Below are 72089 nucleotides of genomic sequence, written 5' to 3'. Positions count from 1 at the left end.
CCAAGGTATCAGGGACCCATTGCATATAATGATATTACGTCACCCCTCATTTATACAGCAACTTGCAGCAATCAGTCTATCACTGGGATAAATTGGTTTTAGGGCCACATGCGTCATCACAGTAAGGAAAAACTGAGAATACAACAGCAGAAATTGATAAATGAAGGGAATGGGATGTGGGGAGGTTGTCAGATGCAAAATCCTCAAGACAGTCCTCAGGAAGAGCATGTTCCTCTAGAAACTCATCACAATCTGTGGTTTCTTATAATGCAGAAATAACCACTGAGTGTCCAGAATCCAGATGAGTTTCTAGTCCTTGTGTGACCAGTCCTGCACAAGGTAAACATCAATCCTTTAATGCCCATGATGAAGTAAGGAAGAGGGTCAAAGAGAGAGCCATTCTTGCATCATCCTCTGGATTGAAAAAGTATCATACCTCCTTGATATAGATGAGACAGTCGGGCAGGTCTTCTTTTCTAGGTGTATTCCTTCACATGCTTTTCCCTATATGTCTCTTTGTAAGGTATCTGAGGAGTCAAATAGGTTTCTTGGATAATGACGTTTGTCATCTTCCTTTCAAACAGCAGCTCAGCTGAAGACTTTCTGGTGATACTGGGAGGAGTGTGATTATAGTTTATTAACGTTTAGCCAAGAACAGTGGGGACATTGTGAATTTAAATAGCCTTCTTCGAGGTTGCACTGAAGCGCTCCAGCATGCCACTTGCACAGTGGAGTAATTTTAGGTGTTGGAAACCCATGCGTTCTGTAGATATACAAAATATCTTCCCATATGGCATGCCATATGTATTCTGTTTATTGCCAGTATCACAAAATCAGCAGCCATGCTGGGAAAACTGGTATGGCCTCAAAGAACTTGCAGTATTCATCCATGATGACTAACATATATTGACCAATGGGAATAGGGCTAAAGAAGTCAATGACCAGTTCCCAGATTCAGTCAGACAGAGGAGACATCTGAAATGGTTAAGTAGCAATGCCCTTGCTCATGCTTTCACACACAAGACAAGAGCCTTCCACCCTGTGGTCCAGAGCTACGAACCACAAATTTTGGTGAATCAGTCTCTCTGGTAAAAATGGTGTTTGTGTAGTAGATGAATCACTTGTTTCCTTCATGGCTCCGAAACCATTACTTGTGTGCCTCAACAGTAGATCACTCTGATACTGAGTGAACATTGTGAATAGATCTCAGTTCTGGAAGATTACATCTTCTCTCCATTTGCGTGGCCCTCTACATACCTCTCAGCATTTTGAATCAAGCTATTCAGCTATTGCATTTAGTGTTGCGTCATTTTGGATGGCCTCATCCATGGCCACAGACTGAGCCTATTGAAACACCTACCACAGAAATGGTTATGCTATGTGCACTTTCAAGGAGAAGTGAGGTAGGTGAAAAAGGAAAGAGCTGACAAATTTGAGGGATCAAGTGCAGATTTGAGGGCTTCAACCCTGTTGAATTTGGGGTTCATTCGATCCAAAGAGAAAAAGTGTCCATAGAACTTCAGGGCTGGCTGGAACAACTGACCAGGGATTGGCGAAAAATTCTGCTCCGCCGGCGGAGTTCGTGGAGTTTTGCCCACTCCGCGCTCTACGCGGAGTTCCGAAAAACTCTGGGAAGTGAGGCGGAGCGGAGTTTTTTCTCTTGCGCGTCTCGCCAATGTTAAGTTGGCGAGCGAGAGAAATCGCTATGTTGGCGAGCGCGAGAGAGATTTCTGAAAGCGGGCAGTCACAGCAGGTCGTGATCGCCCGTGTTACGAAAGCTGCAGCTTGCTTTGAAGAAGCTACCGCTTGAGTAGAAAATCTACTCGAGCGTCAGAAAGGGGCAGAAAGAAGTTAGCACCCTCTGGCGCTCCATGTGATGCAGTTTGTGCTGATTGTGCAGTGCGGGAGAAACTGCTGGTGGTGAAAATCAGCACGAACACCGCAAGTTACCCAAACTCCGCCACTCGCGCAACTCTGCGTAGTGCAGCAGAGTTTTTTGGGCACTTCGCAGAGTTTCACATAGCAGAACTCTGCGAACTCCGCCCAGGCCTACAACTGACATTTACCCTGGTTCATTGTGAAATTGGCAGTAACTAGAATTTTGCAAACGTTCACAGGAGCCTCATCATGCTCTTGTTATGACTTGCTGAACATCAGGATATTGTCAATATAATTCACATGACTGGAAATGGTTAAAATAGAATATCCCTGTGATTTTTTTCTTGAAAGATCATAATTTCAGAAAACAAGGGAAAGAACCTTCTAGAACAGTTGTCAAAGCCCAAAAACTTTGTACTTTTTGTATTAAGCCTTGACTGTTGTTGGAGTGGGAAGGTGAACAATTTCTGGCATTTTCTTCGTATCCACCTAATAACATTACGCAAAATTATATAACCCAAGAACTCCACTATAGAAATATGAAAGACACACTTATGCATATTAGCAAAAAGATGATTTTTCTACCTTTGCAAGAATGCATTAATGTGTGCCATATGTTTCTCAAAAGAGTTTCAATAACTCAAAATATAATGCAGATAAACTACAAAATACATCTAAATATCCTCGCAAAACCCATGATGTACTGAAATGCTGCAGACGTGATATAGAGTCCAAAAGCATTTCACAACACTCTAGTAACCCACATTTTGTGCAAAAAAGAGGCTTAACACTTGCCATTCTCTTGGAATCTGACTGGATAGTATGCTCCTCTGAAATTTAGTTGAGAAAAATGTTGTTGAATTTCTTATCGGATCTAAAAACACAGATATGAAGAGCAGTCAGTATTGGTTTTTAACAGTGGTACTGTTCAGTACTCTGTAGTCTATGCATGTTCTTAACTCACCTCTGTTCTTTGACACAAAAGACAATGAAGAGGAGTGAGGTGACTGTGATCATCCAAAACACCAATTGGTCATATTTTCATTTAAATGCTGTGAGAGGCATTCTGTTTCTGACTTTGTTAGTACATATACTCAGCTACAAGGTAATTATAGTCCAGGTTCTAACTAATTTTACAATCATAATTCTAAAATGGAGGTAATATACTTACTTTTGGACAAACTCATCACAGAGTATTTCACAACAAAGTGGTAAATAAGTCATACAACCAACAATTTGATGTAGTGCAATTCCTGCTGGAGAATTAGAAAGATGACTCTTAAATGACTTGCTTGACACCAAGCAAATGTTATCCCAATAATTGGAATTCAAGTGTTCAGTTATAGCTGCCTAGTCAATGCTGAGGTGCCAAGGGTACATAAAGCAAGTATGTAAAATGAAAAGTCTAAACTGTGTTCCACTGGCCCAGCAGGTGCAATGCATGTGGTTTTGCCACCTATGCCTTCCAGTGCTCCCTGGAGCGAGCAGAAACTTCAAACTCCAAAATGGCACCAAGGGGAAGCGGAGAATGGGAATGAGAGACAACAAGAGAGACTGTTTCATGATGCTTCACACAGGAGTTGCCTCGTTGTGTTGCTTCACACTCGTTCGGCCTCGTATTCTGCTGACCCTAGTTCACTCATGTGTCAGCTAGATAGATTCTGAAGGGATGAATATAACGTGTTGACAGGTTTTCTCCTATATTCTCCTTAACAAGTAACCAGACTATCACATCTCTGATATAAGGTTTGCACTATGAACTTTGAGGCCCTTCTCAAACCTCTCAGAAAGGGAGTACATAATGTCCAGCAGGGAACTGCATAAAGGAATACAAGGTGCTGCACACTAGGTTCACACAGTATGGCCCCTATGTAATCAAGTGTCAAGTGTGGGGGTTCGCGGATTGCACCTAGGGATGAAAACTCTTGTCTCAACAATGGACTCTATGGTTTTGCATCATGGGTGGCTTTTAGTCACACGGGGTAGTCTCTCGTGATGAACATTACAAGCGATAATAGTCTTGGTTGCCTCCTTTTTCAGCTGTTACCTGAAGGAGTGGCTGCATTGAGGGCACATCTGTCAAGGTCAAGCGCTGCACAGTCATACATTAATCAGGTTAATTTATGCACAGCACAACACTTATACTCATCAGGTAATGGCTGTTTCTTATTTGCAGGTCGCCGAGATCAGCTGCTGTGGAAGGAATGAAGTCCCCGTTGCTGACAAAATCACTGCCGGCTGGAACAAGCTCTGTGGTTTTGATGAGATGAATGTGACTGGGAACTTGCGTGTGCATATGGACATGCTGGTGGCAACAAAACCTCGGTGGAACGACTTTTCCATGCCTGTACCATAATGGACCATGTTGGGGACAAATCTATTAAAATGGTTTCTAAAATAAACCTAGGGAATTTATGTCTGAAAATGTACTGGAATCAAAGACAACATTGAACCATCAGCTGCATTAGAGGAGCACCTTTCTTAATTGCAGGTAACTGAAGTGATTGAGTGAATATAGGGCCTCATTACCAAACTCGTTCCTCCATCAGGCCACGGCCTGAACATCGTCGGCCCTAATAAGAGTTCAGCGTAGGTCTGGCAGGCGAAAACAGTGTTTCCGCCCGCTGGCCCTGTGGTGAACAGGACCTTAACATTGACACCACTTCTAATGGAGCCGGTGCCAATGTGGCGGTGCGGCGGGTGCAGCAGCACCCGTCGTGCATTCCACTGCCCGTAATTCGGGCAGTGGAATGCGTGACGGAGCTGTGCCTGGGGGGCTCTGCACTGTCCATGCAAAGTGCATGAGCAGTGCAGGAGCCCTGGGTGCCCCCGATATCCCCATTCCTCCAGCCTTTACACCGCCATTGAATGACTGGCGGTTTGGGGACTTGTAATCCCCTGGCGCAGCACTGCTTGCAGCGCTGCCCTGGCGGATTATAACTGCTGGGACCCACAAGGCTGCAGGCTGGTGGCAGCCTGGTGGTGTCAGTGGTTGGACCGTGGCGGCTCCGCCACGGTTCTAATAGGGTGGTCGGATCGCCCTATCTGTGGCGGTCTTGAGATCGCCACACTCGTAATGAGGGCCATCATTTTCATATAGTTTCATGGTGCTCCTGAATGTAAAGTCCTGAAGATAAAATTCTTGTCCATCTGAGAAGGTAATTTTCATTGGTATAGTCAAATGGGCTACTGAAGACTAACTGGTATTCACCATCCATTTGGGCACTGACTACAATCGTTCACTTTACATGCCTGTTGTCTTTTTTATGGGTGAGGTCACTGATGCTGAATTCTCGGGTATCATAGGTTTACTCTGACAGGCCTGAAATAACAATCTGTAAAGTTTTCATGAGGACTTGCAACACTGTTCTGCCTGTAGCTACAGAGTTTCTTTAAGGTTGCACTCACTTGGCAATCTTGATATAACAGTGGTGATGGTAATATCCAAACTTCCCAAAATCCACTAACAATCTTACAGTACAAAGGATAGTTATGCTAGTCAGCAATAGACCCGTTGTGACAATCGCTGTATAACTGATGATCTGTGACATCCTAGAGTTGAAATGTAAATGAAGCCTTTAGAATGGATAAAAATGAACTGTGAACTGTTATATTAGTTTCTATCACCTTCAGTGATTTATAAATCACGTCTGTGATTTGAATGTTACGTTATCAGCTGCAACATATTAGATGCACAACAGTGTTGTACTTTTTCCTCCTGACAATACATATTCACTCCCCTACCACTGAAAATACCCTAACACTATTTGGGACTCAATGGTAATTTAACAAAGTCTTTGTAAGTTGAACATTTCTCTTGCTTTGCTTGTGAAATTGTAGGTGCAATAGAATTCCCCATCCTTGATTGACTCCAACACCACTGTACAAATCAAAGTCTAAATCCTTGGATTTAGGAATATCACATGGCAATCAGAAACTAGCGAACAGACATTAGATCTGCCCGAGCCTCGTACTATGCATTTAACACCAACGTGGCTTCCAATGCCCCTTGAGAAATATTTCACACTCTTAGATCTCTTTGTGAGCCCAATCCAGACAGCTCACTACCAGAGCCTATGGTAACCCAATATAATTACCTAGCTAATTTCTTCATCAAAACATTCACAGATATCTATTCTTCCTTCCAGGATATAAAAAGGGAGTCAGATTCCTCTTCAAGCAGGTAGCTGAAGGGAATTCGATGATTTGTTCATTAATCTTTCCAGTATTTACACCCGGACGTCTTTCAGTGCTTGTTAGCAAGGTGAAGTCACTCTCTCCTCTTGACCCTGCCCCTCCTCATATCCTGGCACAAGGATCGGAATATGTCTTTCCGGTTTTGCAAGACTTACTTAAGGCCTGAGTTAGAATTCGGCAGATGGGTTACTCTGTCACAACAGTGATGGATAGCCCATCCACCGAAATATAAATCCCATAGGAAACAATGGGATTTATATTTCGGTGGACGGGATATCAGTCACCGTTGTGTTGGAGTAATCCTTCTGCTGAAATCTAATTCAGGCCCTTAATCTGTCATTAGCTGGTGGTCTAGTTCCTCTTGTGAAGCCTTGGAGGTCCCAGGAGGGTTGGGACTGCTGCCTTCCCCCATTGATCTTAGGCCAGGCAGCAGTCCCTCACTCATCACAGAGCGGGATGGAGTCAGTGAGACTGCTGACCCCGCTCTGTGATGAGGTGTCAGTGATTGACACTTGCCCCTGGGCACTTTAGAGCTAAAAACTGAAGCGCCGAGGTCATGAGGCAGAGGGCCTTTGTTCAGCCTGACAGACACTCTTCTTGCTGGGAAAAAGGTGAGGGACCTGGCCTCTCAGTCCATATGGATGGGCCACTGCTGGATTTAGTATGAACCCAGTGTGATCTATAACTCCATGAAAGACAAAGTGGGCCTAATTGTGAAGCCATGTCCATTTCCATGAAATATATTCGGCCCATCCTCAGATGCGTACAACACCTGAGATGTCCTGTGCATACTAATTCCTGCTGCATGTGTATGACATGCACTTCAACACATATGTTTGGTCATCTTAGACACATTGTCGCTTCCATCCCTGTCAGAGGGTAACCACGTGCATCAGTTTCCGATGTTTGGACAGAGTGACCCTGGCCAGCACTCAGTGGTAACACATATAAGAAGTAAGCAGTGTAAAACGTGTTCTCGAGCTGTTTTAAAGACCCCAGAGTGATAAGTAAACAAAAACAGAAAGGCCATGTTACAAATGATTAGAGATTACATTATACGAAGTTCTATTTAGGTATCACGTCCGCGTCTTTGCAGACTCTTAAAAATGAATAAATTGTCTGTATTTTTCATTTGGAAAGGTAGTAACACTGCCCTGAATATAAAATGCTGCTGTGGAGCCGTTCCCTTCGATCACCACTAGATGGCGCACATAGGTAGGGGACTCCCAGCCTTAATGGTAGTGATTCTATGGACACTGGCTGCGAGGTGAGGCGGGGCCTGGGCACCTATAAGTATAGTCATTACACAGGAAATCCTGCCAGCGTGGACCAATGCCCTCTGTTCTTTGCCTCCAGGGGGTTCTGTAGTCAGCTTAAGAGAACTTTCCTAAATGGAATGATCTCGTGGGGTCTTGGGCTTGACAACTCCACGGACAACTCCGTTGTCCGTGGAGTTGTGATACATCAGGCTTTCCCTTCTTCTGCAACATACTGCTTTGGGAGATGATGAAGGAAGTGGCTGTCACTGGAATGGGTAGAGTGGCATTCGGGCACAGGGGATTTTGGGCGTCCTTTGTACCCCAATTATGTCTCGTGTTGACTACTCAGCTGGAGGTTAGTAGGAGAATGTTTCTTCTTTGTGTAAGGTCCACTGGTACCCTTGCTGTGCCCGGGGACACCAGGATGCGGTGTCAACCAATGCATGTTTAGTGAAGATCCTTCCCTCAGTGGGTGGCTGATGGAGAAGTTAGGCCACATGCAGCTCTGCGATGGCCGTGGGCTGGCTGATGGAGAACTTAGGCCACACGCAGCTCTGCGATGGCTGTGGGCTGGCATCACAGTGGGCGCAAGTCTACCGGATGATGTATGGATGCACTTGGCTATCCGTGATGACCAGATTAGTTTGTCATTAGCTCTTTTGTAAGACTGATACATTCTCTTCATTTGGTCCCAGCATCACTTTCTTGTTGCTGCTATAGCTGTAGGGAAGGTGAGCAGGGCACTTATTATCGGATATCACAAGTATTCTTAAATGACCTGGTTTCCCTGTAGAAAGAGAAATCTGGATGTTGATCCCATGGTGTTATCTCAGTTCAGCACATCTGGAGTGTAAAAGATCTTTTGCAGAATGTAAGCAAACAGACTTTTTTTGTAAGTTAATGAATACCAATAAGGTTAACATAGTTACCATTAGAATGTAAAAAGAGAAGAGACAACAATTTCAGAGAGACATTTATTAAACTTTATAAATGAAAACTTCCAATTAGCAACTGTTGAAATGCCAGTGATTCTAGAGATGTACGTTAGATGGCGACATACTCCACATGTTACACTCGCATCGCTTTGCATCTAAGTTATTATGGACGTTCTGATGAGTACTTGATGGCCTGCAGGTCGTTCCAAAAATACAGTAAATATATTGGGATATTGTATATGAATGCACATCATATGATGGGAGAGATTGTATAATCTGAGTGGACATAGTAAAAAAAATCAGGAATATTCAAAAACAGAATTCCCCACACCTCCAAAGTAAACGAGAGGAAAGTGGGAGAATGTGCCTGGGAAATAAAAACAAAAAATAAAGGCAGGACACGAGAGCAATAATAGTAGATGATTTGCCCTATATGTCGATGCTGCATCGTTTGAACTTGTATACTGAATATTAACTGATAGGAGAAGGAGAGACAAAGACCTCCAGATACATGAGTTGTCTGGCAGCACTAGGGTCTGAGCTTGTCCATCAGGGCCAGACAGAACTCGCAGCTCAGTGGACTAATGCATCAATGCAGCAAAGTGTGTCTGACCTCACAGTCACAGATTCGAATCCCAGAGAGCCTACTCAGCCTTTCATCCTTCTAAGCTCGATAAAATGAGCACCATTGAGTTGGGTAACAATAATTAAACATCTATTTCGGCATCAAGATACCCTTCAGGTTTAACATGCACTTTACAATTAGGTGTTATGTTAGGTGAAATATTGTTTTCTTTGGAAGGTATCGCACAAAATTAAAAGAGGGTTTTAAAGAGAATTATGCTCCATCGCTAGGTTGTTAATTGCAAAAATCACCAGGGTAAAGATGAAATGCTTCAGGAGTATCACAGACTCCAACCAGTTTTTGCCTTTATAATGATTACAAAATAAGACAATAATATTAAATGTCCTATAACCCATCCCTTTGTCTTGACAATATTTTTAATGTATTTCCCAAGTCTGCATATTACATACCACACCATTCCAATCCCAAATAGGTTATAAGAAAAGATTTTAGAAACATATGTCTACTTCTTTGTTCGACATTAATTTCTTCCAAATTAGGAGTGATATTTCCCAGTTAATATTGTCTGAGCTTTTACCTACTTGTTGAAAATATATGAACTGTCTATGTAGAAATATATTGTTAAATTCAAATAAAATAAAATAAAAATATACAAAGGATTGCTGATGTTACGTATCGCTTCTAGATAGATCTAAAAGGTGGAACACAGAAGGCTCCTATGGCTGGCGATCGAACCTTCTCAGCCCCACACGTGTTTTAACACCGTCTTCTTTCTTCTTGAGACCTCCTGTGAACCATCCACATGACACATATCTTATATGTTATATGTAATATATCCTACGCAAGAAGACTGGGTGTGATATGCAAGGCTCTACCACATGGCCCAGCGATCCCATGGAGAACCTGTCAGTGCTTGTACGGAGACCCATATCTATAGAGAGTGTGTTGGGACCGGAATGTGCCCTGCATGGTGTACACACCCCTGCCCTGAGTGCCCAACTGCAACTATTTAGTATCTGTTTTTTTATTTTTTTGTCCCCAGCCTCATGCTAAACTAGCATGTACGCGAAGGCCTTAGGCTGACCCTTGATGAAAGTCTGGTCCAGGACCCGGAGGAGTGTACCAATTGCCCCTCCATAGTGACAAGCGACGACTGTCCCTGACATGGCTTCATGCATGTAGCATGGTGGAGGCAGATGTTTTTAGAAATGCTTGTTTGACCAGAGCGTTCTATCTGTGGCACTGGGGCGATGGCCCACAGGCCTACTCATCTAGAACCCTGCAGTTATGGGTAAGCCTGAATCCCTGCGCGGTAATCCCAACTCCACGCATGTATGTATGTGGTCTGCCTGGTGTACACATCATAAGTATCTAAGGAAACCAAAGTGAAGGAGGCTCGCAGGTTCTGTTTTGGAAGCCCCGGGTTGTTCTTGTGCACAAGATACCAGGCGAGGTATTCACCTGATAATGGAAGTATATTGCTGACCTTCCTGAGATAGAGGAAGGGGACCTAAACACTGAAGTAGGGAAGTAGGAGACCGGCTCTCCATTACGTTCTTGGTGAGGTCCTTTTCCTCCGGAGGACTGCTGATTAGTGTCCTTGAATGATGCCATTTGGTGGGTGGTAAGGATAAATGTGGGACTGCAGTGTCGCCATGGTGTGAAGTTTCCTTTCGGAAGGGGTCAGCGTCTTGTCTCTCTTCCTGATCATTGTCAGGTGTGGCTGTTGATGGCCATGTGCAGAATGCTTACACCTCTCTGAACCTCTGCTGAGGGTGTTCAAGCCTGAAAATGAGCATGTTGTGAGGAGCTTCACTCTAGGCAAATGCTGAGTCTGGAATCAGTTCTCAAAGTGTAGACAGAATACACATCACACGTGTACTGTACCTATATGAAAGTGTGAGCTGTTGATGCACTTATTGTTCCAGTTCCAAGTTCTCTTTGACCAAGGAGGAGGTGCTTTGGTCCGATGAGGGACAGGAGATGTTTCGCTATCTTGGAATGACCGTAGAATCCTGTGTGGAAAAAGGGGGAAGGAATGAGCCATCCATGCGGGAGGAGCTGACTACAGGTATGTTCAAGAGCAGTTGAATCCAGCGGTGGGTCAGTTTGACAGACTTGTGAAAGCCTGATTGGCATGCTCCTCGCTGGAGTCCGTTCACTAGCAGTGAAGATGGGGGTTTGTGGGGAAGTTGAAGTGCATCAGTGCGCATGACCCTGTTGGCCCTGCTCTCACAGCCAAGGCACTTGCTCCAAGTATGCCCAAGTAGTCTGAGCTACTGACCAAGAGGCTGTTGCTAAATTGTGGCACTCGTCAAGTGTGCTTGCAGTGACTTTGTTCTTGAAGCCGCAGCATTTACCTCAGTGTGCCTGAGTGCTCCGAAACGCAGACCTGTGAAAACCTGTGGCTTTTCACAAGTGTGCATGAATGATGTGTATCATGGCTAGCCCCATGTCACTTGCCTAGAAGCAAAGGTGCTGCCTTAAGGCACTTGCCAGTGTGTACCTGTCCAAGGCACTGTTCTGAAGTGCACCCAATCAAACCAAGCCACTGCTGCTTCATTGAAGCACCTTGAAGTGACTCAGTTGCCATCCTTGGATCTGTGTCTCAGAGAATACTGCATTATCACCTTGACCCAGGGAGGACCAAGCTGCTGAATCGAGGAGTCCCCCAGTCCAGTAGGAAGGAGACCCTGCCACGGCCTACAGGCCCATTCACAAGTAATCCTGTGCGCTCAGAGAGGACCACTGCCTGAAGTCAGCCTCATGCTTGCTGCTGCCTCTAGACACTTCAGTACAGTCTGCATCTGCTCAGACTGGGAAGAGCAGCTCTCTGATGCATCTGCGGCTGGCACGTTTTCACCCACCGGAGGTGGACATGGACTGAAGTGTGGGAGGCCAAGAAAGGTCTACCGCGGACCACTACTGCGGATGAGACAGAGGGCCTGCATGCCAGCTATTGCTGATTAAGAAAACTGGAGTTGAATACAACACTTGTGCTGATACATAAACCAAGAGCCCTTAGAATAAGGGAGGTAGAAAGTGGCTACAGGGGGCATTCTCACTGAGAAGTAATAATCTAGCATCAGTAACTTGGAGTACCTGCTCATTTTTGTTAGTGTTTAGTACTGAGATGTACTCTATATTAAGATACTTCTCTCTCTACAAAGATAGGTACTGGGTTGGACAATCATGTCATTACTCTTTTGGGTTCATGTTGAGTGCTGATCCTAATGACCCCCCACCCTACATGAACCTCCCTGAGAAGCCTGTGATTAGTCACCATCACTGCCACTCACAGTCAAATGCTAAAGAGGTTGTACTTGGCCCATTTTGCAGTCACAGTAAATCGGACTCTGGGGCATCAGAGCAAATTACCCCATCCCTGATGTCTATGGCCTAGTAGCCCCAGTTTGCCCAATCACCCCCCACCCCCAACAGGGTCTGACTGTGTGCTTCTCCCATATATATTCTATGTACCTGATAGATAACTCATTGCATGGAGGATGTTCCTTCTCTGGTGGTCCCAGGTGGATGTGGTCACCCAGTTGCGATTTGCAGAATATAAAGTTACCACTGTCTGAATGTCTTTGGAATCCATCCAGGATCTTCGGGGGTGAAATCTGCTGAAAGGTGTAAAATCTGGATAGTACTTGTTTGATCACTTTCCGGAGTCCGCACAGGAACTACAGTGCTGCAATCCTACGAAAGGCATAGCTTCTAGGTGCTAAATATGTGACCAATGTACAGAGGCCACCCAAAAGCAACTTGGATGTAATCCTTTGCAAGAACCATCGGTATATTACATATGAGGTCAATGTAACAGCACCACCCAGAAGCGACTGGGGTGCAGCCCTCCGAAAGGAGCAGGTTTCAGATATTAGCAATGTTGTCAAGGCGTGCAGACCACCCATGAGTGAAAGGGTTGTACGAAGCATAGACCACTCACTTCACTGAAGCATGTATCAGAGAGACACCATCTGTTTTTGAAGGTTTTGATTTTCAATGGATGTGCACTTTATGGGCTGTGGAAAGGGTGTGCCTAAGTAGCTGCATGCAACAGGTGAGGTTAGTATGGCCAGAGAGAGATCCTAGTGAAACCTGGGAATGTTATTAGGTTTAAATGACTTTGTGTTCAGGATATGAATAAAGACTTTATTGGTAGTGAGGCTATGGTGAGGCATTCAGAGAGATGATGGACTTCTCACAGGTGGAATCTAGCTATCTGGCATAAGTTGGTGCTATGCCTTGGGCCTTGGGCCTTGTGTCTCAGAATTAGATGTCTGAGAAGCTTAATCTGCAGAATGTTTATGCCCTTGAATGGCTTCTTGGAGGGTATTGGTCAACTTTTGGCTCTGTCGTTCCAGGGATCTGACTATATGTTTTAGTCTTTTGAACTGTACCTGGTAGGTGAGCTGTATGTTGGTTCCTCTCAAGTTCTGTGTTTCATGTTGGAGAGTTGCTTGTTTCTACACGTGCCCGGGTGCTTCTTCTAGAACACTGCACAGAAGAAAGGACTTTGAATTTCATCCTAAATGTAATGAAAATGTTGATAGAGCTATTTCGTCCAATTCAAACCCTGCCTAGCTCCATGGGTTTCTATATGTTGGAAGAGACTAGCTGTTTGGATTGCTACATGTTGAGGGTCCAGCCTAACTAATCGGACTTCTATATGTGAGAAGCCCAGCCTAGCTGTTTGGCATTTAGATATGTTGACAGTACGCCTATCTTCTTGGATCTCTATATTTTGGAAGTCCACCTTCTTTAATTGCTTTTCTTCCTGTTGGAGGTCCAGCCTAGACACTTGGTTTTTATATGTTGAAGTAGGTCAATGAGATTCTGTGCAGATCTGTGCAGACTATAAGATGATGGCCGATCAGAGAATCTACCCTATGTGCTGTATTTGAGGAATTGGTGGAACCTTGAAGAGCAACGAGACAGGGCAGTAAGATACTTTTACAGCAGCTTGTGGGGGCCAACGGTCTGTCTACATCATAGGTCCCACATTTTGCCAATCTAGAATCAGTTTTTACCATCCAGGAAGATTCCTTACATCCCCTCAGCACTGGCATTACTCTGCTGGACTCAAACAACCCTGAATTATGATTGTTCCATTGGAATATATTGCTGACCCATATTCATTCTTGTCCGAACTTTCCAGTCTTTAGGAAACGTCCAAACATGAGGTTATTTTAAGATCTCATAAAGTTTATCAGTCTTTCAACTTTTTCTACAGCACTGGATACTCCTTCAGGAGTGAGTTGTTTCACTATATAAATCTGTTAACATAATATAACCTCAGACAAGACAGAGATCCTCGTAATCGGCTCCACCCCTACTGCCTGGAACGACTCCTGGTGGCCCACTGCTCTGGGAAATGCCCCCACAGACCACGCGCGCAACCTGGGTATCATCCTGGACTCCTCCCTATCCATGACCTGCAAATTCAACGCTGTCTCGTCATCATGCTTTCACACCCTCTGACTCCTGCAGAAAATTTTCAAGTGGATTTCCTCTGACACGAGGAAGGTATTCACCCACACACTCATCATTAGACTACGGCAACATCCTCTATGCCGGCATCACCAAGAAACTTCAATAAAGACTACAAAGAGTTCAGAATGCAGCAGCCAGACTCATCCTGGACATCCCCCGACACAGCCGCACCTCCTCCAACCTCAGAGACCTACACTGGCTCCCAGTCAACAAGAGCATCACATACAAACTCCTGATCCACACCTTCAAGGCACTACACAACATAGGACCAGCATACCTCAGCCACCGCCTCACCTTCTACGTACCCAACAGACATCTCCGCTCCTCCCAGCTCACCCTTGCAGCCGTTCCCAAGATCCGGAAAAGCACAGGAGGAAGATCCTTCTCCTACCTAGCAGCCCGGACATGGAACACACTTCCCCTTGAGCTCAGGCAGACGCATCACTGAAGCAGGTCAGGAAGGACCTCAAGACCTGGCTCTTCAACTGAGCAGCACGCCTACATTCAGCGCCTTGAGACCCTATAGGTGATCAGACGCGCTCTACAAATTCATGATTGGTTGATTGATTATCCTTCTGCCAAGTTCCCCACAATTTGGGCTTACACTACAGCGCATCTGGGCTCATGAACAAAAATAACAGTTTTTTTTTTCTTGCCCTCAGTAGCAGAATTTTGGTGTTGGTGGTAATGAAGCACAAGACATTCTTCTTCATACACTAATACAAGTAATTTAAGCACTGTGATTTAAGTTACATTTTCTAATTTGTGTTCCAGGTCGGTGTGGGTCCTCACGTCTCTGGAACTGGGGGTGATGATTTTTGATGAGCCAGTTGAAAGTGCGTGCTGCAGGGTAGGGAGGACAGGGCTGGTCCCTGCAACACCCTGCATGAGACTTTCTTCCTGGTGGACTTGAAGGATCTTGGACTGGTGAGATGGTACAGACTGCAGAGGAACGACTGCATGAAATTCAAGAGTGTGCCTGTGATTCCAGGCCAGTCTTTTAGTAAAGAGACCATGAACCATGCTGTGAACTAGCTGTGCACAAAATATGTCGACTGAGTAATCCCTCAGTTGACTGAATTCACTCAAGTAGAATGTGAGGAATGGCTCCTGAAGGAGGGATTTTGCAAAGAATCTATCTACATCTATCTACTAGTGTGTATTGATATAAACTAAATCCAGTCCAAATTAAGCCAATTTACAGTACTTTATATAATCTTTACCTTATATGAAGGATTGCTCTGTGTCAGGTAAGAATAGTGTAAAAAGAAATGCATTCACATAATTAGTTTTTTCAGTACAAAATTACAAAATCATGATAGCGTTTCATAGAATAAAGGGTCAGAACACTAGCATGCATCACCCAGGCCCAATGAGATAGTAAATCCATCAAAATGTAGGCTCTTTAGGGCCAGCTGTACGATCCTCAGCGTTTGCAACTTGCAATTTGCATTTTTTGTGACTCACAAATTGCGAGTGGCAAACACTGATGTACAACAGTGTCTCAGACACTGTTTGCGATTCCCAAATGGGTTGCAAGGGACCTTCCTCATTAATATTCATCAGGCAAGTCATAATTTGTGACCCATTGGGAATGGCCAGCAGTAATAGGGATGGTGGCCTGCTGGGGTCAGCGGACCACCATGTCTGTGAGTGACTGCTTTTTAAATAAAGCTGTTTTTTTAAACGAAGCTCGATTTCCTTAAAGGAGACCCGTTCCTGTTTACGAATGGGTTACCACCTCCTTCAAGGAGTTGGTAAAATATGAATTTTTGCGACTGCATTCACTGTCGCAAAACATTCATACATACCGGTGCCACTCGCTATTAGGAAGGGACTCCCTTTACAAGCCCCTTCCTAATAGCAACTCACAAACCCTCTTTTGCAAATCGGTAATAGCTACTGACTCACAAAATAGGGTTGGTACATGGGAAAATGCATTTTACTGGTCCTTATGACCAAAATGCGTTGTGCATCTGGCGCTTGGTCTTTGCCATCCCGTATGCATTACACTGTCTGATGGTTACTGGGTTGATATGGGATAGTCAACCACGTTTCAGTCTCTTGTGGTATTAGTCTGCGAATCCTTCTTCAGGAAACAGTATTGGTTGACTCACGATAAATTGTATCATAAACTTTGTCTAGTCAATAGAACCACGAAAGGTGAACAAGTTTTTCTATATTATTTAAGTGTAGTATCCAGGACACACCTAAAATCTCTTAAACGTGTATAGACTGACAATAAGCTATAAAATAATGGCCCAGGTTTAATTTATGTGTTACATTAAATCTACTGGTGCAGCTGTCTTTTGGGAAAAACTCAAGAGGCTACAAGTGGGTGCCTGTATGTACCCAATGGCCCAAAAACGGGTAATGTTGCTAGGCAAAGCGGAGCATCCAAACAGCAAAATTACATTTTGCCCGGGGTGCAGAAAAAATTTGCACTGAGGAGCCTTGGGTTATCGCAAACGGATTACTTAGTTTGTCTTCAGATTAGGAGGTAGTGAAATCAAATTCAGATTGCATGTTTAGGGGAGAAAACACACGCGATGCATCGATTGTTCATCAAGCCATTCTTTGGAAGTTATTGGATTATAAAGAAAAGTGAAGCTTTTGAACAACTGAAGCCCCAACAAGGCAACAAGACTCAAAAAGGTTAAAAAAAAATCACTGCGCTACAACGTTTTATTGTTTTACATTTAAAAAGTTTGGACCGAGCATAATTTTCGTCGTGGCTTCCGACGCGCGGGTGAGCCATCTATAAACTGCTGCAGATGCAGCCAAGCAGAATGAGCGCGTGGAGGCTGGAGATTACAGTGGCAAGTGCAGTATTTGAATGTATCTGAGGAAAATACCAGTAGGTGGCGCAGACGCGCCACAGACCCATGGTTGGAGACACGATACAAGCAGTGTGAGCGACCATTGCAGGGTAGAATCATGTCAGTGGCAAATAAAGCATTTTGATGTGAAAAGTGACCTCTAGAGGGCGGAGCCGAGCCGCTTTGCTGCAGATGAAGCACTCGAGGTCATTAGAAACGCCACTTTTTCAGAGCGGTTGAAAATTAAATAAACGCTTTTAAAAGCTACATAATGTATAACATTTATAAATTCTGCTCTGGATGAGGAAACAAAAAAAAATGTTGCACGTTATAACATCCAGGGTAAAGCGAATATAACTTGTGCCCTCGCCATGCACTAAATACAGCCCATATTACATCACTAATAATGACATGTTCTATGACACCATTGATAACATCACTGCAGCATTTGAAATTACGTCACTGACAACACTGTGCGAGGGGGTGCAAGTTATAGGTACTTTGGAGTATGTGGTGTAGTTACAAGGCCGGCTTTAGTGTTCGTGGCACCCAGCGGGACAACCTTTTTTGCCCATCCCCCAATGACCTACTCCTGTGATTCTCTTACTACAACCTGGAAAAAATGCCTCTCATCTCTCCATAGCCCCCCTCTCACTTACATTTCATTTTTTTTAAAGTGCTTGTAAATGCTGGCTTTACTAATCCACTCAGCTATCCACATAAAACATAGTTCTGTTCTTTGCAGCAGGCACAGTAACCCTCTGCGCTACTTTATAGGAGTCAAAACTGCCACCAATCTCTCTCTCCCTAGCAAGAACATTAATCACAAGTGGTATCTTGGCATTTTAATTGCTCCCTGAAGGCTGGATGCACAAGGAACTTTTCAGCAGGTGCTTTTAAATCGCAAGTTTAGCAAGTTATTGGAAAACACAGTGCCCCCCCTGAGGTCAGGGCCCACCCCCTATCCAGGTCAACACCCGGTGTGGCCACAACGGTTGCACCGTCTTAAAGCTGGCCCTGTGTAGTTACTTGAGATAACTATAACTGACGAATTTCAGTGGTGTTGTTTTAAAACAGTATGTTTTAACTGACATTTTCATTTAGGTAGTACTGACACTTTAAACTATGTTTTTTTCAATGATTATATATATTCATTGAAAAAAACAAAGGTTAGGCTCTCATTTCAAGCGTAAAAAAACCATAGAAATTCATCAGTTATAGTTAGAGTTACCTCAAGTAACTGTAACTCATGCCCTAAGGTAACTATAACTCGTGCTCTAAAGTAGCTATAACTCAGACCAATTAACATATTATTCCAATTGATAAAGCCGCCCAGCACTCCTGGGGCACATACCTGCATCAAAACATTTCTGTGGTTTTACTTTTTGCTCGAGCGCTTAGACTTCCCTGAAGGAACCACTTTATAGGATGCTCCTGAACAACTGTAAACACCACAAGCTCCGGCCAAGACTTGTCACTTGGCATCCTGGGCAGTTCGCAGATTAAGGGGCACTTGCCTTCTGGTGGCATCTAAAGATAGACTGATCTATGTTTGGATCACGTGCAGAGAAAAATGTCAAATATTCATTTTCAGTCACTTAAATTGTGATGTTTGCAAACAAAAATTGATAAGGGGTCACTAACAACAGCCAAATGGTTCTATCAAAACTTCCCCTGCAAGACAAATAGAGAAAACAGGGCAAGCATTAGGGCTGGTGGAACCCCGGGTGACAATTTATTTTGACAACCACTCCCCCCATGACTTTCTCCTTGGATTCCCTCACTACCAACCAGCACAGTGCCCCTAATCTCTCCATAGACCCTCTCTCATACACATCTCATTTGTTTTAAAGTACTGGTAAAGGCTGCGTTTACTAATCCACTCAGCTATCCACATAAAATACAGATCAGTTCTTTGCAGCAGCCATATTTACCCTCTGCGCTACTTTACGGGGGAGTCAAAACTGCCATTAGACAAAAGGCAATCTCTTTCTGGCTGGTAGGAACATTAATCACAAGAGTTATTTTGACATTTTTATTGCTGCCTAAAAGCTGGAAGCACACGGAATTCTGAAACAGGTGCTTTTAAATCGTAAGCTGTTACTCAACACAGCACCCTCCCCTGAGGTTAGTGCGCCCCCTCCAGGTCAGCGCCCAGTGCGGCGAACTGGTTGCACTGCCCCAAAGCTGGCCCTGAGAGAAAAGCCCACATGCTTACCACACACTCCCTCAAAACTATTACAGACCACTCCAACCAACTACAAAAGGGCTGGGGTGCACGAAGAGCAAAGAAACTGACAACCTCTTGACCTTATTTTCCTACTGCTAAATATTCTCCAAGTCTCTAAGAGTCGCTCTGCAATGACATCACACCTTGGTGCCTGAGTGCTGAACCAGTCTGGAAAGTGACAGACTTGACATGCTTGACCTGTCCAGCAGGAAGTGGTCCCACTGATACACCAAGTTTACTGCTCTGGTCCTTTATTGGGGAAAGTGCATTCAGAGGTCACGCTATTGCTATATCCTGCCTCATTTTAAATGACTTTGCAAAATGAGGACCACAATTCACCAGAGAAGAAACCAATAGCACATGTAACTGGGCCAATTATTGCTTCTAGATACAGGTTGTTCTCTGTGCAACGGGAAATAACATTCAAGAACAATATTTTTGCAAATTTAAATTCCCCCAGGTATAACCTGGATGAATGTGTGTGGAAAAAAACCCGGACAAAATTCAATTTTTGTGAAACCCCTGATTTTATGCCCACTTTAGAACTTGGCACATCATTCACAATGAGGTAGACAAATTCTGCACTTGCTGAGGATTAGCTATGGGAAGTTCCCAAATTACAAAGATCCCTGTAAGGGGGCCAATTGAGACCATCAATGCTCCTAGTGGTTTATCTGACACCAACGCCCTTGAAGAGATATTACACACCACACACTTCTCATCCAGGACCAGAAGAAATATGATCACTCGCATCCTGATAGAGCTCAATTGGCTCCCTTTGCCACGCAGCACCATCTTCAAGACCAACGGCATCATTTACGAAGCCATCCTGCCCAGCACCCCTGCCAGCTGACTGACAAGCTCAACATCTGTGGTGACTCTTAGCACACCCACATCCAGATCACTACCAAACTGGAGACAGAAGTGTAAGAAAAAAACAAAACAAGGCAACAGGTCTGAACCATCATTGCACCCGGGACCCGAAACAAAATTCTTGTATCCATAAGTTCCTCATAGCTTGCAGTAATTTAGAAAAGGGATAAAGACGCACCCCTTTAATGAGCACTACACCATGGTGTGAGAACAGTTCACAAACTAGTTTAATCTGAAATCATTGTTTGCCGGTATCCTTGCCTTTGACCCAGGACTATTGCAGGAAACACTCAATTAGAGTGTTAGAGAGAACACAATAGGATGATGGACGGCATACTGAAACTTTTCAAACACTTACCCCCAGTCACAAATCTGGGTTTCATCCATTGTTCTATTACCTACCTTGCTATCCCAGTTTGGACCCAGCCTTCTGCAAATCAGTCTTGACCCTGTTCCTCATGGGAACAGTCCAGCTCAAACTGCCAGGCTAGGTCCTCCCTGTACTGGAAACAAGCATCCTGGGACTGGTTTCAGGGTATCACCCTGCATCAGCCAGGCTAGCTTGAATCCAGTGGCACAGTGAGCACGAGACCCACATCTGGGCATACCCTTCCCACTTAGATCTCAGTGTCTGAGAGAAACCAGACAGGTATTGCATATCATCCAGAAAAGAAAGTGTCTGAGTGAATTGTATTTGGAAGAGACCATCCAGGCACTGCATTACATCCAGCATAAGCAGTGACTGAGAAGAGGGTATGTAAAAAAGATCATGCGGGCACTGCAAACCTTTTATTGGAGATATTTATTAAGTGCGACATGCACCCTAAACCAGGGTTTCTTAGTGTTGCCGAAAAACCTACAAACACTGCGTAGACCGCTTACTATACTAATAAAACCTAGATGACCGGAAAATGTTTTTAGTAATTTTCAGAGTTTGGGTAGGTTGGACTCCTACCTTAGATGCAAAGGGAGTGAATTCCAGTAAGTGGCAGCTATCCAAAAGATTGCCCTTCCTCAGCCCATCTTACGTCAGGATTGAGGTACCATTTGTGCTTTTTGGTTCACTGATATCAGTTAACGGACAGGACAGCTCTACTAAAATCTTAAAGTCTACGCACCTGAAACGAGGGACGACCAAGGTAAATAAAATTGCAGTAATCCAGCCTAGGTGAAATAAATGCATTCAGTAGCTGAAGTTTCTGGTGCAAAGTTAATAGACAGAGAATGGGTTTCAGGAAGTGCAGCTGGCAACAAAATAAAAAGATTTCACCGGTGCTGAGATTTGATCTAACAAGGTTAATTATTGTTTTTCGTGTTCACCTGTTTAATGATGGTAACAGGTGAAGGCTTAGGTTCCTGTACATCTGGGCAGAAATGAAAATCTCAGAATGCTGCCAGGATAATGAGACATAAAATCTCTATCTTGTCCCTTTTTAATTGAAGATGGTTAATGGTTAGCGCTCATCCAGTGGTACACCTTAGCTAGACACTCCTCTAGCTGGTTAGCGGTATATTGTTCACGTGAAGTGCCGGAGAGGATAGTATGTGGAAGAGACCGAAAGGTCACAGCGCATGATCCATTGGAGAAAGAGAGTGGGGAAGCGACTGAACAGGCACTGTATATCATCCAATGCAAAAAAGTGTAAATGTTAGCGGATAGGATGAGAGGGACACCAAACAGGCACTGGGGATCATCCACTACACAAGGTGCCTGGCACATTTGTGTGACTGTCAAAGACTGAACATAGAGGTCAGTCCTTTGCCTTTTAATTAGATGGCCAGAGGGAAAAACAGCACCTCTTGGAGGCCACACCTTCTGTCTCAGGTTTGACGTTGGTTCAGAAATGGTGTGTTCTCAAAAGATATGCCTGACAGCACCAAAAGGAAAATGCCAAAAGGCACAAAAAACCTCCAGACTGCTGTATCCAGTGCTTAATTTGAGCAGGTAGTTTCCAGCGCTCTTAATTGTCAAAACTGGCACTTATAACAATCTGCCACATGGTGGCGCACGTTGTCTAAATTAGAGACGATGACACAGCAACAGTTGCTTAGTAATTAAATATATCTTAAAATAGCTAATGCCTGTCCGTAAAGCCATTCTTATAGATTTGGGAGTCTGAAATAGTCTGAATTTTCACACTTGGATGAGTGCAATGCATACTAGTTGGGTTGGTACTTGCATTGGCAGTGCTGGCTGAGGCAAAGGGTGGGCACAAGCTGCAATGGCCTCCTGATGGGTCCCCAGTATGCCAGGTGTACAAGTGTTTTTGCAATGCTGAAGTTTTGGACCTGGGTCGGATGAGGGTTGGAGTAAAGCTGGACCTGAAGCACAGGTGGTGTTGGCTGGACTGGATTCAGCAGAGCTGGAGTGAAGAATTCAACAGCAAGAACAAGCTAGAGGATTTGCAATACACTGTTGTGCTGATCAGAGGCTCTTTACATACTGAGAGAGAAGGAAGTGCCCAACAGGAAGGGGTTGATGTCTGAACAGAAACCTTGTGACAAGATTGGGGCTCGATAACTGCTCAATTTCTAAAATAAAGAATGCTGGTGCTCCAAGCTCTGCTCAGAAGCCAGTGGTTAGTGAAAATAAACATCGGCACTCCACATATCAAGAACAGTAGTCTAGAATTCAGTGCATACCCCTTTAATCCACTACTAGACACTCCCTGCCCCTTTATGTTAACTTTATGATGGTTTTTCTGACTTTCTCTTCCCCCGTCTTTTGTGTTTTTGTGTTTTTTTCCCTCTCTTGCTCTCAGGAAATATCTGATGTAGAAAAATAAGGGCCAGTGACCCCCACTGCCAACCACTGGCTCAAATTAACTACTGGGCTGGACCTAGAAGTGGAACTACCTGACAGGGGATAATCTTGGGAATGGACCATCTGAAATGCTGCTCACGTTTGGTGGTCATCTAGCAATGAAGTTTGTGTTTAGCAAGAAAATATATAGGGGAACAGGGAGATTAATGGTCCAGTGTACAGCCTCCTGAATATTGTATATAGGTCTCCAAGTGGGGGACTGACATCACCCAAGTAAGTGGTGCCACTCACATCAGAATGATGCCGTATTTCTTTGTTTTCCAATACCCCTATTTCAGTCTTGCGGCATATCTTGATACATGGCTTGCAAGAGACTTTATGCGTCATGTCTGGATCTTGTGCTGTGAGGTCGTGTGATGCGTCCATTATTGACAAACTCCTGCTTTCCCCCGATTTAATTATGGATTAAACTATATCCCTCTCGATCTGTGTGTGGTTATCTAATAGGATAGATGAGGTGAAGGGATGATTATGTATTACACCTTTCATATTATAGGGACATGAATTCTATATGTACCCGATCGCTTTATATTGTTTTGAGGGTCACTTTGCTGTTGCATACGCATTCGAATTTTAATTTTTTTCCTAAATTTGTAAAGATTTTTTTGCCAGTCCTATGACACGCTAGTTCCTAAGGAGCCTGATTCTTAATTTGGGATGGTAAGCAATAATATCTCATTACTTTTCACCGCCACCGAGCATGGCAGCACTTTGAACACTGAGTGTCACGTCACCTTTTATATATACATTATACTGTAATGCATATACTTGGATCTCAAGATTGTGTTCATTTCTGTTTTTCCACTGGCCTCCTTCTACATATGACTTGATTGACATGTAGACCCATTTTTTGGGTAAGTGATCAGAATCACTCCATTCATTCCCCTAGACATATGGTGGTCTTTTTGTTTTGTTGAGGAGGGAGAAGTGGTTTGTTTATTGCTATATGGTCCTGATGAAGCGCCACTGGATTCGTATGGACCCCGATGGGCGAAACATGTTGGCCTAGTGTAGGGACTAAAGGTAATTCCCTCACCCTATATTATATGTTGTAGGCAGAGTGACTGAGCATTATCTCTTTATCACTCCCATTTATTTTTTTCACCTTGACCAAGACCCTTCCTTAATCAATAAATTGTGGGGTTTAGGAGTTTTTTTTTTTAGTCAATCCTATTCTCATATTTTGCTCTCCTGTTCTTTGCTTGCGTGTAGGGAGGAATTCACCCCTACATATCATATTACGCCACAGAATATTATCATAAGACCTCCGGCAAAGCGTCCCCTTTATGGGGTGCCCATCAGACATTGCAGCACCAGTCTGACGAGGTGCAAGCCCTATGATGAAGCATGACATCCATTTGGATGTGTGAGGGCATTTGCTTCTATATATATGAGCATCTGCTGGTCTAATTTCTCTTTCTGGAACAGTGTACTCTTGTGTATCAGTTTGTGTTTAGTGGCCATCTTAGAATGGAGTTCCACTAAAAGGGAGTTGATCTGAAGCTTTCTGTGTTCAGAGTATTTGGAAACAGAACAGTGACACCTCACAAGTATTGTACTTCATCCAATACGAGAACTGTTGGAGGGTAGGAAGTGAAAGAGACCAAAACAGCACTGCCAATCAATGTTGAAGAAGTGCCTGAAAGAGATGTTGAAACCAAGTAGGCACTGATTATCATTTAATGCTATAGATGTCAGAGGATAAGATGTGAGACAGCCGTGGCCCGTCTTAATGGACGAAGGGCCATGCCCTCTCATTTTTTTTGCCTGAAAAGAAGAGTGTCTGTGAGGATGAGCAAAGGTCGGCCTGACAGACTCTCTATTTTCAGCTCAGGCAGCCAGGAGCTGGCATGAGTTAAATCCACAGGCTCCTGGCTGTCTGAGCTGAACTTTGCCGGGCTGAAGATGTCTCAGCTCCTGTGGGTGAAACATCTTCAGCAAAGTAAAGCACCTCTAGGCCGTCTCCCCGAGGCATCACTGATTGCCTCAGACCTGTGTGCTTAAGTTCTAAGCCCTGAAGAGCCCAGGACCGAGTGTGAGCCAGTGATACCTTGTCAGAGTGGTGTCAGCAATTCTCACTGATCCCATCCCACTCTGTGCTGAGTAGGGACTGCTGCCTTCCCTTATTGGTTGACCGTAGGTCAGCCAATGAGGGAAGGCAGCAGTGCCAACCCACCTGGGACCTCTAAGGCAAAGCTGCAGGTAAGTGTGATTTTTTAAATGTTTGGTGTGTGTGCTTGAATATATCGGAGTAAGATATGTATGTGTATATATATATATTTATATATAAACATATACATAAGCATACACTTGTTGTGAGTCGTATACACTTGGGTGTGAGTCAGTGTTTGTGTGCATTTGTGTCTTGTCTGCCCCCCCTGCTATAAGTACCAGCCGCCACTGATGTGAGAGACCCTACAAAAAGCCCTGCATTCATCCAGTGCTTGAGGTGCCTGGGAGGTTGATAAATAGAACTATCCAGTACATCTGCCGTTGTTAAGGGCTGCAACGGACGTCTTGCTAGTAACCAATTCAATTGTAGACAATGTACCTATATTGGAGGGATAGAATACGGCGTTCTTGAAGCTAGGACTGCTAGTAACCTTCAGGTCCCAGCAGATACCAGGAGTGAATAATAACTTACTGAGCATCTTTCTGCTTGTGGATAGCACATGGAAGGTTAGGAACAAGCGCTATAAATTATCCATTCCAGGAAGTGCCTAAGAAAAGTAAGTGGGAGGGACAAACTGGGCATCTCAAGTCATCCAGGGCCACATCCCCACTCTAGAAAACTAGGCCTGGGAGTAATTTTAATGACACTGAAGTAGATAAGCTGAGAAACAAGAAATTTAATGTTTTGTATTCACCACTATTTCCTTCACACAAAATGCATACTTGAGTCCATTTTGGAAGCTGGGCTGCATTTTACCTTAAGAAAAAAGTGCTAAATGCTAGAAATAAATTGGGGGATCAAGCTGCTATGTGTGTTCTGGCGCATTTAACTATTTCTTAGCACAAAATTCATGCTTGGGCGAATTTTGGAACATAGAGCTGAAGTCCAAATGATTCTTCTCACATAAATTTGTAGTAATTCCACAGAGTTACGCTACAGCAAATTATGTGAGTTATGCCAAGCCCTATAAAAAAAGACACCAACTACAGGGCCTGTCCAAAGAAGCATGCTGCATGCCTCTACGTGGCTTCTCGGGGTCTTGAAAACCTGAGCCAATGGCCTGAGCTCCCCTACCCGGGCCTCGACCCATTCACACCAGTTGTAGCTGGTCCGGGAACTGGCTGCACATCACTCTCTGGTCTCAGATGCTAAGTCCACCCAGTCTTGCATTTTTTAAGTCTGACTTTGGACAAGTCCTTTACATTTTACTAAAATAATATATATCAAATATATTCTTATAAGGCATTCATCCAGCCCTCTTTATCGACTGGTTTGCATCATCCACATTTTTTTTTCATCCACGTCAGCATAGAAAATGGGGCAGTGAGTCAGTCTGCTCCAGACACCGGCTAACTTCACTGTGAGTGACTGCTTCCTGCCTTTTCACCAGAACATCCTCAGAAAAGTAGTTCCTTTCAGCACAAGGGACTGCTATTGTAGTGTGTTCATTTTGAGAGAAAAAAAAAAATTGTTGCTCTGCGCTTTTTTTTCCCCCCCAAATTGATGAGGGCCTGATAGTTTTTTCCAGCAACAAAGTTTTTGAAAAACCCTGGTTAGGTAAAACAAGCATTGACAAAGCCAAAATGCTGGGAGTTGATGTCCGACCAATTGACTTTCCCAGTGCTTGTTAGGGCCTGTCTGCTGACAGCACATGTGCGGTCACTTCGAGGGGCATTGTTTACTAGAAAGGACTTGGAGCCCGCCTACTGCTTAGCATTTGTTGGCCTCATTGTCATTTTTCTTTTCTGCCTAATTGGCCAGTGGATGTCGGCTTCACTTCCTCTTTTTTTCCTGCAGAGCATGGACCAAGTACTGATTGGTTTACCCTATTTGGGTGCTTCTGCTGTCCATCCATTGCTTGTGCTGTGATTCAGGTACTATTTTCTTTCTTTGGTTCCCCTTTCTATCAATTATCCGTGTTACTTTTCCCTGCCTATCCTCTGTACTCCGCCCCTGTGGTCTTGTTTTTTCTTCACCTTCCGATCCCCAGCACTTGTCCGTGTTGCTGCATCTTTCCCACATGCACGCTATTGTTATGTTGCCTCCCCCGATCCACCATAACAAAAAAAGTGCTGACATGGCCAATGCTGGCTGTGTCATCAGGGGGGTAGCTTCAGGGAGGGTGTTTTGGGAAGTTCCGACTCCCAATAAATACATTATGTAAGAAATAGTTGGGTGCAGGAGCTTTCAGCCAGGTTTGGGCCGCCTCACATTTTGAAGGTCTTAAACCAGGGTTATTTTCCAATATACTGTGCTCTGGGTAACTCCGTCACAATCCGCACCCCTTTCGCTTTCGACTTACAACCCTCTCATGCCCGCATGATGGTCAGAAAATTTGAAGCCCACCCCCCCTGCTGTCTTACTGACCAACCTATGCCCCTGTGAGTCAGTGCTTTTTTCCCTAACTTTACTTTTAACCACGCTGCACAGCCACACTACTTAGGCAAGACCTACTGGCTTGTCCAATGGTTGTTTTTATTTGCATTTGAGAGCCTGTAGGCCATGATTTATAATGTGGAGGGCAGGTACCTGAACAAAAGGTAAAACTGGGAGTGATACCTGACACTACTGCACCCAGCTCTCTGCTCGCTCTCCTGGGCCCCCTTCCTAGAATCCGGCACGTGGAGACTGAACACTTCAGTGCCAAAACAGGAATGTAGCATGGGGGGAGGCAAACACTCTAGAGGGCCCTCAACCATCCAAGCGAGCCTCATCCGGCCCATAGTCGATGCATATCTGTGATTTCTGGCAGAGTAAGGGGCCCCTCATCACATTCTGCGGTGGAGGGAGTCCAGTGCTTAATTTGAGCTGGTGATTTCTGGTGCTCGGCACCAGCACTTAATAGTTAACACCGGCACTTATGATAGTCTGCATCGCTCTGGTGATGTACGTCTAATTTAGAGATGAGCACAAGAAAAGTTTAGGCATTTTTAAAGAATATTGAATTAACAAATACCAGCCTCCCAAGCCTATAGCTTTGGCGGCCTAGAATAGTCTGAATTGTCACACTGGTAAGGTGTGGTGGATAGTAGTTGTGTTGGCACTGTGATTGGCAGGCCTGGCAGGGGTACTGAGTAGTGAAAGCTGCAGTGGCCTCGTGGCAATGGCCCTGGCACTTATGTTTTCACAAATTAAGCACTGGGGGGCCGGTGGGCGGGGGTATGACTGCGTTAGGCCACTGTGCCGAGATGGTGGCTGGATAGCTGGTACCTGCTGCTGTCGTGTAGAAACTGCAAACCACGACTTTCAATCCCGGAAGCGCTTGGCCAGCCCCACCCAGCAATTTCCCCCCCCGCGACCCCTCCCAAAAAAAACACCTTTCAAGGTGAGGCCGCACGCCCCAGGGAGCCTTTGCAATACGGAGGGGGCATCTCTAGCGTCGTGAGAACGGAAAACTCAGGCTCTCGTCAAATGTATTTGCAAAAGAAAAAAAAAATCGTCGTGGGCACCCCTCGGTCCAAAGGAGAGTGCACTTTCCATAATTATGTTGGTAACGAAGAACACACATTTTAGAGTATAACGCTGCTGTGATTTCAACACGAGTAGAGTTGGATTTGAGAGGGGGCGGGGGTGTATTTCCGAACAGCAAGGGGGTTTGTTACATAGAGGGAGGGGGTATGTTATTCGGCCTCCCTTCTTGGGGTATACTCACTGCACTGGGTTTAAAGACTAATTTAGTGTGCAGGCGTTGGGCAGATGACGTAGTAAATGCATTTGTTGCACCCCAGAACCCGTGGGGGGGGGGCGCACGGGTTCTGGGGGGAGGGGCCCTGAAGCCTGATCCGGGAGCAAATCTGCCAACAAAAATCAACAAACCCAGCATGCACGATGACGTCAGCACATATAAAGCCTCGTCAGGGGTAGTAGATAAATATTACAATACAAAATATTTTACTCCCACCTCAGATATTTTAGATAAGAATTCGGGGAGGGCGAGATTTATGGGCCTTCACTTTGAGATGACTTATTTGTAATGCCGATAAGAGGACGAATTTGCGAATTTAACAGGCGGGACGTGCTTTATAATTACGGGGTCAGCTGCTCGTTTCTTATTGAGTGAGGGATTCACTGTTTTTATGTCATACTCAGGCTCGAAGAGTCGCCGTCATATTCCTCACGAAGTCCCCGTTTTCGGCCACATGCATTTACAACATCCGGCGTTCTTTACCCACGGTATACTTTGCACAATATTATCTGGGTCGCGTCGGTCAGCGAAAAGGTCTGCGTAAACTACGCCGCAGAGGCGAAATATCACCGGTCAGAGGTTCAAATGTGTGCAATTGCACTTATCGACGTAATTTAATCTAATCTTTCCACCCTTCCTGTGAACAGAACTGGAGTTCACAGACTTTAGCAGATAGAAAGTAAACGGTTAATATACGCCATAAACCCATAATTCCTCGTGAAGGATGTGTAACAGCGTAGACACCGAGCTTCAGCCAACCAGGAGGCTCAGGGGGTTGAGCGGAGGCTGCGGAGATCGGTGTGCGAACCTCGGAGCACAGAATCGAGGTCCAGCAGGACTGACTCCCCCATTCATCCTTCTAACGGTGGAAGAAAGGAGTACCACAGTCCATTAAAAATCTGACAGTGTCATACGGTCATTGCAGCTGAAAACAAACCTTCAGATTCTGAGGAAGACCGGTTTCATGTTTGAAGTTTCTAAAAGAAAAACTATTTCTCGATAACACTTATTCCAGTAAGCGCACATTTGTAGGAAATGAACCCGGAAGAGATTGTGCATTTTAAAAATAGGCTATTAAGGGAGAACGTGTTTACTGCGCTTACCGCCTTCACAAAAAAAAAAAGTCGGTACCAGCAAATTCTGCATTTCTCAGTGACTTTTCCAAAACCCAGGACACTCGCAGTATTTAATATCGGGTACTGTGTTTTTTTTATTATTTGTATTATTTCAGGAGATACACGCCCTGCTGCGTACATCAGTCATTTTAGCCGCATTTTATCTCATGGTTTCATTTTTTTGCTGCACCAGACTGATCTTTGAGTTAAAGTCGGCGGCGATGCATTAATGAAACATTAGTGCCCACAGCGGCCCCCTCGCTGAGTCCATCCTGCAATCCCATCACTGCATCCCTGACACCGAAGGGTGGGGGGACAAACAGGGGAGAGGGGGGGCACACCCCTCCCTCGCTGCCTTTAAACCCAGCCTCCGATCAGTGTCACCGAGAAGCATTAATTAAACGCAATTTATTCTCTTTTCGGTGTCTGACACGCTGCGGAGGAATGCCAACTAATCACGGGGTGTTAATTGGGGCCAGGCAGACACTTAGCTTTCTATAAGCACCGCCGGCACTTTCTGCAGGGAGGCTGCGTTTTTAAAGACATCTAAATAACAGTTCAGACGGGGGTCTGATGGAGATGTGACGGGCGAAGGCGTATTGTCCGAGGATGAAGAAATACAAACTACGCGCGTTTAGCCGGGACACAGCACGACTAACCACGGGTCAAGTTTGTATAATTAGGTTGACAAATACCCCACAAAAACACTAAACATACCAGTATTTCGTTGATTGTTACATTGTTTTGATGCTTTTTGCATGGAAGATGCAGCTCCTCCATATAAAGCAGGGCTTTTAAGAGCTATGTCCTGCTTTTGGCGCAAACTACAATTTTCAAGACCCAAACCGCTGGAAAGAAGAGGGGCGGGGAGAGGATTGTTTGCAGAAGTTTTCATTTTTACCACATTATAGAAGAGGTCTCTTCGTGTACTCATGCTTACCGGGGCAAACTCAATATTCGCTTTATACGAAGTGTCCATAACGTACGTATTGCCCTGGCATGTTTTTTTTGCGGGGGGGGGGGGGGGGGGGGTGGAGGGGGAGAAAATTAAGCCGATAAAAATCGGGCGTCAACCTAAATCGCACATATATTGCCATTCTCTTCATAGCGCTTACATGACAGAAAGCGCTTTCAAGGTGGATAAGTAAATGTTTGACACTAAACCGCCACGCAAGCAAGTCCGAGCTCTCAGTAGGACTCACCCCCGCCCCCCCCCAAAAAAAAACTAGGTCTCAAGCAAGTAGAGGGGTGGGGGGGCCTAGAAACAGAAAGTGCTTATGTGATTTTTTATTCATTGAACCCTGCCAGAAAAATGCCCCGTCCTCAAGTTAGCGCTACGTGTGTCGTGAGAGCGGTTCCGACCCTTCCAGAGCGCACGGACATTTGTACATCTTCAAGCTTGCCTCCACTTCCCCTTTTCGACAGATTTTAATTTATGTTCTTTCTTGAACGCGTTCCGTCTTCTTTCTAATCTTCTTCCCTTTTTCTGCATTTCTTTGTTTGTTTTTCCCTCCTTTGAGCGCGCGCACATTTGCCCCTTTAAACATCCTCTTTGGTACCAGTTGCGCACCCCCTGTTAAAGTTAAGTTTCAAGCAGCGCCATCGCCGAAGCTGAAAGTTCAGGGCGCCGTGATCGCGCAAACCCAAGTCTGCATTCAAATTTTTTTTTCATATATTTTTTCCGAGGAAAAATGTGTCATTTTAGAGTCTCAGTGCACTCACGTTTCAGACAAAGCCTCTGGAGTACTGAAAGCCCACGAGACGTAAACAAATACATCAAAACGCCCTCCCCACGCCGGGCAAATATGGACAGGTCCGAGGGAAGTGTGGATTGGGCGCCGACCACTATCGGGTGTAGGGGAGGGGCGCAGGCTTTTGACCTTGGCCGGAAGCCCCGCGACGGGCAGGACTGTTTGCCCACTTGAGAAAATCCTATAATCCATTTAGACACTCTTAAAAGAGGTGCGTTTAGGGGGTGGGTCCTCCACTGCACGCGGCCCAATTTTGAAAATATCTTATTGGGAATCTGCATTCACTTTGAGCTAACCAAGTGGTGTTCAAACTTGCAACTTTATAGCGCTTTATGCTGGAGCTCTGCCTCTCGGCGCTTCCGTTTTTCGCTGTTAAGGGAAATAGGAGGGCCAGGAACCTGCCAAGGATCAAAATTAGTTTTTTTTTTTTGACAGAATTCTGGTGCTTCAAACTTCCCGGACTAGCTGCTTCCTTGTGCAGTGTTTTACTCAAGCACCGCACTTGATACTTCGGCGAACCCTGAACAAGTAATTTATTTAAGAACAGAAGACCCTGTTTCGCCTGCCCTGGCGTGCTCCAGAATTTCACAAGCCCTTAGTTTCGCACGGGTTCGCCATCTGTCCCGGCCGCGGTTTGACACTTATGGTATATTCCATAAAACTGTACTTCATGTGAAAGGTACTGGAAAAGGGGTGCAGACACCATTTAATGGCGTCAAAACACAAACCCACGCCGAACTGGCAAACCCTGTACAGCGCCGAGAAGCTACGATTGTGGCGGCATCCATAATGAGAAGAAAAACAAAACACATTGCCCGGAATCCCAAAGGAGTGTGTACTCCTGGAAATAACCCTGATTTAGAGGTCAAAGCAGGACCCCAATGAGTTATCTGTTAATATTGCCAGATCCGCACTAATCAGACTTCACCCGTCAATATCCGCTTTTTAGCGCCCACTATCGGGCGTAGACGTTTTCAAAGCACTGCCAGTTTTAGTAAACACGGTAACCGGGACTGGGAGACGTTGATTTCGTCACAAAGTAAATTTCCATATGTTCCCCAAGATCACAAAGCTAGGAATTAGGGTCAGTCCAGGTTTATGGATATGGTTTTAGGCGCTAGAAGGGTTTATACACATTGCCCGCAGATGACTTCACTACAGGACTCACTGAGTGCCTTTAACTCCATTTATGCCATTCGATATAGAGTTGACCAGGAATCAAAGTCCTCTACACCCCCCTCCAGCCACCACCCCAACTACTCTTCTAGCGCCATTTTGATTTTACCAAACATTTCCCAAAGGCCATATGGCAGCGGGGCTACCTTCTTGCTCAAGTTAAGCGCCTGCCTTCTTGCTGATTTTAAGCGCTATAGTAGTGAAATGGGGTACAAGCGGGTACTGCAAGAGAACGCTAGCGTCACGTGGACAGTGTTCTGGCGGTATTGATTATAACACTGCTACCATGTTGGCGGTAATTTGAACGTTAGCTGTAAAGACATCTGCATTCGAACTGGACAGCCCAAAACGTTAGCGCACAATTCCACCCTAATGTACATTTCGTTGTTCCCAGCAGTGCATCAAATAACATTTTGCACAATTATTCAAATGCAGCTGAACACAATTCATGGGGACCATAATTTAGAGGCAACGCCCGAAATCCTGCCACACATCGCCCACAAGCAAGTTCCAACGCCGATATGTCATAGCGCCTCGACCTCGCAGCCTGTAGCAGACCTGCCATCCAGCGCTAGGCGGCTGCATGGGCCGAATACACTATCCAAACCCAGTGGAACCGAAACGCCATCAAGGGGAAAAAAATAAAATAAAAATAAGTCAGTTTTTCACATTTTCCCCCCAGGGGTCTTCACATTTATTTAAAATTATTGCAGCCTGTACAAGACAAAAAAAAGTTCGCGTCCACCACATCGACTCAGATTTTTACATTTTTACATTTCAGCCAGTATTTACAGAGAGCAAGATAAAAATGAAACTTTCAAGTTCGCACATTATAGGGAGAAATAACTTTGAACCGGAAATGTAAACTTTTAAGTTCCATATGCCACACAGGGCCCGACCTGGTGCATCACGAACTTAACATGTCGACAATTTGTAAACATTTACGACGCCCAAAAAAGCACCAACTTGTACATTGTTCTAGACTACCTATACAGACGATTTTTTTGTACAATATACTTCACCAGGAACCTATACAAAATATGTACATTAGATTTTAATAAATAGATAACATTTGTAAAAGGGATTTTTTACTTCCTTGGGGCCCCCTGAAAGACCCTTCCAAAAATGAGCACTGAGTATATAGAATTTGGCACTGCCACCCCACCTTTGGCACCTTACATTGCACAAAAGTTTGATGAGGAAGATGAGTTTTTTTGGGCAATCGGATTGCCACATTTCCCAAATTCAGGAAGACTAGAGAAGCACCTCTTTCAACCCAGGTGCCGCCATGTCAACCCAGTCTAGAATCCATTAGGTTCAAGGAGCTGAGCAAGTCTTCAAGTTATTCACTCACTCATCCGGAGTGTATGATGGCTCTGCAGCCTGCAAGAGTCCAGGCAGATCGCTTAGGAGCCAGTGTAGAAAGAGTAGAAGCCCATGGCCTTGGAGGCATCTTTGTAGTCCTCTGGGGAGCCCAGGTCTTCACATTTGATGGTTGGAGAGTTCTCATTGCTTGAAGTGCTAGGAGAGAGGCGCCGTCTCTTGCACGCCCCGGTGTAGACCCCAGAGTCGTTCGAGTCCATGGATTTGATGGATGGTGGAGTCTCCACCCAGGAAGAGGCCAGGTCGTCCTTCAGTTTCTCCTTTGGGGCATGCTGGTCTTCAGCAAAGTTTGAGGGGCTGCTTCTTGAAGGCCATGGGGAGCCAGTGAGCATCTTCCTCTGGTAGGGAGAGCCTCTGCCCCCCCAGCTGGCCATGGAGGCAAAGGCAGAGTCTGGATAGTAGCCCAAGGGCGTCTGGAGGGGTAAAGACTTGAGGCCGTAGGTCAACAGAGGGTTGGTGGAGTAGTCTGAGTCGTAGGAGCCAAGGTCCAGCTTGTTCGCCGCCGCAGCAGCGGCTGCTGCAGCTTGCTGGACAGGGGTTACAAACCACCGCTGGGGTGAGGGGTTGACCATCTCCTCACCCTGTTGGGGGGACAGGAGGCCGCTGGCCTGTGGTACAGTCCGCTCTCCGTTGTAGAAGCGAGCTGGAGGTAGGTTGTTGACGAACTGCTCTTGAAAGAACGGCTGGACGCTGTACCTGGCGCCGGGCACTATCTGGTGGGATCTAGGGGAATCCGCAGGAGACGGAGTTAGTCGGTCATTCTCTGAAGCCGTGTACATGCTACAATGGAAAAGAAAGCTGAGTGACTGCGCTGCGAACATCTGTGCTGCACAAAAACATGGCCTTAATTCCTACACAGCCTGAAGCGTCCCTGTTCTAGTCCAAACTCAACAAAAAGGGATAGTCACAGATTCACACCTGCATTACCTGCACTTTGAACACGCTCCCCCAGTTTACCTTCTATTATGATGAACTCTAAAAACCCAACCTGCCATTCCTGGATTCAATATAGACAACCCCTGCTTTGCACCTGCTAAGCAAGTCTGGAGAGCATCAGTAGAATGAGCGTCACCCATCAATTCTGAAGACCCAAATACACGTCACAGTATGGACAGCCCCCAAGTAATGGATAATGGTGGAAATACTGTTATGGTCCTCCAATAAATAAATCAAAATGTTCTGCTTAAAAAATATATATATATTCTCCAAATAGATACCAAAACGTGCTCAAATAATCCTAGGGTGAGCCAAACATGGCATTGTTCCCAAACACAAGAATTTAACCACTATCCCTGGTAATTTCTACTCCAAATATTCAAGTAGCTCAAATAAAATATAATACACACACATATATACATATACACACATTTTTTGTGCCAGGTTGCTATCTACCTCAGGGGTAACTTCAAAAACAAGGGAAGCCCATTAGACAAAGTTTTTTTTTTTAGGTTCAAACCTTGACAGAGAAACTGACATTTTAGCCAGTGTTCCGAACTAAAGCAGGTAGGACCCGTCCAATTTCAGGAGGTCATCAAAACGTATTTTATTTGGTGTTTCTATAAAGCGCTGATAACCACCTTATTGTGCTGCAACCACAACCAGTAGAAGCCTCACTGACTGCAAGCAGCGCTACATACCAGTCTCTAAGAGAGGCACAGGTACACATTTCAACATTATCAAATCATCATCACATCTCCAGCTGTGTTTACAACCACAATTTTGTTAAATTGATTTATATAGGTAGAAAACAATTTGAGCCCCAGCCGCTATCAAACTAACCAGTTCACCCATGAGCCAAATATAAGGGTGTGCAAAGTGTTTTGCAAGATTTTTCGATCTGCATCAAATTGTGACTGGCAACAATTTACATGGTGAATTAGTTTGCCACTGGGCAAAGAAAACCTGGGGAAAAGTGAACCTGCAGAGAAAGCCAGAGTCCACTTTCTAGCTTGGCAGAGTATGATTAAATAGGAAACTGGGCGGAGAATGCACCATAAAGTTAAACTGGGAAACAAATGATTAACACTCTAAACCTTGCAAAAATTCACTTTTTTGCAAGTCGCTAGAGTCGTGGCCTTAATCGAAACCAATTGGGTCAAAATGTTTGTAAAAGAAAAGCGAGGACTGGAAACACTTTAGCCAAAATGGAGGGATAGGCCCTCCCTACCCAAGATGGCGCTCCAGAGCTGAGAAACTGTTACTTACGAGTCATAGTTGTCTCGGAAGCCTTTGGCAAAGGGATTGTGGTCAATTTTCAGCTGTGTGATCTAGAAGAAAAAAAATATATTGGAGTCAACAGCAGTGCAGGGACACGTAATGTCACCACTACCCACGCGCATCTCTAAATGGCATCAAACAAGAGTGAACTCCCACTGCATCCATTAACAAATAATTCATCAACACATTCAGATACATGGATATGCAGCGCTTCTGCACAACGCTACATTCATTTGAACACAGGGGTCATGGGTGACTAGTCCCTGGCACCACCCTGTAAGTGAAGTTGCGGCCTGGGCACTTGATGGGCACTGTAGGATCAGTGTTTAATTTGTAGGCAGAGGCGTGTCAGTGCCCGAAGCGCTGCTCACAAGCCTGTAGCTGGTGCCATTATATGTCATTGTGCTAAATACCAAGGCTGCGTAGGCCTGAATCCATCTAAAGCCTCTTTAATCCACCAGAGACTCCCTGGTAGCTCATTCTTGCAGGTTCCTGCTTTCTCCCTGTGACTTTTTCCTAGTCTCACATCCTCTGTGTAGGTTTTCCAATGCTTGGTACATTTCTGATACATAAAAATAGGTGCCAAGGCCTAAAAATAGGTGCCAGGCCCCAAAAACATGTGCCGGTGGCTCCTGCCAGCTAAAATTATACACTAAGTTGGAAACAGACAAGACATTTAAGGATGCCACCAAGTAGAGGATAACCACTGGTGCTGGGTGGTTTTAGTCCACTACACTCAACTTTACTCCCTTCATCCCATGTAATCTAAATACTGGTGTACTACACACATGACGTCACTCCTGCCCCCTCTTGTGATCTCAATACTGGTGTACTACACACAACGTCACTCCTGCCCCCTCTTGTGATCTCAATACTGGTGTACTACACGCATGACGTCACTCCTGCCCCCTCTTGTGATCTCAATACTGGTGTACTATATGTATGTCGTAAATCCTGTCCCCTCTTGTGATCTCAATACTGGTGTGTCGTCACTCCACTATAGGGCACCTACCCATCAGGCAACTCAACCACTACAGGGTTACTCCACCTACCTCCACCCTACGCACCCTGAAGTCGAGAGGGAAAAACAGCCAAAAAAAGGCAGGAATCATACAAGATCTGCCCCCTCTATGGATTTCAGCTTGAGACAAACCAATAACCAAGGTTGGTTAAAGGGCATTTAACCAGCTCCTTTCATGCCCTGGGCAGCTAAGCTAACACTTCCATCTGTTTCATCGCCATAAGGCCCAGTGGTACCAGCAGATACTGGGCAGTAACCTGGACTCTGGTTACAGCTCACCCCACTTCCCCCAACAGGCCGGAAGCTGCAGCCAGCGCTTCCGGTCGAGCACTTACGTCAGTGTTCTGGTAGGCTGTCACGGCGATGAACTGGTTCTCCGGGAAGACGAAGGTCTGCGTCTTGGTGGAGTCGTTGAGGTCCTCGACGCCATCTTCACTGACCTCCACGATGTGCAGGCGGGGCTGGTACTTGTGCAAGGACTGGAGCACAATCATCTGCAGAGGGGAGGGGCGAGCCACAGTCAGTGCATGCTACACACATTACAAGAAGAAACTCCCATCTGTAAAACAAGGGTAGGCAGCCCTCCCTATAGAACCCCCCCCCAGCTGAGGACCACCCCCAGTGGCCAACTCTGGATCTAGGGAACCGGGTTAGAGTCCCAGCGTCGGCTCAACTCCCTGTGATTCCGGGCAACTCCCGGTGCCTACGGAAAATGAATGTACCCTTGTATAAGGCCAGGGGCCTTCTCTGCTCATGTAAAGCGCTCCAATGCCTTCGGGGCGACTTCGCGCTAGATAAAAACTACAAAAAACATCTAGTTTCTTCCTCTTGGCTTCCATGGGAAGCATCTCCCCACGTGCCAGTATCTGTTAAGTGCTTAGAGTCAGAGGTCCAAGCGCTATTTTTCCTGCACCTAGCACCCGCGGCTAGAGCATATGCCCGGACGAACGACGCCATAACTCCCTACTTGTAGGTTCTGGGGCAGGGCACCCTCCCGGACACAGGTGCGGCCAGGTGTACCCTCCGAGTCCGGGTGGTGTGGGTCAGCAGGGTCGCTTGCAGCACCTGGAGCTCCCTACAATGAACTGCCCAAGAAGAGCCACAGCAGAGGCGCGACACTGTCCCGACAGTCGTGATAGGGCGGGCCTTCAGATGACCACGATTAGGGTGGTACTCCGAGTTTGGGGGGTGCGGAGTTTGGGGTAGGGAGGCGGTAGGAGAAGCGCACATATTTCCGGTAAGCCTGACCGGAAGTGCGGTGTATTCCGGGCTAGGGACGGTCGTGGGCACGTAGGGCCTTATGACCCAAAAGGTAATTTTAGTCTGGTTGTTTTACAGTGAATATTAAGACACGGATATGGCGTTGCGTTTGTTTAGGTGCCCGTGGGCCAGATTTTGTTCGTCTTATGCAGTAGGCACTGCCCTGCTCAGCTCACCTGGCTGTACATTGGTAGGGACTGGGCAGGGTTGTCATTGGCCAAGGACCAGGTGTGTCACTTATTCACACTATATGGCATTCCTATGGGCATCATTTTGCCCCAGATGTGCACCCTGGTTCGTCATGTTAGGGGTGCCAACTGCTGCCCAGGGGCCTCAGAGCCTCCTCGGAAAGCCCACGTGTTGGGGCGAGATTGGACTCTACCAGAGGGACGGGCTCTGGCCTTCGTGCCCCGGACCACCGTTAACTGATGCATTTCTAATTATGGACTGGACGTCCGGTATAGGCACAAATATCTTGGGTTTTTCACCAGCATCATCTAACAGGTCACCATTCTGGACAGGTAATCCTGATGGTTGATAGGAGGCTATGTCATTGTAAATGAGCTCTATTAAGAATTGATTGAAAGCTCGGCCTGCTAGACGCTTTCTGAACGTCTGGTCTCCAGCAGCTGTAATAAATGTGCCCCCGGGTGGTTTCCTTGGCCGGTCACTGCGCCTGCTGTGGTCCAGACTTTACTGGTCTTGGCCAGATAGGGGTTGAGACCACCACCGCCCCCCTCCCCACATCTCCAATGTGCTTGGTAGCGCTAAAAGGTGAGGGGGAGGCCGCAGCGCTATATAAATAGCCTATTACATTTAGACATAGCGCCAACTAGCCCAGTTTCATGAAGGTTATTTTTTAGAGTTATCTAAAGCTGGGATTGGTAGGCCCACTTACACACTATATATTGCAGCCTCCTTTGTGTCGTTGGCCGAAAACACAAATTACTGTCAAAATCCCCGCCATTACAGGGGTTTGGTTGAGTCGACAGCCCCCCCCCCATCCTCCTCCTCCCAGTAGGACTGGTCCATGTGTAACCACGACAGGTCAGTAGCCCCGATAGTGCCCTGAGATGGGACACAGTGGCTGCATAACAGAAAAAACAAATCTAACATCAAGCTCTATGGGAGATTGCTGCCCCCCTCCACCTCCTCCCCCTGTCTACCACCGGGATTTCCAAAGATCCTTGAAACCAGCGCTTTAAATGGGCTGGTACTGCCCGGTACCGAGTACCCGCACTTTAATTTGCAGGGGAGAGCACCTGCACTTCTCAGCACTGTTGCAATACATTACATGGGTGCGTACAGGCACTGCAGGTACCAACAGGCACTGAACAACAGGGAAGCCTTCCACCTGCCAGGTACCTATCACAGGCTGCGCGGACAGACACCAATACATCGGAGCTGGGAATTTACACACAGATCAATGAGAGCTTTTCCGTTGCCCGCCGTGACCTTTGCCCCTTATGACGCAAGGCCCCCCCATGTTTGTGCAGAAGGCTCACCTGAGTGCTGTTGTTATTGGCGCCTTTGTTGTTGGTGAGTTTCAGCTTCCCGAAGGAGATCTCCTGCCTCATCCAGTGGGCCCCGGTGTTGGGGGACTCGGGGTGCACGTACACCTTGTTACCTGCAGGCAGAGGGCGGAGTTAGAGTCTGCAAGCACACATGCGGTGGAGATCGGGGTGACCAGGTACAGCTGGTGCCCCGCAAACAGACACCCAGCTGTCCCCAAGCGCACCTGCGTTACCCCACACATACACCCTGCCGAGCTCCCAGGGCCACGCCTGATGCGCCGATACAGTCCAGGTTCTTTCCGCTGATTTATGGGAGTTGTAGTCGTGTTTTATAATGAAATAAGCAGGAGTACAAGTCCCAGAATTCAAAGAAAAAACTGGAGTGGAGCAGCACATCACGCATGGACCTGGGCAATAGGCAGGGCAGTGGGGTCCCCTCCCACACCTACCCCTGCAGCTCCCCTCACGGATCTGCCCTTCTGCCCCCCTCCTCCCCATGAGCGCCTGTTACCTAACCCCCCCCCCCCCCCCCCGCACTCCCTGCTACCTCCAGGCCCGCAGTGTCTCACCCCCAGCCCCCCACGCACCGGCTCCTCCGCCCACCCCGTGAGCACCTATGTTACCCCCACGCATATCCCCTGCTGCCCTCCACGCCAGCAGTGCCTAGCGCCCACGCACCTGCGGCTCCCCGCACGCACCAACTAAACCGCCCCCACCCCATGAGCATCTTTGGTGTTACCCCCACGCATACAACCTGCTGCGCCCCCCCACCCCACAGCTCACCCAACATATCTGCCTGACACCACCCCATTCCCCCTACACTCAGACACGCGCCGCCCTTCACACCCCCCACCCCAAACACAGCCCCCTCGCCCACTCACCCTGCATGTTGTTGTCCGCCTTGCCGCAGGTCACCCACTTGCCCCCCTGGAAGCGCCAGTGGTTGGGGTCCGCCAGCACCACCTCCACGAACACGTTGTAGTGGGAAGTGGGGTTCAGACCCGTCATGTTGAAGCTCAGGAAGGGGAACATGCGCCTGGAAGGAGGAGAAAGGCGCTTAGATCACCTTTTCAACGTGACCCCCAAAACACAAACATGTCACCATCTAAAGCTTGATGCACAGATGCCAAGTTCCCCGGGTCCATCGTGATGTGGTGCTCCAGTCCAGATTTTTTCCCCTTGAATTCTAGGACATGTAGTACCTATTTATAATGAAACAAGGCTACAAGTCCCAGAATCCCGAGGAAACACCTGGACTCGGGCAGCACATCGAACTGGGAAACCGGGCAGGATTGTTAATATTGCGCAATAGTGACGTCCAAATGTAATTTAAATCCATTTTACAATTCGATGACCTCCCCAACACGGAGGACCTGTGTGTGAAGTTCGCTGACAAGGGCATCGCACCGCTGTTGGAAAGAGCGGACTGACTTTTAAACAGTGTACACAAAATTCAAAAGTTTGTTTCCCGAGCGCCACTCATTTGAAGCAGTTTTATTACAAACCAGATTGGACCAGGTAAATCTTTCAATCATAAATTGGGAAAAAGTAGACAGCAGGGTGAATCGGAAGTAAGCACATAGAATAGAATCAGAAAGCAAGCCCCTGGAGTTATAAAGTTAGGCCTCGAGGCGCTTACGTTTAAATGGTTTATCAAACCCCTTTCCTGCGCGCGTATCCTCCAAGGTGCCGCGAATGGGCCATGTTTACAGGAGCCCACTGCGAGCACCTGGGATCGGTTGACTCAGATGAAGCGCTTTATAATCCGCTTCATTCCTGGGGGTGCGCACACATTTTACTCAGGGACACCCCCGCAGCGAGCCTATCGATTTTTAATCGAATCTAACCAGGCGCTTGTTAAGAGCAGACGCGGCGCAGCGGGCACCCGATAGGCTCATTATCCTTTGAGTCCAATTATTTCGTTTTTTAAAGCGCCTCTTGCGATTTTAAAGTGACAAGTTAAATGTTTAAAATGAGTAGTAAAGAAAATCACGCCTTATAATCGGTCCCTTTAGTAAATTGAGAACCAGAAAAACAAAGTTCTGCAGTTTTATTTCTAGTGGTATACAAGCCTCTTTTGCATCGGCAGTCTTGAGGGGTATTTAAAAAAAAAAAAATACTCCAAAAACGAACAAATTCAGTTTACGGGGGGTGAAAACCAGTCTGTAGGAATTATGTTTAAGTGCCCACACACTTGATAGAATTTCAGTGTTAATACAGATATATTCGATAACGGCGTTTATTGGATTGAACGACTTCTCAGCGCTAAGTCCTGCAAGGTGACAATTTAAAAAGCTCGTGATAGGGTGACAGTACGCGAACTGGGTTGGAGGAAGGGGGTTGTTTTGTGGTCGTGACCGTGAGAAAGTTAAGTCAAAACAACTTAAAATGCAGTTGTTAAACAAAACGACCCCCCAAAGGCTGAAAGTTTGGTTTGCTTGGTCAGGGACGAAAACACGTTCACATCCGACAATTTATAACGGAACGAATTAATAAGGTGGGGCCCGTGTTTGACAAACCAAACAATATATACCAAACAGCACCGCAGCAAAAACGACGAACAAACAGGAAACCGCACAAGAAAAGGGGAGGTAAAAACATCCAGAACGTGTTAGCGCCTCCAAATAAAATTAAAGTCGGGCTGGAGTTTACCGGCAACTTTATGAACGATTGAACAACTTGCGATGGGTCGAATAAAGCATTTATAAAGGTAAACGTAATGGCGTTTGGAAAATAAATTATTCGCCAGGATACCTGCTAATTTGCTGTGCCCCACATAAATTGTACAGTTTGTTCAACAATATTCGTTATCACTTAAAACATGTTTGTTCATAATTGAGTTTTCACGATTTGTTTGAACCTATTTTAGGTTTGAAACTACATTTAAAGCTTCTTTCGTAAGTGACGTTTAAACTGAATAATTGGGCTGTCAGTGACGTCATCGCCGGGCGTTATTAAACAATTACGGACCGCCGGGGGTAAGTGACAGCTACCAATAGAATGCATATGTTACAATAATTAAGATTTGTTAGAGTTCGTCAGGGGAGAGCTGGATCGCAATAAGGCATACAGCGCAAGAAAGGACATTTACGTACAAAATGTGCCTTTAAGCCTAGCCATCGGTGATAAAGGCACCAGCAATACGTATAATTCCCTTTAACGTCGTTTGCAGAACTCGAGACCAGAACTGTTTTTTTCGGCTCCGAGGCATTATTAGCTCATAGCGTCCCTCTGATGTCCCGGAAAAGGACCCGCCGCGCCATACAGTAGACGCCCTTAAAAGTACTCTGGTATTAACCGTACATAGCGGTTAGCCTGCTGCACCGGTCATGTAGGTGCTTAGGGCTTTAATATACAATAAAGGACTGCTAGCCGTCAACATTTTGAGGTAGAGCGGCTGCTTTCAATTGGGTATATGGTGTACAAAGCAATGTTAAACAAGCGATACAGACCAGCTGACGTCCCGGGCCAAGTAAGCCGCCAAGAAATACAACGAGAACATAGATAATTAGGTTTTAGATAACTCGAACTGGTCACATCCCCCTAAAACGCCTTTGCCCGGTTATTGGATGGTGTCATAAGTCGAATTGTCAAACAGGTTAACATTAAAATAAACCACCCACGCATGCATTAATAAGCAATAACGGCATGCTCGTTAACTCCAATTACTGCATTAACAACGTGCACTTAAATGTATTGCACCTCAGAATAACCCCGGTTCCTTACCTGCCCTGCTTCGTGATTATCATTTCCGTCTGGTGCCGGTGAAACTTCAGCCAGAGGGGCCGGTTACAGAGGAAGACCTGAGCCCGCAGCCCCTGTCCAGAGCCCCCCAGTCCTCCTGCGGAGCTCCCCATCCCGGGGTAGGGGCTGTAGAGCGCCGCCGGGCCCTGCCCGTACTGGTAGCCGGGACTGAACTGCCCCCGGGCGGGGCAGACAGAGGGTGAGAAAGCAGCGGGGGGCAGCATGCTCCCATAGTGGGGGTACCTGGAGGCGGGGGCCCCGGGGTACACCTGCTGTGTGCCGGGCCCGTAGAAAAAGGATGGAGGGTCGCCCCCGGCCTGCTGCTGCTGCCCCCCGGCCTGAGGCAGGTAGTACCTGTCTGCCCCGCCGAGGCCGTCCAGGGAGTAGCGGGGGGCCCCGGAGGGAGACCCCAGGCTCTCATCCCCAGAAGGGGACCCCTTGCGCCCAGGGTCCTGCAGTGCCTTGCCGTTCGGGGTGCCCGGGAAGCCCTCCTCGGGGGAGGCCAGTGGGGCGCCTTCCCTCCCCGCCCCAGGGCCGGCCTCGGCGCTCCTGGGATACTTCTTCAGCGGGAGCCCCTTGTCCTGGGCCCCAAACTGTTGGTGGGCCCCTAGGCCAGGGCTGTTTCCGCCCTCCGAGGGGACATGCAGCGGGTAGAAAGAGCTGGGTAAACTGGGGGCCGGCCCCGCCAGCATCTGCTCCCCCAACTGCATCCTTCAAGGGAAAGGCTGCAAAAATACAGAAAACAGCTACATGCAGAGGGACCAGGAAAAGTGCAAAGAAAACTACAAAATAAAGGAAAGAGACCCCTTCTGCGGCCAGCTGGGTGCAAGGGAACCGGGGGAAGGGGTAGGCGAAGGGAAGGAAAGTCTAAATAACTATAAAAAGGCCATTAAAAAACATAAGAGGCTCGCTCCTTCCCAGGTCTACTGGTGAAACAAATAAAAAATCTATAAAAATCCAAATTCCCCCACCACCTCGCTGGCACCGTGCAGTACTGGGTGAGAAACCAACCAAAATCAGAAATCTAACACTATCAAACCGTCTTAAAATAGGAGTTTGCCTTTCCCTTGCCTACCGGGAGGAAAACAGGAAATAAATAAATAAAAAGAAGCGCCCCCCAAGACCAGCAGCACGCGGCTCCTCGCGCCCCTCAAGCGCAGCTCACACGGAGTGTCAGGCGCGCAGCCCTACTGCAGACTTATATAGCATCGCCTCATTCACACCTCGAGCGGGGCTAATGGGGGCCGAGGGAGGGGCTCTGGGGCTGCCGGTCTTGGCGAGAGATGGAGGAAAGCAGACCAAAAAAAGAGCCCCCTCCTCTCCCGGCCCCCATTGGCTGCAGCATCTGACTCTAATTTAATTAGACAAGTCCTAATTGGGACAGTTCACCTGCGACTCTCGGTGCTGGGGGAGGCCGAATGGAGGGGGTGCACCCAGGGATCTCTAAATTCACTTTATGTGCTGGGCTTCTCTGCAAGTTTGGGTTCAGCATGTGACGTGTCCGTGTATTTCCATCCCCCGTGTGCACGCGCCAGTCACCCTAAAAACATGAATAAAAGGCGATCTCGCATGGGTGCCAATCCTGGCATCCATTCCTAATGTAGGCTCTCCTTTGTCATGTACGGCTGCTGTACATAAGGGAAAACATCCTAGATACTGCCTGTCCTTGCCAGTCAGTGCCCACTGACTTCTGCCAGGCTGGCACGGCTGCCTTGGCCAGCATCTGAGGGTATCTTTCAGTTGGCATCGGTGACAATGTAATGTTTTATGGTTTAACATCAGCATTTATCATGGTCGAAGCGTTCTCACTCCTGGCAGAAGAAGAAACCGGGAGACAGACAGGTTGGGTGATTTGCCCACAATCACACTGTGTGATAGATGTGAGGGCGCTGGGATTAGATTCCAGGTGCCACTTAATCCACAGGTGTCAAATTCGCCGAGTGCCCCCACGGGGATGTTGTGGTGTGTGTGAGCCCCTAAACCCTATTCACAGAGGCCCCATGGGTGTCAGTTCTGCAGCATCGTTCTCCTTGCAAAGTGCAAGAAAGGGGCCATGCACTTCATCCCTCCCCCCAAATAATAACAGATCGAGGGCGCTCTTCTTTCAGACCTTGCAGCATCTTTTACCGTGATGAGACCCCCTTTGCTTCGAGTGTGTCCGTCCTAAAGTGTGTCTTGGCGCTTTAAGCGACACCTGCTATTATCCCCCAACTCCTTTCATCAGCACCGCAAGTGTGAACGTTCAGATGGCCCCGCTGGCTTTAAAACATTCTACTCGCAGTTGGCACGGATATCTCTGCCAATGGCGTAAGGAAACTTGAGGGGGGCCCCAGCAAAGTACCTTGAGGGGGCCTCCTCCCCCTGGACCCAGTCAGGGGCCTGCCGCCCGTGCAAGTGTACGGTAGGCCCCCTGGAGCTCGCCCCACAGCGGTGGCTGCGGGGACCTCTGTTACACCACTGATCTCTGCAGTGAGCGCTCAACCTAGAAAGACACCTTACCGGGCAAAACTGCGCAGCAGAATCCATTTGCTTCCAAAATTCAGCGATACTAGTTGTTATGGGTGTCCTGCAGAGCGCCAACATGCTGCTTCGAGGGGCTTGAAGCGTCTGATTGCCTGCAGAAACATGCCAAAGCTCACTGTCTCGCGGCACCTTGAGCCTGTCTCTGAACTTCACCTCCTTCTACAGCTGTCCCCTGCCTGAAAGCTACAAACCGATATAGACAACAGATAGTGCCAACGCAGAGTCTGTAGGCGCTTTGCTCGGAATGTTTCACTATACCTCGTGTTGTTCTTACACCTGCTTGTGTTTCCTGTGGTCGGGATGACACCTCTGTGTAGGTCCGAAACCGCCACAGTTGTTTAAATTCGGTGGGTGATGGGCGACCTCAAAGACACCCTGATGATGTCTCCAGTGTGACGGGAAGGGACGCCCTGTGCGACAATCGTGTTTGGCACCACCTTCCTCATGACCTTCTCTACAGCATGCAGTTCTTAGACAGCAGTTCAGAGCTCACTGTCCTATATTATGATTGTAATTTATGAACTGCAAGTAACAAAAGGATCATTATAGCATTGGGTGACCCAGTTATGTAATCCGCAGTGTGTACGTCCCCTGCAGCAGGCACATTAACCCCCTGCCTACTTGCTGAGTCACAAACTGACACTAGACAAAACTCCGATCTCTCTCCAGCCGGAACATTATCACCAGTTATCTTGCCATTTTTATTGATGCCTGAAAACTGCTGGATGCGCGAGGAACTTTGCAGCAGGTGCTTTTAAACCCGTAAGTTATTTCTAAACACAGCACCCCCGCAGCTCAGCGCCAGGTGCAGACGCACCAGTTGCACCGCCGTTGGTCCTTGGGCTCCGCCTAGGGCCTTCAGCAAGGGGCATCATTTACTCATGAATCCACCAGGTACCGCCCAAGAACATACGGTAGTGAGGACAGAGGCTGGCAGCTCCGTGGCATGACGGCTGGCAGAGCGAAGATGAGATGTGCCCAGGATGAAACGGAGCTGCTGGCAGAGCTGGTCTTTAAGGGAAGAAACTGCTGCCCAGAGGTTTCAGCCAATGACACAAATGAGTGAAGGCGCCTGGTAAAACACTGCGGCAGATGTCAGTGCTCACAACCTCAGATCTGTACCCCATCCCACCAGAGACAGAGGTACGTCGAGTGAGTGTGCTCTGAGCGGAGCTGCCAATCAGAGTAGGAGCAGCATCACAAAGTCAACAGAGACACCAACACAGAACACAGGGGGACGTCAGTCGCACGTGCACGTAGAGCCTGTGCACGTGCACCTTAAATATACAGCTATTCACACCCACAGCGCGCAATCAAGACAGTCCGCAGTGCTGAGAGGCACACCCAAGGGGGCAGGCGCTAGACAAACACCGGTCCTATACCCAGGACCGCTGGAATTATGCGACGAGGGAGGGTCAAATAATGCGGCGGGGTTGAATAAATTATGTGGCACATTTTGTGACGCTATTCATTTTTAAGTTATTTTTAAACTTGTTCACACTGTCAGGGCATTAGAAGATGACCAGTCAGCCTTTGCAAAGGGCCAACCACTGTGCGGAAAGACGCACTGCTGCGATTTTACTAATTTTAGAACCATTTTGTTGAAATCTTTAGATTATGCCGCAGAAGATGGATTATGTGGCAAATGCGGATAATCTTCAAATATACGAAAATTGCTGTGGCCACATAATCCCAGTGGCCCTGCCTATAGCATAGCGTGCTAATGATGCCTCTCAACAGGGCTTCTTCCTCCAGTTGAGCAGAGGGATGTCCAGCACCCCACTGGGGTACATCAACCACATAGTCCTTTCTGTGGCACAAGAGCCTGTATGCATGACATCCTGCATCCTGTGCGGCCAGTTTCGTATATGAGCCTCTGCTGAAGAACACACAGGCCAGGCAGATGTTCTCTGTCCAGTGACAGTGACACCAGAATATCTTGGCAGTGGGATCACAGTACAGCAAAAGGTGCCCGAAGTGCTACAATGGAGGGAGCTTGACTTAGTTTGACTAGGCATAACGCAAATTGTTTAAAAAATGAGGCAAACCCAGTAACCCTAGGACCCGGGTGTGTAAATATAGCAAGAGATTTCAAGGCCCCAAGGGGGAAATATAACCCTTAACCTCCACGGCAAGAATTTATTATCTTTATCAACAAGGTTGATCTAATACATGTTCCTTTTATTTAAATAATATTTCTCACAATGCATTCATTAGTTAGTCTATTCAGGTGCTCCTATAGTAACGGTGCAGTGAACGTGAAAAACGTGACAAATTTGTGCCAGGTGATATATACAATATGTACAGAAGTGTGGTTAAAAATTAAAGCGATATTCAAAGCGGACCCCTTCAATCCAGGTGTCCTGAAGTCACCTATTTCATCATACATTAGCCCACAGTAAGTTGTGTCAACGTTTCGACCCCACAAAAACAACCAATCATAAAGGGGTCATCATCAGGACAGAAATTATATTTTCAGGTAGCACCCTAAAAACACAAGATGTTTTGACTTAAATAGGACTTTCTTTCCATTGCATCCTACTTGCAGTAAGTGTGTACCCCTAAATCCAAAGGCATGTTCACTTATATTTCGAAATACCAATATTCCATTGCAGTGGAGGTTAAGGGTTATACTTCCCCTTGGGGCCTTGAAATCTCTTGCTATATAGGCATAATCAAAGACATTCACCCCGGGACACTGACAAGGCACCTTCCAAAGTGACACAGACAGATTAGGCCTTGGAAACTGCAAGGTCATGATATCAGCACAAGCGTTGCTGGCTCTATTAACCCAAACAGGGCCAGATGTATTAACATACTGCTGGAAAAAAATGTGCGACCAGCATGGAATTTAGCACCCCAACCTGTGCACTGAAAGGTCGGTTCCCAAAATTCTGAATTGGACTCAGTCACAAGCAGACCTCCAAAATTAATATTCATTAGGTAGGTTGCAAATTGAGACTCCATCTGATTGGTCACAATAACAAAGATTGTAGCCAGCAATTGTCAGCAGACCACCATGTCAGTGATAGTTTTCAAATTAAGAAACTCTTTGTTTTTTTTTAAAATGTAGCCAGTTTTCCTTAAAGGAAACTAGGCTGTTTTAAGTTTTAAGTTTTCTTTCTTTAATAGTTTCTTTGAGGATTGGCAGTGGTACTCTAGATAACTGCCTACTGTCCTAGAAACATTTTTTTTCAAATTCACAGGAGGTAAGGGTCCCAAGGATGACCCCTTTTCTTTTACAAATGGCAGGCCGTGCTGGAAGCACTTTGTGGGGGCGCAATACACCTCTGACCCCTTTGCAAGGGTCATGGGCATTGGAGGACACACCAGCATGACCCCAGAAGCATTTCTAGTGCCTATGGACTTGAATGCAATGTGTACTCCCTCCCCGCCTATAAAAGGGGTCACGTGCGGCGAGTGGGTCTTTCTTTCCTGTTCGCCGTCCGCAACAGGATCTCGGCTGCGCCACCCATGGGAAATTTTACACCCACTTACCTCCCCTATGGCACTTGGTCTTATTCTGTTGTGCATGCTATCTGGGTTTTCTTTCTCTTGTCTAGAGTTGGTAACTGCTTGCTACTCACCAATTTTGTTCCCTGACAGTGTGAAGAGCTACATTTTTGAAAGTATGTTTTGTTATAATTTATTGTAATGTGGCGGGGTGAGATCACAATTGGTGGGGCAATTCGGCTTACCATTCTTACCTGAGCAGGACACCAAGGTCCTGGGACCCTCCAAGGGTGCAGGCTGGGAATCGAAGGCCACATGCAGGGGCTGAGAGCGATCGCTGGCATCTACTCCCTAGGGCCAACCACGGGTGCATGCTCAATGGACAAGAAGCTATTACTGGCCCTTGAAGGGGAGTCCAAGGGGCAGAGGGGGCGCCCGAGATAACTATACTGGTGGGCAGATGGCCCCCTTGCACAAAGATTGCAACCTGAAGGGTTTCAGGGAGCGTGCTCTCCCATATGGAGGGCCTACCCCTGGCCCACTTAGCCAAGGGTTGGAACTGTGACTTGGAGTCTCCATGGGAGCCAGTCATGATCTCATCTGCAGTCATTCAAGTGGATACGCAGTAACTGAATTATAGATAATGCTAGGAAACCGGATGTTTTAGCGTACTCCGTTAAGGCTAGACATCCACAAATGTAAATTAAGCTGTAAATATGATGGGGCTATTGCGTATAAATGTGTTAAGTGATGATTGATTTTATTCATTTTGTTTAAAAATAAAATACGGCTGGGGTTTACCACCCCTAACCCAAGAAGAATGTGTTTTATTGGTTAAAGGTTGATTCGGGGCCTCAGGAGGGAAGACTCTGGGGTTGGCGGCAGGCCTCGGCTGTACCTGGCCATCTCAGCTGGTAACATTTGAATGGTTTGCAGCCAGAATTATGGTTGCAAGCTATTGATAAATACAATACCAATTCACTACCCAGCTTTAGGAGTCAGTAAAAGTTCACAAAAAGGGATTTGTATGGATAAAAAAGTATTTTTTGATTGCAAATGCTCGTGTTTTGTGAATCAGGGCATTAGCGAATGCAAAATAGGTTACTACATTTCATCCACTGTCCTTAGTGACAAGAAGTTAGGCCAGTGGGTGACACAGCACTTTACGACTAACACACAGTACAACATAGCATCGCAATAACATAACACGAACATAGCATATCCTAGCCAGAGCTTCTGGAAGTATGAAATTCTTTGACTGTGGAGTATTCTGCACAATTTGTGTTAATGAGGGGAAGTTTTTGCCCAGATGGAATTAATGTGTGTTAAAATGAAAAAGTAGGGAAATAATTCTGGCAATGAATGTGTCAAATTGTACCTCATAAGTTGTTTATTCTTACCGCATAGGTTAGTCACCCCTATCATACAGCTTGGTCCTCCATAGCTGCATAATCTTGGTGGCCCTGGACATAACAAATCCCAACACAAAATAAAATCCACCGTGCCAGCATCTAGAAACACAACATTGCATTCAGTTACCTTGACATGCACATCACAAAACGTGCCTGAGGCTGCTAGAAACTAAAATGACAACACTGGCAGTGACTTCTGATGCTGGCAATAGACGCCAATGTTTACAAGGCACATCAATGTGGGGCAAAGGCAATGAATGGCAATGCTTCTTCTGCAAGGCAATGCTAGCACTAGGTGACAACACGGGCAAAACTGCAGGCCAAAGCAATGGGTTGCAATGATGGCAATGGGTGATAATGCTGGCAATCACTGAGAATGAGTGGTGTCCACTTGGCCTCAACAACCTGCCTATCCAGCCACCTTGGTGATTTCTAATTCACCCTTAGGAGCAGGACACAGCAATAGAGGGCAGATCAAGTGCAAATTGTTCCAGCACACAGCCACATATGGTTTAGAGACCATCTCAAGGTCATATTCATTTTAAAAACATTTTTTTTTAATTTAAATGTAGTTGTCAATGGAAACATTGTCAGATTTCCCTGTTAATTAATACAATCATTTTTGAGTCAAAATTAAGCATTTTTCCGTAATCATTGGGAATGCCTGACAATGTCATCTGAACAACCCAACCCACATTTGTTTCGGAAGAACCGACCAAATCAGAAAGACTGCAATCCAATAATGGGACACCCGGTCCATGGGTGACCATGGACGATCAACCGAGAGCAGAGGTCCCCAAAGGAGTTCCTCTTCCTGCCAGCCTGTTGGGAAATGAAGTTGGGTGTGATCCTGGGCAGGTGGGGCAGAACCTGTCCCCCTGGCCCAGACCCATCTCCTACAACCCTCATGCCTGTAGGTGGAACATTATGTGTCAATTGTGACCAAGTACATTAGTTTCCCTCTCCAACCCGGGGAAAAAACATGAAGTGAGTATAAATCTGACATAGGGCCTGGTTTGGACTTTGGTGGATATTCTGTCGGCAATATTACAATTCCATTATATCCTATGGAAATCGTAATATGGCGGATGGGGTATCCGTCACGCTTGTGACGAAGTAACCCTTCTGCCAAATTCCAAATCTGGCCGTTAGTGTGGAAATGTTGATACACCCGGATCAATGGCAGTCATCAGCTTTCCTGCGCCGCTGCATGATGTGAGCGAAAACTAAGTGGAGAACTGTCTAACGTATGAGGGAAAAAAACAACGCTAGCCACAAGAGTAAACTAGAAACAACCGCTAAGTATGGACATAAATCAATCTAAAGGAATAGCCAGAACATTAAAACACCCCCCTCCCACTTCAATCTACACCTCAAATGTCATCAGATGAGCAAAGCAAGTACGCCCTGCCCACCCTAAAATAGTTCCCTTCTTCCTGTCTTCTCTACATATATCTCTCCACCCTTTAAGTTTTCACCCATCATTCCTCCATTCATCCATTTTGCAGTCTTCCAACCATCGTTTCATCATTCCATCCATCCTTCATCAGTCTGTCTGCCCAGCCTTTCATCGTTGCAGTCTTCAGTTGATTCTTCCAGCCTCCCACTCGCACTTTTACCCACACATCCATCCATTTGTTTTCATTTCACCTTCTGTTTATCAGTACATCCATCCATCCTTTCACTCTTCCATCCATCTATCCACCCATTCATCCAGCTCTTCATCATTCCATGTGCTCTTGCTTCCAGCTAGCCATGCAAAAGTAATTGTACCCTCCCATCCTTCAAACATATTACCCTTGCATTTTACTTTGTTTTTAAGACCTTTTATATGCAGAGTTGCAGCCAGAATAAGCTCACAAATAACTAATGAGTGTTTCGAGGACCACAGCACCCCGGGTTAAGCTGCTAAATAGGCGGTGGGGTTCACGAAGATCCTGAATCAACCCAATCTCAAAAATATGCCCAACCTTACTATCTAAAACTGGGAGGGGTGTGTGGGAAAAGCAGGTTGTCAGCTGCCCGTGGAACAGGATGTGGCGTTATCGGCCAGAGATGCCGACTTTGGAGTTGGGGGACCAGGTCCGAGTCTTGGCGTCGGCTCAACATCTTCTGATTCGGGCAAATCACTTAATCTCCCCGTGCCTACCAAAATATGAATTTGTCCTTCTCTAATGTAAGAGGTGTTCATGTGAAGCGCTCCTACACCTTTGGGTCGAGTTTGCACTATATAGAACTGCAAAAAACAAAATCTACCAGGAAGAGAGAAGGCACTGCCAAGATGCTCAGTAATAGGGTGGCTGAGGAAGGTGAGGATCAGAGAGGCCAAAATGACCTCTGCTTTGTGTTGTACGTCCTGCGACTCCCAGGGCAGACTTGATCCAGAATGCACCATACATCCTTCACCCCGAAACCCCACAATTCCCCATCTTGAAACACTTCATTAACAAACGTTACCTCAGACACTGGCATTGCCTGCCCATGAGTGTGTGACCCTTAATGCTGGAAGGGCGGACACACAACATTTTCATTTATCTCATTTTTCAAACAGTCAATAAACGCTGAAATAAATGTGGTGAGTGCAGTGTGAAGTGCATTTCTTGTTGTTTTTTTTTTGCAATTGGTCTGACACACATTAATATGATTTTTCACAGATTTTTTTTTTGCAGACGTCTTATGCTTCTGCTTCAGATTATACACAACATTTTTATATCCTGGGGGTGGGGTGGACAGATCCTCAGCTGCTGCTGTCATCATTATTGTTTGAAAAGTTTTGGCTGGAGCTGCGGGCGGGGAGAAAATGTTACCCCCAGCGAGGGCACTCCAAGCAAAGGGGTGGGAGCGGGCCCTACAGTGACTGCCCCTGGCCCTGGGAAGATGGGGAGATGGTGCTTGCACCAGTAGACCAAGTTCTGGCCCGGCTGCCTATGATCCTCTCCCAAATGGTGCCGCAGGGATGCTTCTTTTGGGATGTCTCTGGCATGGTTTTATTAGGGGCTCAGCTTGCAGGTGGGCCCCGGCTCGGTTGGTACTGGGAAGTGGGTGAGTTTGTCATATGAGTAGACACACCTAGGGGCCCCAAGCCAATTAGTTGATGTTTAAGGGCCAACTGGGGGGGTCAACCAAGATGCTAGGGAACTGGCGGTTTTAAATCGAATGTCTAGATCAGTGGTTCTCAACGTTTTGGCTTATGTGGACCCACACTTAATGATTACTGGAATCCAGGGACCGCCACTGAATAACTATTGGAATTCATTGACACGCACTGAGCCATTATTGGAAGCCGGGTACTCTGGCCGAAGCAGTTTTGGTGATTTGAACCACAAAACAATTCATGAATGGTTAAATATTTTATTTACTTCACCTACAAAAATTTTAAAAAGCCCAATTTTAAGTTTAATGGAAAGGTCCGAACTTTTCTAAACTCCATTTAGGCCATTTATGGTCCATACTATATTCTGATTGATGCACTTGCACTATCCCACAAGTCAATCGGAGGATACCAACTCCATTGATAGCCTTCAATTTAAAATTTCTTCACATTTACATAAAGTTTAACATTTTCTTTTTTTATTTACATACACTTTATTTTCTGTTAATATTGCTTAATTTTCTAAGCAGTCGTGGATACCCCTGAGTAGGATTCACAGGACCACAGGTTAAGAGCCACTGGTCTGGATTTGGAACTGAATGTGCCTAATGATAAAAATTAGCTGGACATGAAGACTGTTCTTATGTTTTGCAAAAATAAATATGGCCTGAGATCAGTTATTCTCAAAACCAACAGTGTTGGGCTGATTTTTGGGGACAGACGGTATATGGCTGTTGAGCTAGGATGTGTTATCTTTTGGGCTTCCTGGATGCAGTGGTAGCTAGTGTTGCCACCAGGCCGCTTTTATACCGCCATGACCGGTATTTTAATATCCCTGCGGTTCAAAATTTAAAAATTTCACTTAAAGCCAGTATTTTTTTCCCTTATCAGCGCATACTTTAAACAGTAAAGGCCCTATTTTTGGCCTGCTTTGCGTCGCTCTTGCACCACGCAATGTGGTGCAAGAGCGGCGTAAACCTTACGTGAGATTTATGAAGCCATCCAAGGACACCTTGCGTAGCTTCATGAATCTTAAGTAATGTAACGCAGTGCAAATTGCTGCGTTACATTAATCTGTGCCAGGGAGGCCTTTCCATGGGTGTTGCGTGGGTGTTCCCAAGCTAAATCTAAGGTTTTTGATGCATTCCCAGATTTACAAGAACTTGTAAACCTGAGAATGTGCCGAAAAGATATGCCTCCCCAGGAGAGGCATAACAAGGCTATATATGCTCATGTATCCTCATTTTTTGACTCTTTCTATTTGTGCTGTATTCTGCAGCACACACAGAGGAGGAAAAAGCCTCTCAGAATTGTTTTTCTGCATTAAAGTGTCTCCTTCTGCACATAAACAATTCTGCATGCAACACAGGTACCCTTGCACCACGGTAGAAGGGTGCCTGCTTTGGCGGTAGGCAGCCAAAGGGACGCCAGCGTGGGGGGGAGGGGCAGGTATGCACTGTATTGGATAAATATGCCGCATTCCTGTCCCGGTGACGCACCGGGCAGCACAGCAAGCGCCACAAAGCCCACAAGTATGCGCCATAAATGTTTAATAAAGATGCTTAAAATGTGTCATGCAGCTGCCCTAATGACCCCTGACTGATAGTTAAAGTAAACAAAGACAGAAATGTCATGCTAAAAATGAACACAGAGGATTTCATATAAAGTTCTACCAACTAAGCAGGGTCAGGGCATTGCAGAATCTTAAAATATGAACTGATGGCGTTTGTTGTCCCTCTGGGGAAGGAGGCAACCCTAGGGGTACCCCACATGTGCCTTATGCACAGGCTCGAGATTGGCACTTGGTAACAGTGAGGCCATCTTTACATGTTTCTCCATCCACAGCAGACATCCAAGGTACATTTGAGAAACAATTTACTGCACAATTCAGCGACCCAGCAGAGAAAAACATATTCTGAGGTTTATCCCTTTATCTACTAATTTTAAAGAGAACTCTGAGGTGACGAGGGCAGGAAGAGGGGAGAATGCAAACTTCACTTTACAAGGATGTGGTCAGAAACAAGAGGTGCCGATATTAATAGGACACACCAGTTATCCCAGAATAGATGTGTACACACAGACCTGCTCTCAAACACCAATCTGAACGTTTCAAATTCACTTGTGACGAATGCGCCGCTTTCCGTGGATCTGCAGGCGAGTGGGGTTTATATTTTCAGCACACTCAGAGCACCCTGCAATGACACCTAGTGCCCGCTAGGAGGCGCAGTGCCTACCCCTCGGTGGCTCAGTGGTAAACAGTGCAAGAACTGTGTTGAAACTGAAGGCACATTGAAAATGAGTTTCAAGGCCAGCGGGGTTTCCCTGTGTGAGGGCTACCCAGACAGTTCACTACTTCACACCTCATGCAGAGCCCCTTTACACATCATTTTGGGAAATAAATCTGACCTCCCGCCCCCGAACAAATGTTTTCTGAACGTAAATGTTCTTCACGTGTTGTCAATACACAAGCCCCATCAGGTGGAACGCAGACATGCTCTACAACCATTGCAGACAGGTTTTGGAAATCGCACAAATTAAGTGACTTGTAAACATTTTGGAGCAGGCACGAAGGGCCTGTATACGAGAAAAGTATGCATTCTTGAAAAACTGCCTCACTGTCAAACCCCCGCCTCGCAGAATGTTGGACACGTAGCTCCCACGTTTCCCGGGCCCATGCCTGATGTGCTGCTCCAGTACAGATTTTTTCCTTTGAAATATGGGACTTGTAGTCCTGTTTTACAATGGAATAAACAAGACTACAAGACCCAGAATTCAAAGGGAAAAAACGGGACTGGAGCAGTACACCACGCATAGACCTGTGAAACTTGGCTGGGCTGTTATTACTTTGAGAAAGTAAATGCATCATTATGTAACAGAAAAGCAGACCATCTGATTGTTATCTGTAATTGTAAATGATATGAGGAAGTAACCAACTGTTTGCAGTGTTTAGGAGCACAAATGAATTATTTCAAATCGGGGGTTCAGCGACGTATATATGTAACCTGCGTGTCACAGACTCAAAGGCCAGGAAGGGACAGCCATTCATCCTTCTGAGGGTGCTAAAAGCAGTACCACTGAGCTAGTGATTAACAACTAGTATTATTTACAAAGCTCATAGACTAATCCAGTTGCAGTATGCACTATATTACCTATCAAACACATTACTTATGTGTCTTAGCTATATCAAAAGGGATTGCTTTTAAAAATGCATCTTAAACTGGAGGTTAAATACAAAAAAATACAAAAAGTAATATTTTCCAACTTTTCCCCATACATTGCCATCTCGCACATTATGCGGGCATGAACTTTACCAAAGTTCTAACAGTTTAAATAGCATCCAGCGAAAAGCAACATCATTTTCGGACATACTGCTGATAAAATAGCTCAGTGACTTAATGTGCCCCTTCATTAAGGCTCAAATACATGACGCTGACTCAGCCATCCACCTTTCTAAAGTTCATAAAAGTAAATACATCTCAGTTAGGTAATAAATATGAGCTAAAGTACTCGGTCACATCTTCAAAGACGAGTCCGTGGGTTTAGATAAAAGGCTCTAACTTTTCCCAGGACACCCATTGCATCACAGATATCAAAAGATACTGGAAAGACGCCTCACCTACGATTTCCTACTGACATGCTTCATCAATGGTGGCCCTCTCCATGTGAAAGTAGGATAATACCACAAGGATGGACTCAGCCAGTATTGGGAGTTTGGTGTAAAATATTGTAATCTGGATAGAAACGGGGATCCAGTTAGTTAAACAATACCTCAGGGTATGTCACTAAGATTTCCCTTTTGTTGAAGAGGTACCCTGGCTACCATTACAAGAAAATATTTCCAGGATGTTTTGTGAATGATAATGTTTCATACATCTGTTAATCTCTTGTCGACATGTTTCGGCTGTCTAATACGCTCATAGGGGTCATGAGCTTTCTTCAGGGTTAAAGGGAGTTAGGGATCCCTGTCTACTAAGTGTCATGTTTCATGTACTTCTAAATTCAAGAGGTTTTCCCTGCACCATGCAAGCAGTTAGTCAGTCAGATACTGTGATGGACAATCTGCATGATAAGGACACTGTAGGAAAGTGCAGAAAAGATAGAAAATTTGGACAGATCTTGAAGAGTCAAATACAAGAGCTACCACTACAAAGCAGACATGCTTAGGACTCAGGCAGCAATAGTCATAGTACTATTAATACTTAACCATCATACTTGGACGAATACCTCCACAATTCATGATGTAAAAGGGGGGACATGAAAGAAATAATCTCAGAACTAAATACTCAAGGCTCAGAATGAATTCTAATTATCTTGTCCTCAGTCATCAGCGTGCCTGTTTCTGGAAGTGCATCCAATGAGCCATCAATGTAAGTTTGTATTTGGGACAAATTAACTCACATATCCAGAAAAACATGCTATTTTTATAGAAAACCACTATTTTGACCTTATTTCTTTTTTTTGGCTTTACTAAATACAAATTTGATCCCAAATATCAATATCCCATACATTGACAGATTCTGTCTTGCATAGCTGTCACTACCAAATGAAAGAAAAGTGTATTAAATGCCAATTTGTTCCACCACCATTATGACAGGGGTAGGTACATTATACACAAATTACAGCCAATATGCTAAAGGAATCATTTTATCACCACATGGTCTTGTTGGGACAACATAAATCACAACAAGTGCGGTAAATCTATTGACAGAATGGGAGATTTCTATTCCTAACTGTAGGAAGTTGGCTCTGTATGTGCTATTTCAAAGTAAGGAATAGCATGCACAGAGTCCAAGGGTTCCCCTTAGAGGTAAAGTAGTGGTAAAAATAGATAATACTAATGCTCTATTTTGTGGTAGTGTGGTCGAGCAGTAGGCTTATCCAAGGAGTAGTGTTAAGCATTTGTTGCACATACGCATAGACAATAAATGAGGTACACACACTCAGAGACAAATCCAGCCAATAGGTTTTTATATAGAAAAATATCTTTTCTTAGTTTATTTTAAGAACCACAGGTTCAAATTCTACATGTAATATCTCATTCGAAAGGTATTGCAGGTAAGTACTTTAGGAACTTCAAATCATCAAAATTGCATGTATACTTTTCAAGTTATTCACAAATAGCTGTTTTAAAAGTGGACACAGTGCAATTTTCACAGTTCCTAGGGGAGGTAAGTATTTGTTAGGTTAACCAGGTAAGTAAGACACTTACAGGGCTTAGTTCTTGGTCCAAGGTAGCCCACCGTTGGGGGTTCAGAGCAACCCCAAAGTCACCACACCAGCAGCTCAGGGCCGGTCAGGTGCAGAGTTCAAAGTGGTGCCCAAAACACATAGGCTAGAATGGAGAGGAGGGGGTGCCCCGGTTCCGGTCTGCTTGCAGGTAAGTACCCGCGTCTTCGGAGGGCAGACCAGGGGGGTTTTGTAGGGCACCGCGGGGGACACAAGTCCACACAGAAATTTCACCCTCAGCAGCGCGGGGGCGGCCGGGTGCAGTGTAGAAACAAGCGTCGGGTTTGTAATGTTAGTCTATGAGAGATCTCGGGATCTCTTCAGCGCTGCAGGCAGGCAAGGGGGGGATTCCTCGGGGAAACCTCCACTTGGGCAAGGGAGAGGGACTCCTGGGGGTCACGTCTCCAGTGAAAGTCCGGTCCTTCAGGTCCTGGGGGCTGCGGGTGCAGGGTCTCTCCCAGGCGTCGGGACTTTAGGTTCAAAGAGTCGCGGTCAGGGGAAGCCTCGGGATTCCCTCTGCAGGCGGCGCTGTGGGGGCTCAGGGGGGACAGGTTTTGGTACTCACAGTATCAGAGTAGTCCTGGGGTCCCTCCTGAGGTGTTGGATCGCCACCAGCCGAGTCGGGGTCGCCGGGTGCAGTGTTGCAAGTCTCACGCTTCTTGCGGGGAGCTTGCAGGGTTCTTTAAAGTTGCTGGAAACAAAGTTGCAGCTTTTCTTGGAGCAGGTCCGCTGTCCTCGGGAGTTTCTTGTCTTTTCGAAGCAGGGGCAGTCCTCAGAGGATGTCGAGGTCGCTGGTCCCTTTGGAAGGCGTCGCTGGAGCAGGATCTTTGGAAGGCAGGAGACAGGCCGGTGAGTTTCTGGAGCCAAGGCAGTTGTCGTCTTCTGGTCTTCCGCTGCAGGGGTTTTCAGCTGGGCAGTCCTTCTTCTTGTAGTTGCAGGAATCTAATTTTCTAGGGTTCAGGGTAGCCCTTAAATACTAAATTTAAGGGCGTGTTTAGGTCTGGGGGGTTAGTAGCCAATGGCTACTAGCCCTGAGGGTGGGTACACCCTCTTTGTGCCTCCTCCCAAGGGGAGGGGGTCACAATCCTAACCCTATTGGGGGAATCCTCCATCTGCAAGATGGAGGATTTCTAAAAGTCAGAGTCACCTCAGCTCAGGACACCTTAGGGGCTGTCCTGACTGGCCAGTGACTCCTCCTTGTTTTTCTCATTATTTTCTCCAGCCTTGCCGCCAAAAGTGGGGCCTGGCCGGAGGGGGCGGGCAACTCCACTAGCTGGAGTGTCCTGCTGGGTTGGCACAAAGGAGGTGAGCCTTTGAGGCTCACCGCCAGGTGTGACAATTCCTGCCTGGGGGAGGTGTTAGCATCTCCACCCAGTGCAGGCTTTGTTACTGGCCTCAGAGTGACAAAGGCACTCTCCCCATGGGGCCAGCAACATGTCTCGGTTTGTGGCAGGCTGCTAAAACTAGTCAGCCTACACAGATAGTCGGTTAAGTTTCAGGGGGCACCTCTAAGGTGCCCTCTGGGGTGTATTTTACAATAAAATGTACACTGGCATCAGTGTGCATTTATTGTGCTGAGAAGTTTGATACCAAACTTCCCAGTTTTCAGTGTAGCCATTATGGTGCTGTGGAGTTCGTGTAAAACAGACTCCCAGACCATATACTCTTATGGCTACCCTGCACTTACAATGTCTAAGGTTTTGCTTAGACACTGTAGGGGCACAGTGCTCATGCACTGGTACCCTCACCTATGGTATAGTGCACCCTGCCTTAGGGCTGTAAGGCCTGCTAGAGGGGTGTCTTACCTATACTGCATAGGCAGTGAGAGGCTGGCATGGCACCCTGAGGGGAGTGCCATGTCGACTTACTCATTTTGTTCTCACCAGCACACACAGGCTTGTAAGCAGTGTGTCTGTGCTGAGTGAGGGGTCTCTAGGGTGGCATAAGACATGCTGCAGCCCTTAGAGACCTTTCTTGGCATCAGGGCCCTTGGTACTAGAAGTACCAGTTACAAGGGACTTATCTGAATGCCAGGGTGTGCCAATTGTGGATACAATGGTACATTTTAGGTGAAGGAACACTGGTGCTGGGGCCTGGTTAGCAGGGTCCCAGCACACTTCTCAGTCAAGTCAGCATCAGTATCAGGCAAAAAGTGGGGGGTAACTGCAACATGGAGCCATTTCTTTACACAAGCCCCCCCCAGCCCACAGGCCAGGAGACTCAGCCAACGCTGGAAGAGTCTTCCTAGTCTGTCAGGCGAGGAAGAGTAGAGGAAATGGCTGGTTTGTTGCAGGGCCTACTCTGCCTTACATCCTCCTGTTCAGGTCATTCCCTCTGGGGAACTGACCCACTTCCACAGTGATAGGACCTAGTCTGAACTGCCTCTTGTCTGTGCTTTTTATGTCTTCACCCATTCTCTCTATTTTGAGGTCAGAGGTATCCACCTCTGCTAATCTTATCTTAGCCAAGGTCACCCCTAGCTTACCCAAAGAGGTTACCCAGAGCTGGAGTAACCCCACCATGACCAACAGGGTCAGGGGGCCTAACTTGTTATTTGGCATGGGGTCAGACCACCATGCCAAGGATAGTGCAGCCATAAAGGCTAACACCCAGCAGAGGCCACTGACAGCTGTCAGTGCCCAGAACCACACCTTTAGCTCTTCACCTAAAAGGGAAGGGGCTAAGTTACAGGCTTCTTTGGGTTCAGGTTGCCTGTCTGCTGTATTGGAGTGGGGGGTTACCACATCTTGTAGTGAACACCCTTCTTCCACTCTTTCTTCTGTTAGCTGAGGAGCCACCCACTCAGGTTTAACAGTTGCCTGACTAGCCAGGACTTCTTGTGGGTCAGGTTGGACTTTATCAGGGCCATTTTTGGAGTTCTCCCCTACTGGAGCAGAATCTCCCTGGCTTGCTGTAACCTTGGCTAAAGGTTGTCCACCCTTCCTACTCTGTTTTCTTTTCTTCTTCTTCTGGGGCCTGCTTGCATTTACTGCAGAGGCAGGACTTCCAGAAACCTTGGGAGAGGACTGGCACTGGACCAGTTCCTCTCTTGAGCTCTGACTAACCTCTGGGTAGTCATTTCCAAGGAGACAATCAAGGGGGAGGTCTGTACTGACTACTACCCTTCTCCAGCTAAGAGTGCCACCCACTTCTATGGGCACTAAAGCCACAGGCCTCTTAGTGACCCTGTCTAGGCTAACTCTTACCCTGGCAGTCTCACCTGGGATGTACTGGTTCGAGAGCACCAGCCTGTCATGCACAATAGTGTGACTGGCACAAGTGTCTCTCAGGGCAGTGGTTGGGATTCCATTCACCAGTAGGTGGTGGAAGTGTCTACTTCCCTCTGGAATCTCCAACTCACCTGTTGGGCCCTGTTTCCAGTTGAAGGCTATGAAGACCTCCTCATCTGAGGAGTCATCTCCCATGGCTACACTGGTTACCCCTGGAATTTTGTTCTGGGGTTTGTTTTTGGGACAAGAAGTGTCCTTGGTGTGGTGCCCAAACTGTTTACAGTTGTGGCACCATGCCTTAGTGGCATCCCAGTTCTTACCCTGGTACCCACCTTTGTTTTGGGTTGTGTCTTGGGGCCCACCCACCTGTTCTGGTTTTTGGGGGCCTACAGAGGACTCTTTTTCTTTGTTTCTAGTGTCACCCACTTTCTCCTGGGGAGTTTTTGTAACCCCTTTCTTTTGGTCACCCCCAGTGGAAGTTTTGGTTACCCTAGTCTTGACCCAGTGGTCTGCCTTCTTTCCCAATTCTTGGGGAGAAATTGGACCTAGGTCTACCAGATACTGATGCAACTTTTCATTGAAGCAGTTACTTAAAATGTGTTCTTTCATAAACAAATTATAAAGCCCAACATAGTTACACACTTCATTTCCAGTTAACCAACCATCTAGTGTTTTTACTGAGTAGTCTACAAAATCAACCCAGGTCTGACTCGAGGATTTTTGAGCCCCCCTGAATCTAATTCTATACTCCTCAGTGGAGAATCCAAAGCCCTCAATCAGGGTACCCTTCATGAGGTCATAAGATTCTGCATCTTTTCCAGAGAGTGTGAGGAGTCTATCCCTACACTTTCCAGTGAACATTTCCCAAAGGAGAGCACCCCAGTGAGATCTGTTTACTTTTCTGGTTACACAAGCCCTCTCAAAAGCTGTGAACCATTTGGTGATGTCATCACCATCTTCATATTTTGTTACAATCCCTTTGGGGATTTTTAGGATGTTAGGAGAATCTCTGACCCTATTTAAGTTGCTGCCACCATCGATGGGACCTAGGCCCATCTCTTTTCTTTCCCTTTCTATGGCTAGGAGCTGCTTTTCCAAAGCCAATCTTTTGACCATCCTGGCTAACAGGGGGTCATCTTCACTGGAGTTATCCTCAGTGATTTCAGAGGTGTTGGTCTCTCCTGTGAGGGAACCAGCATCTCTGACTATTATTTTTGGAGTCAGGGTTTGAGGGACCCTGTTCTCCCTAGATAGGACTGGTAGGGGGGAATTTTCCTCCAAGTCACTATCCTCTTCCTCTGAGTTGCTACCCTCAGAGGGGTTGGCCTTTTCAAACTCTGCCAAAAGCTCCTGGAGCTGTATTTTGGTAGGTTTGGGGCCCATTGTTATTTTCTTTATTTTACAGAGTGACCTTAGCTCCCTCATCTTAAGATGGAGGTAAGGTGTGGTGTCGAGTTCCACCACAGTCACATCTGTGCTAGACATTTTGCTTCTAAAAGTTGGAATACTTTTTAAGAATCTACAACTGGTTCTAGAATCTAATTCAAACTTTTACAAACTTTTAAACTCTAAAAGAAATGCTAAACAGGATCTAACACAAGGCCCTAGCAGGTCTTTTAAGAATTTAGAAAACTTTTCAAATTGCAAAAATCAATTTCTAATGACAATTTTGGAATTTGTCGTGTGATCAGGTATTGGCTGAGTAGTCCAGCAAATGCAAAGTCTTGTACCCCACCGCTGATCCACCAATGTAGGAAGTTGGCTCTGTATGTGCTATTTCAAAGTAAGGAATAGCATGCACAGAGTCCAAGGGTTCCCCTTAGAGGTAAAGTAGTGGTAAAAATAGATAATACTAATGCTCTATTTTGTGGTAGTGTGGTCGAGCAGTAGGCTTATCCAAGGAGTAGTGTTAAGCATTTGTTGCACATACGCATAGACAATAAATGAGGTACACACACTCAGAGACAAATCCAGCCAATAGGTTTTTATATAGAAAAATATCTTTTCTTAGTTTATTTTAAGAACCACAGGTTCAAATTCTACATGTAATATCTCATTCGAAAGGTATTGCAGGTAAGTACTTTAGGAACTTCAAATCATCAAAATTGCATGTATACTTTTCAAGTTATTCACAAATAGCTGTTTTAAAAGTGGACACTTAGTGCAATTTTCACAGTTCCTAGGGGAGGTAAGTATTTGTTAGGTTAACCAGGTAAGTAAGACACTTACAGGGCTTAGTTCTTGGTCCAAGGTAGCCCACCGTTGGGGGTTCAGAGCAACCCCAAAGTCACCACACCAGCAGCTCAGGGCCGGTCAGGTGCAGAGTTCAAAGTGGTGCCCAAAACACATAGGCTAGAATGGAGAGGAGGGGGTGCCCCGGTTCCGGTCTGCTTGCAGGTAAGTACCCGCGTCTTCGGAGGGCAGACCAGGGGGGTTTTGTAGGGCACCGCGGGGGACACAAGTCCACACAGAAATTTCACCCTCAGCAGCGCGGGGCGGCCGGGTGCAGTGTAGAAACAAGCGTCGGGTTTGTAATGTTAGTCTATGAGAGATCTCGGGATCTCTTCAGCGCTGCAGGCAGGCAAGGGGGGGATTCCTCGGGGAAACCTCCACTTGGGCAAGGGAGAGGGACTCCTGGGGGTCACGTCTCCAGTGAAAGTCCGGTCCTTCAGGTCCTGGGGGCTGCGGGTGCAGGGTCTCTCCCAGGCGTCGGGACTTTAGGTTCAAAGAGTCGCGGTCAGGGGAAGCCTCGGGATTCCCTCTGCAGGCGGCGCTGTGGGGGCTCAGGGGGGACAGGTTTTGGTACTCACAGTATCAGAGTAGTCCTGGGGTCCCTCCTGAGGTGTTGGATCGCCACCAGCCGAGTCGGGGTCGCCGGGTGCAGTGTTGCAAGTCTCACGCTTCTTGCGGGGAGCTTGCAGGGTTCTTTAAAGTTGCTGGAAACAAAGTTGCAGCTTTTCTTGGAGCAGGTCCGCTGTCCTCGGGAGTTTCTTGTCTTTTCGAAGCAGGGGCAGTCCTCAGAGGATGTCGAGGTCGCTGGTCCCTTTGGAAGGCGTCGCTGGAGCAGGATCTTTGGAAGGCAGGAGACAGGCCGGTGAGTTTCTGGAGCCAAGGCAGTTGTCGTCTTCTGGTCTTCCGCTGCAGGGGTTTTCAGCTGGGCAGTCCTTCTTCTTGTAGTTGCAGGAATCTAATTTTCTAGGGTTCAGGGTAGCCCTTAAATACTAAATTTAAGGGCGTGTTTAGGTCTGGGGGGTTAGTAGCCAATGGCTACTAGCCCTGAGGGTGGGTACACCCTCTTTGTGCCTCCTCCCAAGGGGAGGGGGTCACAATCCTAACCCTATTGGGGGAATCCTCCATCTGCAAGATGGAAGATTTCTAAAAGTTAGAGTCACTTCAGCTCAGGACACCTTAGGGGCTGTCCTGACTGGCCAGTGACTCCTCCTTGTTTTTCTCATTATTTTCTCCGGCCTTGCCGCCAAAAGTGGGGCCTGGCCGGAGGGGGCGGGCAACTCCACTAGCTGGAGTGTCCTGCTGGGTTGGCACAAAGGAGGTGAGCCTTTGAGGCTCACCGCCAGGTGTGACAATTCCTGCCTGGGGGAGGTGTTAGCATCTCCACCCAGTGCAGGCTTTGTTACTGGCCTCAGAGTGACAAAGGCACTCTCCCCATGGGGCCAGCAACATGTCTCTAGTGTGGCAGGCTGCTGGAACTAGTCAGCCTACACAGATAGTCGGTTAAGTTTCAGGGGGCACCTCTAAGGTGCCCTCTGGGGTGTATTTTACAATAAAATGTACACTGGCATCAGTGTGCATTTATTGTGCTGAGAAGTTTGATACCAAACTTCCCAGTTTTCAGTGTAGCCATTATGGTGCTGTGGAGTTCGTGTAAAACAGACTCCCAGACCATATACTCTTATGGCTACCCTGCACTTACAATGTCTAAGGTTTTGCTTAGACACTGTAGGGGCACAGTGCTCATGCACTGGTACCCTCACCTATGGTATAGTGCACCCTGCCTTAGGGCTGTAAGGCCTGCTAGAGGGGTGTCTTACCTATACTGCATAGGCAGTGAGAGGCTGGCATGGCACCCTGAGGGGAGTGCCATGTCGACTTACTCATTTTGTTCTCACCAGCACACACAGGCTTGTAAGCAGTGTGTCTGTGCTGAGTGAGGGGTCTCTAGGGTGGCATAAGACATGCTGCAGCCCTTAGAGACCTTTCTTGGCATCAGGGCCCTTGGTACTAGAAGTACCAGTTACAAGGGACTTATCTGAATGCCAGGGTGTGCCAATTGTGGATACAATGGTACATTTTAGGTGAAGGAACACTGGTGCTGGGGCCTGGTTAGCAGGGTCCCAGCACACTTCTCAGTCAAGTCAGCATCAGTATCAGGCAAAAAGTGGGGGGTAACTGCAACATGGAGCCATTTCTTTACACTAACCCATTGTCTCCCGGTTATTGGACCCTTTTTGGGTCAAAAGTAGATTTTGTATGAGGCGTTTTCACCCACGTAATGTGGCATGCTTCATCAATGGCCACCTCATCCCACCCTGGTAAGACGCTCTAAATAGTTTTGAGGCTCTGCTTGTGCATGGACTCTTAAGCCCTGATCACAAGCTGAGGTGCTATTTATCTGGCACGATACATAACAATACCAAAGGGTACAATATTGATCTTGTAAAATGAATAACAGCTATTACAAGTTTGTGGGGAATAATGTGTGGATTTTGGTGTTTAACGCACCAAAATAAGTATGGTATGGTAAATACCATACAGTTTCCCCCGTTGCATTTTGGCAGGCTTCACCTGCTGAAATGTAACAACAGTTGAGGTATTTAACGCATCTGATATTTATTGAATGTGTGGAATACAGGCAAACTCGCAATTCCAACCTGTGCGTAAACAGGAGTTGATAGAGCCACAGGCTACCATTGGCTCGGTTCTCTCTGTTAAATTGTTGGCTCGTCCAAATCTAACCAGAGGTGTTCCCTATGATGTAACACAAAATTATAGGGCCACATCAGAATGTGATGATCTCACAGACATTCATTGACCTTGGGCTGAATGTCCTCGGAATGGTTGGATGCCCCTGGAGGACAGAGGGGCCCCTTACACCACAGGGGCCCCAATTTCACTTCTGTGTGCTTCCCTGCCCACCCATGAAACCAAATATCTGCAGCAACTGATCAATTTCCCACACACACCCCCACCCCAGCCCAGCCCCTCCGCCACTACCCGTGGGGCATAGGTAGAGGTGTCCATAATAATCAATGGATTCCAAGAATTTAAGATTGCACTTCATTCACAAGTCAGGTAGGGCAGCATGTTCGATCTGCTTCGACATTCATCAAACGTCACTTTTTATTGGAAAGTAGCCGTAATAAGCCATCAAGTGACCCCACTCCAGGGATGACACCTTCAGACAGGCTGCTTTTTTTCTATTTACCTAAAGCACTTTGCATGCTAGGTCAAACAGCCACACACATTGATTTTATTGAACTACAATTCCCAGAATGCAAGGTATTGATGGCTAAACATACAGCACTAGGTGACGGTGTAAAGCATGACTACTGGTCACATTACATTTAAGTACGTCACTATGACCCACTTTACATGTGTTCCTCTGCTAGCAATATTGTGCACTTGGGACAACTACAATGGAACGAAATGTTTCTTAATTCTGCACTTAGAAGATTGTGACTGAGGACCAGCCTTACACTAGTACCGTGGTACTCAAAGTACCTTGGCGGCCCACGGACACGTCGGACAAACGCCATATGATAATGGCCGCCGTACATAAACATAGAAGAGGGCCGCGGGAGCATGCGCAATAGTGGCTTCTTTGCGCATGCTCCCGCGGCCCTCCTCTATGTTTACGTATGGCGACCATTATCTTATAGCGTTTCCATGACGTCTCCGCGTCTGCCCCTATAAGCCCCGCCCCTCCACCCCCGCTGTCACTTCAGTGCGGCCCTCGGCCGCAAACCATGTTGCAATTATGGCCCCCGAGAAAAAGTTTGTGAGTACCCATGCACTAGTACAAAGCGTTTGTGTTCTCCGATTTCATGTGAGATTAATCAGCTGGTCCAGTGTTTTTTTTTTAGTTTTTTTTTTATAAAGAATGGGATCACTAGTCTTGGGTTAAGGCTGACATAAACAGGACTACAAGTACCAGAATGCACAGATAAAAAGTAACCAGGGCTGAAAGACCTACTGTTGCATGGAGATGGGAAACTTGAGGGCACTGACGTTCACTAGCAGTCCGCAGTTCGGATTTTGAAAAGTATTCATATGTCTAAGAATCAAAAAACATACCTATAGGCATAAGGTATCAATCCGTTTTTTGCAAAATCTACATAGTTCAGTACCATTTAAAATTGAGAGGAGTTTTATTACTTTTCTCTTTGATTCTTTAGGAGAGACTTCTATATTTTAAATGCAAAATATATATATATATATATATATAAAATAATATATCTTGGCTCCTTCAACCGGGCCTTCCCAAGTCGCTGCACTTGAGACATTAGCAATGGCGTCGCCAGTGTGCGTCATGGGCCCTAGTGAATTTGTAAAATACAACAATAAACATGGCGGAGTGGGCCCCGGTGTCACTGCACCGGCCTCACCAATGCATGCTACGGTCCTGGACATCAGTTCTACCTCTGCCGACTTCGTAAATCAGAGATGTACTGTTCCATGCCAGACCAAGCCGGTTCTGGTGGGGACGACCCCACCCTGACCCGTACCGGGTCGTAACTGGCTACAATTGCCAACCTGTGGCAACCAAGGGGCTGACCAGAACCCCCTGCAGGTACTGGTAAACAAAAGGTATTGTTAACACCCGTCTTTAAGCCAGACCTAAAATCAGGCGCAGTAGGTGCTAAGGGGTCATCGTGTCGGAAGTTGTTTCACACTTAATGTTTCATGTTGTCCTTTCGGAAAGCAGTTAAGAAATGTTACTTTGATTTTATTTTTTACGGAATAGTTGAAGAAATTTTGGGTTTTCATTTTAACTGCGTTGCAGGTGCATGGTTGTAATTACATGTGTGTCATTTTGTAAATACGTTTATGTAAACAACGAGTGTAGCTGCGTCATCTCTCATACCACGCAGCAAGTCACCTTGAAGCTGACGTGCCCTTAAAACCATCGCCCCTTTATGTTTTATCTTCTAAAGCGTCAGCGTTTGATGAACCCACAATCTTTAGCTTTCCATGCATGGAGTTTTTTGCTTTCAGCAGTGACTGCATGTTCTGCTTAATGTTTATTACTAATATTGTTTTATCAAAGGGGAGAAAAACTCTTCCAAAAGTGTTGCACAACTTATTATATACGGATTTTTTAAATCAGCATTGTTTTTCAAATGCAGACTGCGGGTTCCGTCACAAATCTACTTTTTGCTCAAACTCGAGGAGTAGACAGCTTCTCCTGTAGTTAAAAAAAACACACATCCCTCCTGGTCACGTGAAAAGGACATTAAGACATCTCGCCTAAGTGCGCTCCGCACTCCTGTGAAAGGAAGCAAAGGTGGAGATGCTAACGGGTTTCTGCGTTTGCAGCATAAATGAGCTGTTTCAATGCCGGGGAGCTGTGGCTTCGGCGAGGCTTGTGGGGCCTAATGAGGTGAAAACTCGTGTTTTTCCAGCTCAGGGAAAGGTCAGCAGACAACAGAACCAGGTCAAACCGGGGCCAGTTTTGCATGTGACCCAAAAACATCAATTTTGCATTAATCGGCGCTAAAGTGGCGTTAACGACCGCCTGATGGGCCTCGGCCGATGTGAGGCCTTCGCGCCCTGAAAGCCTCGGCCTGGCAGTGATATCAGCCCAGCCCGCCCATTCCCCCCGCGGGGCTGCTGAGACGACATTAGTGCAAGCCTCGGGGCCTGTTGATTAAACAAAAAGGGGAAATTGTAACAAGGATGACGTCAAGAGCATCCTTCTCTGGAGTGATCTGGGGCACTGCCCGCCCCATCCATTCTCCACTTCGCACATGCTCAGCATTGAGCAGACTCGGTCTTCAAATGGGCCAGGCCAGCCTTTCACACCTTTTCTGCAACTGATTTAAAGATCTTAAGACATAGCTCACATGCTTACTAGAGCTCTGAAAGGTCCCAAATATCTGCGTGCGTAGATTATCATATCAACATGTTTTTACTTTGCCTGCTGGGAGTTGTAGTTCGAATGCTATAGCAGATAAACTGAACTACAAGTGCCATCCATAATGTCAAGGAAAAACTGGTTGGGGTGAGTTACGCACGCCTGGACCGGAGAAACCGGAGAGCTGTCTTGTAAGAGATGCTACAGGTTATCCTAATGTCAAAACTAACCCGTTTGCACCCTAAGTGTTTTAAAAGTGAAGAGGCTTGTTTGTTTTAAATCTAGAGAGGGCATTTAACAACTTTACTGCATTGCTTAAGCGCAAACAACTGCGCATGCTCAAGGTTCCCGTGTCCGTTCACGACTGGTTATTCCAGGCCAGTTTTTTTTTTTCTTGGCACTCAGGTACGTGTAGTCATGTTTCTATAACAGAATAAACCAAACTACCAGTCCCAGAATGCAAAGAAAAAATCTGGACTGAATGAGGTACTGCCAGAGGTTTCTGGTAAATTTGAGAGACTGGAACAAGTGACGAACTCTATCCTTAGAGGCAGCGTTAGACGTACAGACACAGCTACAGTAAACAACCAGTGACGTCAGAGCTCCCAACTTTCCCAATCTCTTCCAAATTCCTAATTCCTCCCAAATTTCCTAACCCCATGTGTGAGAGGTGCATTCAGGTCGGTCATTTTCTTTGCATTCTGAAACTTTAGTCCTAAATTTATTATGGATAAATAGGACTCCACCTACCAGACGGAAAAAAAAAAAAAAAAAAAAACAAGACGGCATAAACTACTCAGTCATGTAATCGGGTTACAAAGAGCCCCGTGACATTAGAAAGCAGCTGTTTAATGCAACTGGGACAAAAGCAAGAGATGCCCCATGTGCCGTGCACCATCAGTGGTGCAGCGAAACTTGAGGGGACT

At 46.3% G+C, this 72089-nt stretch overlaps 1 protein-coding gene across 3 annotated transcripts; it reads right to left on the bottom strand.

Moving 5' to 3' along the window:
- Positions 1 to 33663: 33663 nt before the first annotated feature.
- On the bottom strand, positions 33664 to 45311 carry EOMES (eomesodermin). 3 transcript variants are annotated; one of them, XM_069212014.1, is made up of 6 exons: positions 44119 to 45311; positions 41274 to 41428; positions 40384 to 40505; positions 37954 to 38112; positions 36586 to 36647; positions 33664 to 35160 (listed from the first exon to the last, which is right to left on the bottom strand). In XM_069212014.1, the coding sequence occupies exons 1-6, from the start codon at positions 44844 to 44846 to the stop codon at positions 34404 to 34406; spliced, it is 1983 nt and encodes a 660-aa protein (XP_069068115.1). In that variant the 5' UTR covers positions 44847 to 45311; the 3' UTR covers positions 33664 to 34403. The 3 variants fall into 3 exon arrangements, with proteins under 3 accessions (XP_069068115.1, XP_069068116.1, XP_069068117.1); XM_069212015.1 differs by having other exon boundaries at positions 33664 to 35103; XM_069212016.1 differs by lacking the exon at positions 44119 to 45311 and adding an exon at positions 42032 to 42114 and having other exon boundaries at positions 33665 to 35160.
- Between the last annotated feature and the right edge of the window lie 26778 nt (positions 45312 to 72089).

The sequence above is a fragment of the Pleurodeles waltl genome, chromosome 10 (genome assembly GCF_031143425.1).
Source record: "Pleurodeles waltl isolate 20211129_DDA chromosome 10, aPleWal1.hap1.20221129, whole genome shotgun sequence".
NCBI classification, from domain to species: domain Eukaryota; kingdom Metazoa; phylum Chordata; class Amphibia; order Caudata; family Salamandridae; genus Pleurodeles; species Pleurodeles waltl.
This window is presented reverse-complemented; position numbering and strand designations above follow the sequence as displayed.

What these genes read in the sequence shown, in the direction of transcription:
- EOMES (XM_069212014.1), bottom strand. Translation starts at nt 44,846, where the DNA reads ATGCAGTTGGGGGAGCAGATGCTGGCGGGGCCGGCCCCCAGTTTACCC. An exon ending in ATAATCACGAAGCAGGGCAG is followed by an intron (nt 41,429 to 44,118) that starts GTAAGGAACCGG and finishes TCCTCCTTCCAG; the next exon opens with GCGCATGTTCCCCTTCCTGA. An exon ending in CAGCCTACCAGAACACTGAC is followed by an intron (nt 36,648 to 37,953) that starts GTAAGTGCTCGA and finishes TTTTTCTTCTAG; the next exon opens with ATCACACAGCTGAAAATTGA.